At 38.3% G+C, this 60,948-nt stretch overlaps 1 long non-coding RNA gene across 1 annotated transcript; it reads left to right on the forward strand.

Moving 5' to 3' along the window:
- Positions 1-21,073: 21,073 nt before the first annotated feature.
- Positions 21,074-55,215, forward strand: LOC131481995 (uncharacterized). Its single transcript, XR_009246700.1, has 4 exons — positions 21,074-21,212; positions 21,732-21,928; positions 22,929-23,056; positions 55,066-55,215. It is a non-coding gene; the product is annotated as an uncharacterized LOC131481995 (long non-coding RNA).
- Positions 55,216-60,948: the final 5,733 nt, after the last annotated feature.

Raw genomic sequence — 60,948 nt, forward strand, 5'->3', positions numbered from 1 at the left:
AAAGGATAGAATTTTTTTTTGAAGCCTACGACTTTTGTAATGCTAGAAAGTTTTGAATCCAGAAGTTAGTGATATTTCCTCTAATCCTGCTAATACAATATAGTTAAATCCACTTTAGAGTTCTGAGTGAATCACTAGCTCTAGCACTGATGAATACTTTAAATTCTTCTGTCTCTTTGATTGTATTGTTTTATTTTTTGTTCATACAAACACAGTAAGATATATGGACATTGTATGTCAAAGAATTTCTGTGCATCTTTCCCTGAAAGCAAAAAGCAACTATGAAATCAATAGCTCTATGTGGTTGGGGGATTTTATTTTTCCCATAGGATGAAAGTTGGTATAGAGTATTGTATTTATAAGTACAGTGCTACCTCAGTGGCCTAATAACCATGAATATATTCTTATACATTTTGAAAAAAAATTTAGGCATTCATTCACACATTAATTCGGATTTTTTTTTTTTTTTGCTTTAGCTATCTCCTAACTAGTGTTGTTAAAGGCACTGGGGGAGATTTTATAAAAGGATAAAATATGATCTTTGCTTCATCAACTATAGCATAATTAGAAAGGGAGAGAGAGAGAGGATAAAAAAGGGAGAGAATCTTAAGGAACTAATTGGATAATATACTGAAATTACCCTGAGCAATCATGCCTTGGTATTATGAAGGAAAAGGCTATTTCCTCACAGGTAGAAAGCAATATTAACAATAAAATACAGCTTTTAGCCTCAGAATATTGGTTTAAATTGTTTGTTGTGAAAACGGTAATGAGACTATTTGAAATAAGGGCTAGCTCTTGAAAGGAGGCTGTAAGTGTTTTCAGTTGATTTTGAAGATCAGCACAGTACAAAGTTTTCATTTTTATGAGAACTTTAAAAAATCATGTATATCCTATTGTTAATGATTAACCCATCCAAAATTTATAAATAACTTACTTTATTGAAGGTTTGTGGTTCTGTGTTTGTGTGTCTCTCTATGTATTAGGAAGGATGGGGGCCAATGAATTGATTATTGACCTAAATTTACTTCATAATTTTATTCCACAAGTTGGTCCTAAAATGAAGTGATTTCAATAGCTGCAATAATTGTTCAGATATCTGTCCTTTGAAATGCTTCCTTGCTACCTCTAGAAGAGAAATTAACACATTCTTGGCAATGGAATCTCTTCAAAGATATCCTGTATGTGTCAAACAAACCCTATCCTTAGCTTCATTCTCTGCCAGCCATATTGTGTCGTTTTACCCACACAGATTAAAAATACTCTCCCAAATAAAACCCAACATTGAGCACAGAGCTGTGGGATTAATTTGATTCACATAGTCTATCAAAAAGATTAAACTTTTAAGATCCTAAGGGGAAAAAAAATGACACATCCATATGAATGTTGGTCATTGTTTTCCAGGGAAGCCAAAAATTAGCCAGTCCAAAATAAATCTTTAATTTCACTTCAAAAGCTTTGAAATGTTTCCCTTAATTAACTTGTGTGTTGAAAAACAAAAAGCCCAGTAATAACTTTATTATTCTCCTCTTTTATGGTGTGGAGTTTGCATTGGTAGAAAGGAAAAAAGTGACTTGGCTGCTTCTGTCTTCTGGATAGGACAGTGCATAGCTCTTCCTCCCAGACACCTCCTGTGGATGGTGTGTAATGTACTCCATGCGAGGGAAGACAGATGCCCTTCCATAGAGGGTAAGGTGTGAGGATAGCAAAGGCCAGAGTCACCCAAGTATCCTCTTGTGTGAAGGGCCTAGCACTAGACTCATGCCGGAGATCAGTTAGAGGGATATATGATGAGACCCACCTGGAGAACACACAGCAGCATCTTCTTCTGTAGTGGCAGCCCTCACATCTCAGTGTCTGTGGGAGGCAAGGAACCCGTCCTCCTGCTTAAACAGATGATGACAGTAGACACACAGCACACCTCTGCCTCTGCCTGGCGGGTGTCTTTGATGCTTTTTTTTTGTGAAAGGAACTTCTCTTAGTGTTATCTGCTCCTATCTACATTTCATTTTGATTGTCCAGTGCCTGGCGTGATAGCCATTTTCCACAACCTTTGAACCCCATGCAATATAAGAGGCATATTCGAGACATTCCTCAATGAAATTTCTTTTCCTTGACCTCCCCCACTCCTACTCCCTACAGATTTGAAGCATGAATATAAGAAAGAGACATTATTTTTACCTACTTTTTTAAAAAAAGTTATCATGTGAAGAAAAAAGACATACATTTTAAAAAATCTGAAATGACCAAAGTCTCGCACATAGGATTAAGTATGTGGTATACAGTTATATTTTTGAGTCACAAGAAAGAAAATATTTTTGGGAAAAATCAAATTTATGTTAAATGACAGCTTTACCTATTATTTTCCTGTCAGCAGTTAGATCATGATATCCAATGCCTTCTTCAAAGTTAATTTTAATGCTACCCCTCAAAGGTAAATATGATTTGGAGTAGACATTAGTTGCTTATGAGTGCCTTGGTCTTTATCAATAAGGTAGTCAAGTTATGATTAATGGTGTTTGTGATGACCAATGTAACTTTTAAAGTCATTTTAAAAAACCTATTTGAAAGGAAGAGAGAAAGAGGGAAAAGGATTGCTCTCCCATGCCTTTTTCCCTCCTCAGATCTCCACAGTAGCCCAGACGCAGGCTGATAGAAGCCAGGAGCGTCAAATTCCATCAGGATTGAAGGGAGAAGCAGTGACCCCAACTTGAACCTTCACCTGTTACCTTTTAGAGTGCACATCTTTAGGAAGCTGGAGTTGGAAGCAGAGCTGAGACTTGAGCTTCTTAGATTTCATCTTGAAATATTTCAGTGTTTCCAGTGATTTTTTTGCACATCCGGTTAATCCATATGTTGGCAGGCAGTGTCTCTTTTTTCTGATATGCTTAGTTTTCTAGACTATGTTGGTCAGACCTTTAGCCAATTTTTTCATTGGCATTCAGTGCCCTGCGACTGGAGGACTTGAAATGATTTTCAAAAGTCTAATCGTCTAGTATTTGAGAACACATGTGACGTGAGGATTGTAAGAATTCAGACATTCTTGTGTGATGATTTTAGGAGGAAGTTTTAAGCTTCTGTCCTCTTGTTTACTGCAGGGTTCTAACACAAACAGAAACCTTTGTGGCTGGGAGGGGATGGAAAGAAATGAAATTAGATAAAGATCTTGAAACTATCTTACAGTCCTGAGAGCAGTTTCTTCCCCCTATACAATAAGGATTATATATTTAAAAAAAATCTGACTAACATTTCTTGACCACTTCTGATTTATCAGCCATCATACCTCCGTGGGCTATATGGAAAGTGTTATTATTATCCCCTGGTTATAAATTATTACTTGAAGGTTTGCAGGGGTAGAGAAACCCACTCCAAAAATCCATGAAGTTGTTAAATAATTGATTTTCTTGTTAGCTCTTTTATTGAAGTAGAATTTGGTATAGGGAAGTACTGACAGGGTCAAAAGATATATACATAATACATGTAGTTAGTTGCCAAAATGCCATTGATTTAAACCCTTGAATATGAGATGAGAATAACACCTCAGTGTTAATACTAGAGTATAGGACTGTAATTTTTATTTCCCCCACGTTGCTGCATTATATATTGATGCTGTTTGAGAGTTGCTGTTTAAGTAGCCTTGGAGGGCTATATGCTACAAGAGCTGCTTTGTGCTTTTCTGTTTGAAGATGGTGGTGGTGCTCTCATCTTGGTGAGTCAACTCCTTCAAAAGTAATGATTCTATAGAAATGTCTGGTGCATGGAATTGAATGCTCGGCCGTGAGACAGTTTTTATACCGTAGATGAAGAGTGGATGCCATTTGCAGAAGAGCTTGACATTCTTGGGGAGTGGTTTTAAAGCCTTAAAGAATTCCATATTTGTGTTTTGTATGATTCTTGATAAAGAAAAAATGCTAAGAATGATTTACTTGTCATTTAAAACTTTTCATTCTATCTGCTGCCCCATTCGCAGGACACTGCTAACTTCAGCTTCCTCTCTTACTCCATCTGTAGCCTCTTGAAGTCTGTGGGGTGCCCAAGTGGGTATAGAAACTTAGAAGTAGTGCAGTCCCTTTGGTTAAGAATAACATGTCAGTTTTCTTTTCTTGATTTTTGTGCTCTATGGAGCTCACCCATGCATGTTGTTCCAGTTGACTTCAAAGGCAAGTCTGGGGTTGGATTAGCTCCACAGGACCCAGAGCAAGGTAAGAAACAAGCTTAGTGCTTTCAAGGCCTCCTGGGGAGCTAATCCAGCCAAACCATGTGGTGTCCAAGATTATTTGTTCATTAATGTCCTCGTGGAAATACAGGTAGATATGCATTAAACTTTCTTTTTTATTATCACTATTAAAGTTTCTACAGTTTTAAAATAATGACTGTCCAGCACTCAAAGAGACTGATATATAGCTCTTTATTTTTTGCACTTGAGGAATTTGATATGTCCTCAGAAAGGACATACACATGTAATAAATTTATAGTGGAAAATATCACAGAAGTAATGCAGTAATACATGAAATATTCAAACCAGAGTAATTTTAGGCTTAGGAAAAAAAGAAGTAAGGAATGAAACATGTTGGAGCAATTGCAACAGGTGGTTACTTTACAGATAATACCAACACATTCAGACCTCTTACAGAAGTCTAAAAACAGGCAATGCCAAGAGAAGAAAGGAGGAAGACTGGGAGGATGGAAGACATAGCCCCCCAGCTTAGCACTTAGTTTGGGTGATAGTTTAGAAATGAAGGTAGGATAGGGAACTGCGTGGTAGCCTAGTCACTAAAGTCCTTGCCTCGCACATGCCGGGATCCCATATGGGCATTGGTTCTAATCTCAGCAGCCCCACCTCCAACTCTTTGCTTGTGGCTTGGGAAAACAGTCTAGGATGGCCTAAAGCTTTAGGATTCTGCACTCACGTTGGGAGGCCTGGAAGAGGCTCGAGGCTCCTGACTCCTGGCTTCAGATCGGCTCCGCTCTGGCCATTACAGCCATTTGGGGAGTGAACCAACAGATGGAAGATCTTCTCCTCTGTCTCTCCTTCTCTCTGTATATCTGACTTTCCAATAAAATTTTTTTTTAAAAAAGCTACATACTGGATGAGATTGTGGGATAATACACAGGACCCCTGCAAAGCCTCGCAAGGGGACCGAACATGCATGCTTTTTCTTCTGTCTGGAATGGAGAGGCAATTAGGCTTTTTTACTTTACAGAGTTTGATTTATGCTGTTTTGTCTCTGGGATCACAAGTATGTGTTATTGAGTTTTTACATAAAGGCAAAAGCATTTTTTAAATTTCATAGCCCCCACATTCTAGGGTTCTTTGAGGTCATTTTATTCAGCATCGTCTAGGGAAACATTGCAGAGTGAATCTGCTGTCTGTGTGGTAACCAAGGGCGTAGACTTTGTATTATTGAACCTCAGATTGAATCTCAACTGTGGTTACGTTCTGCTAGTGAATAGAGCAGAAACAGAAATGATTCATTTGTCTCCAGAAATTGTCATTCCAGTGTTGCTTTTTGAGACACTGGCATGTGTACTGAGGCTGGAACGATCCCACTTTGATTTCTCATCAAACACTTGGTATTGGACTTTTGAAAGAAAAGGAAAATATTGTACACTTCAAATGAGTTTTTTCCATTGGAAAAAGAAAAGACTATCTATAAGGCTATCTGTTCTTATTATTTTCCATAGGCATTTCTGCCTTAAAATATGTGCCATCATTTCACGACCTTGGAATGGCTCAATCTTTCTTTCAATGTCCACGGGGCATGTTTGGATTTCATTTCTTAAATCATGGGATGTATATTACTGGATTGTCTGCCACAGTTTTCTCTCTTCTGAAAAGTTTAGAAGAGGAAACAGCCTCGTAGCAGCACCTCACTTCATAGTCATAATGAAGACTGAACTTGTAGAAGGGATTGTTTGGTGTCACTTGGCTAGACAGTGACATGGTCAAGAAAAACTCTAATCTCCCACACAGGTGAGCCTCTTAGGAACCTGATGTGTGGACACTCCCCTCCCAGTGCAGGGACTCAGTGCTGTGGAGCACACAAGTGAGCATAGTTGCTATTCACCAATAAACCAGATCTCAATTTGTGTTCTTAGATTGTGTCTTTATCTTTAGTCACAAATGCATTATTCTAAATAAAGTGCACAAAGCCTGATGATTACTGAAAATGCTTACAAAGGAGTGAAGATATTTAAAAAAAACATATCAACAGTTTAAGGAAGAAATCACCCTTTTCTCTTTCTCAGATTTATAAAGAAAACAACTCTGATTCCATCTTAATTATTTTTTTTTCTCGATAAAGAACCTATTGTAATAGGGAAAATTGCCCAGAGAGTTTCTCAGATGTCAGTGTAGTGGACAGAAAGGTTAGAGGAGCAAAAAAATGGGAGTGAGGCCGTTGTCGATGAGCTGTGACCTGTGCTGGTGCTTAGCCTGGGAGTCACTGATGCAGGGCAGCCATGCATTCTTCTCTTGTCATCTACCTCTCTCTTCTTGTCCACTGGCATCTTCGTTCGGATTGCTTTCTTCCCGTCATTCAATCCTTTTTAAATTTGGTTTCTATGTATTTTTTGGCCTTTCTTTGTCTCCGTTTTTTTAAATTTCAAGTAGCTGGCAGCTACTTTTACTAATGCTTGCTGAATTGTTCAGTCTCCTGGGTTTGTGGTGCTTTCCTCCATCCCTGTGCGTTCAGTCTCCTTGATTACTCCCTCCGCAAAGTTTCCCGGTCTGCTGGTGTCCACGGTGCCACGTGCCCCTGTTGTCCTGTGTTCCTTCTCTGTCCTCTTCACAAATGGTTCTCTTCCTCCTCGTCCCCCTAACTTCTTCCTCAGTCTTTTGTTCCCCTTGTGTTTCACCATCTCGCTGGTTACTCCTTGACACGTCCCTGTCTGCAGCTACTTATCCGTGTTATCTGTGCTCAAGTCCCTTTACTGAAGTTCAGATAGTCCAAGATCCAATTTCCAGCTGCTTGCCTGTTTATCAGGTGCCACGTGTGCAAATTAGCCCTATCATTGTTCCGCTTGACCTGGTTTTGCGTTCTCTGATCTCTGTCTCCTTTCCAGGCACCGCTGCCTACCAGTTCTCCCACTCTAGAAAATGTGGAGTCATGTTTGGCTCTCCTCTACTCACTTTTGTTGTTTCCTCATCCAGCTATTAGCAAGACCTGCTGATTTTCCTTGCAGAGTCTTTCTTGAATCGTGTTCTGATACCTCATCACTCCCCCTGTTGTGGTTCAGTACTCCTGACACATTTGAGGCTTCATCTTTTGCATGGATAGTTGCACCATTTACTTATTTATTTTAAAGATTTGTTTGTTTTGATTGGAAAGGCAGATTTACAGAGAGGAGAGACAGAAAGATGTTCAGTGTGCTGGAGAACTGAGCCAATCCATAGTCAGGAGCCAGAAACTTCTAGATTTCCCATGCAAATGCTGAGTCCCATGGCTTTGGGCTGTCCTCCACTGCTTTCCCAGGCCACAAACAGGGAGCTGGATGAAAAGTGGTGCAGCTGGTATATGAACTGATGCCCGTATTGATTCCTGGCACCTGCATTGTGAGGATTTAGCCACTGAGCCATTGTGCTGAGTTCCATTTGTACCATTTAAATGGCTTTCCGAATTCTGTCAACGATACAATGAAATCCACCTAGCATGCAAACTAAAGTGCATTGACTCTTTGCCAACTTAAAATCCTCTAATGTTTCTTTTTCCTACATATAAAATCCAAAGTGGTCCTAATTACAATTCTATCCTTAAATCTACTTCTTGCCTCTCTTTACTCTTATTTCTAACAATTTCCTGTCTTAATCTTCACTCTCAACAACATATAAATCATACCATTTCTTTGCATTTGTTGTCCACTTAATTTCTCATTCATCTTTCACTCCTTCCTAAAGTCAACATTAAGCAGCACATCTTCTCAAACTTTTCCTTTATGTATCTTGGTGCCACTCTCATCCTAGATATTCTTACTTTATCAGTTTGCTGTGGTTAATGCCATCATTTCATTGAGCACATATATTATTTTCTATTTTGTGTTTATGTGAGCTGATATAGCTCTTCTCATTGATACCAACTTCTTTCCTTTGAGTTCAGAGCTGTTGGGACAATCATTTGGCATTGGATGCTGATGACTGTTATATTAGAATGCTTTTACACAGAAAGGGTCTTTAAAAAGTTCATGGAAAATGCATATATGAAAAATTGTATGAATTTTAAGCATTTGTTACACCAAAATAAACTATACCTTTTGATTCTGTTTCTCTATGAACTTTTTGAATACCTTCATATATATAAATGCATTTTTGTTGAACTTTGCTTTTCCTTCTTTTTCAGGAACAGTGGCTGAATTACAAGCAATTACCTTTATTTTATCTGCTCTCCCTAAATTTACACTTTGCTTATATTTTATCCCCAAAGAGTCTAAAATTAAGAAAATGCAGACATGCTGGTTTACACAGAGCATCACATTTAGTGTGAAGACATCGCTGCTCTGTGGTTTTTAGACATTTGAAGGTATATTTCATGTCCCATTTCAGTCACTTATCTAAAATGTGGGTTTCTCAGAGTAGTCTGTTTAAGATGCCAGAGAAGGGCTTTTTCAACCTTTATTTATTCACATTTCAGATATAAATTATTTTCATATCAAGAAGTAGCACACTGAGCTACGCTGTCCGAAAATATTACACATGCTATTTTCTCAGGGAAAGTGAGGTTTATTTTTTGTTAATGAAATGCCAAATAAGCCCAACCAACTTGCCAAGCAGAATTAAATTGAGGCATTTCTGGCAGTAGATTGTGTTGCTCCCTCCATGCAAATGTTTTGCAAAGATTTAACTTAAGCAATTTTTAAATTTGGGGGGACCAGATTCTTTTCAGGATAAAACTGAGACATTCAAGAATTGGAGCAGTACTCACAACAGTGTGAACATTTCCAAAGACTAGTTAAATGAGACCCATTATGATCCTCATTCTTCAACTCAGCCCGTCGTTCAGCTGCCATCAGGCCGCAGTCCTTCGCCAGCCCGGGTATAAATGAAGTGGGAGAGTTCAGATTTTAGAACACTGCTTATAAAACCAAGCTGTTTTCCCTCCGTATTACAATATGATTGATCCACCATCTCCTGTCCCTCCCGACTGTGAGAGGAAACCACACAGAGACTCACACGCGCTTGCCTTAAAGAATCACTCCTGAAATACATTGCTCAAAAGAATACCTTAGACTAGAAGGGAGGTACCTTCTATCTTTTCAAGCACACTGCCCAGTTTTTATTAATGTGTTAGGGGTGGGTCAACTTGGGCTCTGCAGAACCAGTTAGCAAATATGTTAGCTTTTGTGGGGCATATGGTCTCTGTTGTAAGCAGAGGCATCTTCCTCTGTTGTAGCCCGCCAGCAGAGATGGTGCCTGGACAAACCAGCCTGACTGTGTTTCAGTAGGACTTCATAAACAAACAGGCAGTGGTCCATTGGCTGCTGTTTGTCATCTCCTATTAGTAACTCTATCTTGCTTTTTATTTTACAGTCATGGAAATACAGATGAAGGCTTCCTTTTACTATTAGTAAAAGTTTAGGTCCTATGAAAGGTAAACACTTGGGTTCTTCAAAGGTCAGGAAAGATCAATAGCTTTTAAGATTGCTTCCTGTATTTGAAGATGAGACCTACCCAACTCTAAGTTTCTTGAAGAAAGCAGTGTTCAAGTGCCTGACTTGGGGTGGAATCATATTTTTAGTCAAATGAATGAGTGGCATATTTACTCTTACTGTTGTTTCAGGGATATCTGCTTCAAAGGATACCATGTTAATTGCACTGATGAAGGAATAGTGGGGAAAATAATATGTGCATTCCCTTGAGGCCATGTTCTATTGCTTAGGGGACTTTTATTGAGATGCATATATATGTAGGTTTTTAATAAATATGATATTATTTCAAGTCTCTAGTTCTTTGAATCTTTCCAGTTAAAAACAGGGAAAAAAAACTGATTGTTGGGAATGCAGGCTCAACATGATCGATTTGCAAGCGCTGTCTGTTTCTTAGATTTGAGAATAAAGTTTTGAGTGAAGTGTTTGAAGAATTTGTGAAGGATGAATGGCCATATGCAAGAAAGGGTGCAGTTTTTAGCAATACACACACACACACACACAGAGTTGGGGCCAGTGCATTGGCGTGACAGGCTAACCCTCTGCCTGTGGCACCAGCATTCCACATGGGCATTGGTTCATGTTCTGGCTGCTACACTTCCAACCCAGCTCCCTGCTCATGAACTGAGAAAGCATCAGAGGAAGGCTCGTGCTTTTGGGCTCCTGCAACTACATTGGAAATCGAGAACATTGGCTCAACTCTGGCCATTTGGGGAATGACCCATCAGAGGGAAGATCTTTCTGTCTTTCCCTCTCTCTATAAATTGCTTTTCAAATTCAAATAACTCTTGAAAAAACCTTTCCAGAACTATGTAAGCTGCATCGATGGTAGGAAGACTGATCATAGAAGCTTATGGTGCACTCAGTGATCTTTAGTGTAGATGTACCTTGTTCTTTAAACATTAGTTATGAAAATAGTAATAGTCATGCTGAAATGTGAAAAACAAAAAGGAATCCCCCCATTGTCTCCTGATGCTCTTTCCACAATTCTAATTACCTTTAAGGGCACAACTCACTAACAGAATTTTGTCACTTTATTTTTTGCTCTACATGTACATCTGCTCTGTGTGTGTAAAATCTACGTGAGAGACTATATTGTACAATTCTACAAATTGCTTCCTCCATCTTATTTGTAATGTAATCATTCTATGGTAGAAGCTGCAAGCTTCCCTCATCCTACTTCTGAATGTGCTAACCTTTATAGAATCATTCCTCCTCTTCGCCCTTAAGCGAATGGACTGGGGCACAGTTATTGCTATTGTATTCTAAAGATGCTTGTGTTCGTTAATTAAGAAGATAAAATCAGCCCACCTTCCCATGGTGGGAGAATGAACATTGACTTTTATTGGTCTGGTTTTACTTTTAAGTGATTCATGAATGATTATTGATGGGGCTGTAGAGTTTTATAGCAGTCAGGCAGAGGAGCCCTCAGTTCTTACAGTGACAGGTTTTTGTGTAACTGTGTGTTTATCATTATAAGCCATAAAAGCCCTTGACTGCATATGGCACACGTACATATGCAGTTAGTTATTATGAGGAGACAACTCAGATGGCTAAACTAAGAAGTGGATATCATCTTGACATGTATCTGGCTATGGTGACAGTGGCATCCTAACAGATACAGTGTACAGATGTTGAGTTTTCAAGAGTATTCTACCCTTTTGCAATAATTGCTACGTGCTTTTACCCATATTAACAAAGAGAAGTTTCAGCCTCCTAGGTACAGGAACCTAACAATACAGAAGGAGCTATTTTTAAAATTTCTGAATTTGCTTGCAGCCTTATTCTCTGCATGATCTTCCCAATATACTTCAACAGTGTCAAACTGTTGAGACAAAAACAGAAGAAAACAAGGATAGACTACATGCCACTCACGCTGGCTGAGGGAGCAGCTGAAAGCAGAGCAAGAATTGGATGATGAATGAGGAGATGAATCCTTACTTGGAAAAGAACTCTTTCCAGTTATATATAACTTACCCTTTGTGAACTGGGTAATACTATTCATAGTAATCATTAGAATAGCACCTTACACTTGTCTAGTGCCATCTCACAAAGTCTTCCTCAACTGTTCATTCATGTCATCTTTCTGACAGTCTCATCTATGGGTCAGCAAGGAGCTTATTATTTCCTCTTTATGTCCCATCCGTGCAGTTGCTTCCTCTCTATCCCAATCTGATGCAAGTTGGAGATAGAGAAAGGCTTCCAGCCTTGCATACCACCCAAAAGCGTTGTGCTTGGGCTCCATGCTTGGTGATGTCATAGAATGTGGGGTATGTGTTGAGATTTACATGTTAGAACACAAGTTGATCAAAAGCTCAGAAGATATGGCTTAGCATTATTGAGGTAATACTATTTTTCTAAGAAGAGACACATGAAATCGTATTGAAAATGGAGAGTGTGAATTAATTTAAAAAATTATTCTGTGATATCATAGAGTCTTTTGGATTCCATCCATTTCCTTAGTAAATTAGCCATTAATAATCATAATTGCAACCTTAGGTGCCATAAGACAATGAAATACCTCCTGGATAATTAAAGGATGCTAATTTATATAAACTTTGTATGTGGTTTCAAGTGTATTACTACATTGCCATTCCTTGAAAGTTGTTACCTGTAGGTATGATATATATACAAGACTGAATTTTATTCATGGCAATATTTCTTTAGGAGAAAGCCCTATTTCTAATGTTGAATAAATATGGTTATAATATGTATGAAATTTTCTGTAAGATTTCTCTTTGATGTCAGTGGATCTTGACTTACTTGCTCATTAGCCAAAATCTCTTATTTAAGAAAAATAGTACAGAGCCCTCCATATCATGTTTTTTTTCTGAACTAATACCTTCATTGTTATGTGCAGTGTCCTATTAAAATAATACTGAGCTTCCATATTATACCTTATTCTGAGCCAATACTTGCATTGTTACATACAGTGTGTAATTTATTATCTAAGCCTCAGAAGGTTTTACTACCGGCATTTTGTGAAATAAGCCCCTGGGAGCATAGGTGCTTTGCTCAAGCCACATTGCTGATAAGCAATGGAGAAGAAACATCATCTCCTCTGCTCAAATCAGGAACTTTTGCCATCAAAGCCACAGTCATCTTGGAAGCTCATCTCTCAGAATTCGTGTCAGGGGTTCTCATTCAGCCTTGGGCCCCTGCCTTCATGGCTCATGGAGAATTTTTTTTCTTAAAACGTGTCAGAAGAGATAATATCAACCAACACATCAGAGATTCATGGAGCTTGTTTTAATCTTGGTTATGCAGGAAAGGGATCCTGTGCCCAGTGTGACGTTGCTTTCTGTGCAGCTGGGAGAGAGGCCCATGGCATGCATCATCTGTGTGGAGAGGTGACTTTATTTATCCCACAATGCAACCCGGACCATGGTAGAGGAGGACTCTTTGTAATAGCTTTTTATCATATATGAGAGTAGTAAGCTTTGAAAGCCAGTACAGGTACGGGCACTCTCCATTTACCTTGGATACAAAATAGATTTCCTGCCTTTGTTTGATGAAAAGAACCAGCAGGGTCCATTCTAAGGAGTGAGTGAAATAAGAGATAATGGAGTGCCAGCTTTTGTAATCACTTCCTGTGGTTTTTGTTTTTTTTTTTTTCCATCGCCATTATTATCAGAAAGCTCTTTTTAAATAAGCTGCCTTGATATTAGCAAGTGACATAAGAATGCCACTGCTGTGAACATACTTCAATGAAAAATAGCACAAGAAGGCGAGGGACATTTCTGAGGAAGCTGGACCTTCCCCGTTAGTCATTTTCTATAAGGAGCAAACAGTGCCTGGGAGGTGGGACTGGTCCAGAGAGTTCTACCCACTCATGAGATATGACTGATGCTGACTACAAATTCCCAACCAGAATAAAACGGATAACAAAGCAATTCTCTGTTCCACCATTCTGGAGCATTAAAGAGAAAGGTCCCCTGTATTTATTAAACCACTTATAATTATTTCTGACGTGTTGAGTGTACTGGGGATAGACAGAAAAGGAGAAGATCAGGGGAGCAGAATTTTTAATGGGAAATCAGCACAAAGAATTAAATGACTGGACCCAGAAATGATCATTTCTAAAATGTGACACTGCCACTCAATAAACCAACAGAGAAAATATTGAAAGGAATTGCTGTCAACATGCTGGGATGAGTGTAATTTTGAACAATCAGGCATAATGGTGAGAGCAAGCTTGATGTCATGCGGTATGAGTCGTCATTTGTGAAATGAGGAGACATGTGAACCAAAGGAGGTAAATAACGTTTAGCAGTGGTGTGGATGGAGGAATGTTTGAGCTCCTCGCCCTGTGTCCGCTGCCCGATGTGCAGATTGTTTCATTCTGCAGAAAGTAGTTGGAAGTGACATAATCAAGGTTCCCCCCAAAAGATTTCCCAGTTTCACCACAGGAAAAAAAAATACAAGCTTTGCATTTGAAATGCTTGAGACCATATGAAGGGCTGCCTTATTAAAATGTATAATCGAGTTAATTCACATTCATTGCATTAAGAGCCAAATCACCTGAGCTGAATTTGTATATGAAATCACAAGACAAGGTCAACAAGAAATGACAGTTGTCCACAGACTAGCCAGTCAGGATCCTTGGACAGATCCTCTTCCATCTGCTTTTTCTCCAGCTCTCGCTCTCTTTTCCCTCTTCCTTCTCCTTTTTTTCCCTCTTCCTTCTCTTTATTTTTTTCCCCTCTCTGCCTCCTCCCTCACTTCTCCTCTTTGGCTTCCTCCTCCTAATTTTGTATAATGGTGTTTAGAATCCTTTGCAAAATAACCTGGATTAAAGGATTTTTAAATGGCTTTCAATGAGATCCAGATATATGGCAATGCAATAATAAAACTGTCACAAGAAAGTTCAAGTTTGTGTTTTGGTGAGAAAAATATGAAAAATCACATTGACTGGGTCCTGAGGGGAACAGGAGAGTGATGAGGCCGCCACAGCAGCAGCTGCTAATGATGTTTGTTGAAGCAAATGAGGAGAAAATTGTGCCTAATGCTATGTCCAGGTAGTTCAGAAGTGTTCTCCGAAAGCTGGAGTATGAGTAGCTTTCCTTGGTAGTTCCTGAGCCAGTGCATTTTTTTTGCCAGGAATGCAGCGAAAAGAAAGATTGCATGATTTAATTCCTGCCAGTCAGTGCTTTCCTCTGCCTTCTCTGCCTTGTTTTATTGTTTGCATAAAGAATTTACAGTGTGTGTGTGTGGTAGGAAGGTGGTGCCTGGCAGAGAAGTCTTAAGCTCTGGCATCCCATATGGGCGTGACTTTGTGTCTTGGATGCTCTGCTTCCTATCCAACTCCCTGTTTGTGGCCTGGGAAAGTAGCAATGAATGGCTCAAGTCCTTGGGACCCTGCACAGATATAAAACTGGAGGAGGCTCCTGGTTCCTAGATTCAAATTGACCCAACCATTGTGGCCATTTGGGGAGGGAACCAGTGGGTGGAAAATCTTTGCCTCTCTGTCGCCATCTCTCTGTCTCCCTCTCTGCCTATTTACCTTTCAAATAAAGGTAAATAAATATTTTTCTTTTAAAAAGAAAGAATTTGCAGTTGGGGACATGGACATCTCTTGCATTAGGATTTTGCGTCTTTCTTGCCCTTCCCATTTTCCTTCCAATATGATGGCATTTCCAACAGTTTTTAGAAAATGGAATTAAAAGACATGTTTATTTTGGTGCCAGAATTTTTGGAAATTCATGCATACAGGGAGATCTTGAAAAGTGTATGGAAATTTATATTATGAAATTGCTGTGCATGAGTTTCAAAAGTGTTATCACCATCATAACTACCTTTTATTCCATGCTCCCATAAGTCACCAGATAGTGGAATCACTGTCAGGGAATTTCTTTTCTAACTCCTAACTATTCCCTTCTATCTCCATGGATTTTAATCAACCATCTCTAGACAGGAATCTCGGCAGATAGCCATCTCTAGGGTAACACAGCTCCTCCTTCAGAGAACTGGAGGCTAACATCTCATTTCAGAGCAAAGTCTTCTGTCTCATGTGTTTGATTTCCTAACAACCTGATCAGATGCCTGAAATTGACAGTAATGAGCTCACCCAAATTGACCATCAAAACGTGTTTGCTCCCCCTCTCTTTGTTTTGTTTGATCTGTGCTAATATCCTAGATGAGATTGCCCACTAACCACCCCCCCTTTTTTTTTCTTTTTTTTGCAAAACTTTAATTCTTCATGCTGGTGCTATTTTATACATCAAGACTTCCTTTTCCTCTGAATTGTCAAAGTCTGAATTCTGTGGTGCCAGCCAATGAGGCAAAAGCTTCTCTGTCTTCCATGCTAGCCTCCTGGGAACCAGTAAGTGGTTCCCTATTCCCATGGTGCCCAGACCACCAGAAAACGGGCAGTCTGAGCTGCTCCCCAGGAGATTTACCTAGAATAGTTTCTCTGGGGTTCTGCTGCTCGGTCTCTGGGCTTTTGGTCTTTCTTCTGGGGATGGTGTCCATTTTAGAACAGAGAAGAGAAAGGCTTCACTCCATACTATTTCCTTTGAATAGCTCTTAGGGCATAGCCCTGTGCAAGCGGGCACTCAGCGGGTCATTTTCTCCCAGTACTTAAATTGCTCTCATCTTGGGATGAAAATTTCTATTTTAGGTTCCTGAGTAGCCATTTCTGAGTTGCCCATGTGGCCTCAGAGAGTTTGGACTTCAGCACAAATGTCAGCATTTAAAATATTGGGAAGGCAAGGGGCCAGAAAAGCTGAATGCTTGGGCAGTTTCAACACTATTCAATCACACAGTTGATAGAATTCCATCAGTACTGTCCAAATTAATTTGATTTCAGTGTATTTGTGTAGAAATATGAATTAAAATAATTAAACCAGAGTTCTTTTTTATTTTACGTACAGTCGTACTATATGGAAAAGGCTAATTTGCCTTTGTTCTTGAAGAAATGGAAGAAATCCAATATGTAAAATAACACACACCTCATGAAATTTTTAAAGCCAAATTGTTGCTGTTCCAGGAGGATTTCTGGTTATCCAAATCATTTTTCTTTTCTAAAATCTGTGTCATGCTTTCACTGGAAAAAAAAATATCCTTCAAACTGTTAGTGCTTAGTCATAGCTGGAGCCTGGTTGATACAAATTAAACATAATAGTAATATGCTCTATATTTCTTGACTGTTACTGTTCTTGAGTATTTTCTGTATGTCTTACACCAGATTAAGCATGTTTCAGATTAAGCATTTTATGTGCATTCGTTTATTTGATCCTCACAACCCTTGATAGTAGTACCATTTTTATTGTTGTGTTATAAATGAAGAAACTAAGTCTTAGGGAGACTAAATGATTTGTCCAACTCATAAATGCTAGCACGGGGGGGGGCTGATTTTACAAGGCTATATTTAGGTCTTATGCTCTATTCATACACCCTATTAACTCATTTTTATTCTTATTTGATATTCACCATATTGGTCAGTATCTCAAAATGTAAGTTTTAAGGCTGTAAGTGGGGAGTGGGTGTGGCACAGTGGATGAACCTGTTGCTTGGGGCACGTGTGGCATGGGTTCCTTGATACCTATGTACGATATTTGGATGGAGTTCTCTTTTGTTCTGATTTTCAAGTAGATGAAAGTAAATAAACACTTTTTTAAAAGTTGTACATGATATCTGAAATGGTAATTAGGGAACTATTTTTGTTTTTAAATACATCTCACTTATTCTAAAAGCAGACACTGGTTCAAAATGGAAGACGTTGCCGATGATGCCGTAGAGTGAAGCTGCGGTGCGAGGTACATTTATTTCATTCGTGTGGGAAGGGAAGAGCCTGCGTCATAACAGCATCTTCCCATGGACATCTTTCATGATGCACAACATGATATGTCAGTTTGGTGACCTGTGACTGTGCAACGCTAGAGTCAGGCTGTTTGTCTCTGAATACAGCTCTGTCATGTACTGTGTGATCCAGGTCGAGTTCTCACTGGCTCAGTCATTCTGTTTGCTCATCTGTGAAGTGGGGCAAAGGTACTGACCTTATCGAGTTGTGCTGGTATTAAATGAGGTGATGGATAGAAAGCATTTAGACCAGTACTTGGCGTCTAATTAACCATTGTCATATCATCCTTGTCCCAAGATCATTAGAACATGCACAGCAAAGGCGATGACAATGGGCTTAAAGTTAGGATATTCTCTTCACTTTGTCTGTGATGAACTTTGTGAAGTGGTGGCAAGCTTGGATCTTTTAGAATTCTTTCATTTTATAATTTAGTAGTTTTCTATGATGTGTTTATTTTTAGCAGAAAGGCAGATTTATAGGGAGAAGGAAGAGAAAGAAAGAAGAGGGAAAGGCAGCCTGCATTCACTGGTTCACTTCCCAAATGGCTTCAACAGCTGAGGCGTGAATTGTTGCCATTTTGGATGCCAGCGCCTTCAGGTGGAGGATTAACCTGTTCAGTTACAAACCTAATCAATATATATGTTGCTGTCACCCAGTCTGAAATGGAGATTTGCATCTTGTGAAAGGGAATCTAGCATAAAACTTGCATGATTATCAACTGAAACTGGACACTTACCTTGAAAACCTGGAAAAAGGCAAAAAAACTTGAAATCCTCATGCCTGTGATGTTCAGGTGATTTAGTGAAACATTGGACGTCTGACCTTGCTTAGTTATTTGGGGTGGTATTGATAAAGGAACGTTTATCTCATAGCTCATAGTTAGGATAGATTTCCACATATGCAAAATTTTACTTCTGCCATCTTCAGTGCGTTGGAACTGGCAATCTCTGACGTCCTTGGCAGACCTTCACAGGGGAGAGGCAGGCTTTATTCCTTCAGGGCAGTTGGGTCCAACCAGTAGGAAAGGCTGGAGAAATTCCAAAGGTGATTAGTGCTTTGTCTGTTATGTCACAGGGTGGAATGTATTTGGATGAATGGAAGGGAAACCCTGTAATCTTATAGCTGTTAGCAGAGCATTCTGCTAAAAATCTCTTTATTTTAAAAACTGTGGAAGCACTCTTAATGCTCGAGATGATTCAAGGACACTGTGCTGTCATCAGAGAAGAACACAGTCATGAATATGGCTAGAACTCAGTGGTGTAAGCCACCAGAACAGAAGTGTTCCCTCCAAAATAGTGGGTTTCTGTTACTCAGTTTTTTTAAGTTAATCTTTTTTAATTATTTGAACTCTAAGCATTTTTCTTAATAAATGAAAGATTAGAATGGTCAGTTTAGCCTAGAATAGTTTGGAAAACAAGTATTACATTGTGAAATGGTGTTTCTACTGTCCTGTTTAGGAAAGCTGACTTTGGTTAAACTGAACGTCACAGTATCAATCATGTTATTGTCCTCTGTAAAGCTTAAGTATTCTTCTGTACTTGCAGGGCCTTTGCATTAAACTCTAAGTGACTGCTGTATAAACATGTTAGAATAGTAAGCATGTCCTGTTTTGTCATTGTGGCTCATCTTCATCCACGGTGTGGTGATTTTATTGCCCTTGTGTAATTAGGTGAAGAAGCCCCACCCGAGCATCCATGGGTCAGCTATGTGCACTCTAGCTGCCAAAGGCGCTTCTCCTTCTGAACGGAGCGCTTTGCTCAGCCAGTGTAGACATGGCCTGATAAACAATGGAACTTCTCCCTTGAGAACTGGAGTTTGGATTGATCTAATTCTTTTAACCCAGAAGTGTGCACAGGTTTGATGAGTGGTTAAGACGCCTGTGTTTTAGGGAAACAGGAACTTAAATTGACAGGCATGTGAAGAATAGTGTAATTTATAATGAAGTTGAAAGACAGTAGTACTCACTGTTGTGAAAACTAATCAGGGGAGTATCAAATCAAAATTTTAATGTGCATTTAAATATCCGTGTCAGGGAGGTTGTTCCTGCAGGTTCAGATCTGTCAAGTCTTGACACTAAACCTGTCAGGGCGCAACATGGTAGTGTCACTTTTTACCAAGATGTCACATTTATTGTGAGAAACAACTGCCTTTGTGTTTCCTTGCCTAGGACTTTTACTTGGAAAAGCAAATGTAAAAAGGATTTTTTTTAACACTGACGGCATTTTTCTTTTGCAGATTCTTAGCTGATATGGTTAGTGATGGAGCGTGTTGCCAACTGTGACTGCTGCATTCCGTGCAGAGTGGCTGCGGGGCACGTACGCAGACAGGCCCAGAGGAGTCTGCCCAGTGTGAAACAGATACCTCTGAGCTTGACATCAGGTGTGTGAGGAACTGTGGGAAACAGAGCTTCTTCAAGGTTTCTTTTTTCTTTTTTGTATTTAAATTTATTTAATAAGTGGGAAGGCTCATGGTTCTAGCCTGTTCCTCCAACTCTTGTAATACTATGAAAGAGCAAACTTTAACCCTCTCTGCTATGATTTAACCTGCTGTATGCTATTCCCTTGAAGTTACTCTATCTTGTCGAAACCTTAAAAAGGCCTGATTGTGTTTTTTTTCCTATTCAGGAAGGGTTCTGTTTTAGTGATACTTTAAAACTGTACACCGAATTTCAGTAGATTCTATGATTGATATTATTTCCATAGAGTAGTAAATGCAGATAGATAGATAAATAGATAGATAGATATGATTAGATGCAAGAAGCCTACAATCTTAACATTCAAATTATTATTTAAATACATCTTTGTATTGTCTTTTAGCACTTACTGACTTCCCCCTGCGAAAAAAAAAATTAGGTAGTGGTGTTATCTTTAGAAAATACAATAACCACATTTCCTTGCAGGATGAAGCTGGGTTTAATAACCTATGCTTACTTCACTAAGAAACGACACAATTTCTGTTGCTATATTTTGTTAGAAAGGAAGGAGAGACTGTTTCTACAGGTGTCATAGAAAAATCAATGCCAAGCCATGGATTATTGGATGCTGTAGAACCACAGAGATGTGGCGGTGAAATTCTTCCAAAGGTGAGTAGTATCATTGATTTTCCTTCTTGTGCCTGGAGAAATATGACACAGGAATTGAGGCTAAATTTAGGTTGGAAGCAGGTTTGAAAAGAAACTATGTATCTTTAGGAAATCAATGGTTTTTTTTTTAACAAGTAAATATTGGAATTTTATTAGAATTCAGGTTTATGCAATATTCTCATGTATTTTCTCAGATTAATTTCTTTATTCCCTTATGTACTTTTAGAAAAAACCCAAGTCTTTGTCTAACATTTTATCTGTAATTCAGATCTAGTGATTTCCTTGTGAGATACTTGTGAATTAAACTATGAAAACTGTAATAGTCCTATAACTAATGATATAGTAATTCTGTGGTTCTAAGAAAAGGAATATTATTTTTGCAACCACATTGAGCAAAACCTTCATGACCCTTCCTTATTTAAGCAGTATATGTTTCCAGTTTTAGTTTGTGCAGTCTGTTTGGACACAAATTTGCCTGTTTACTTATTTTACAGTTTCTTCTAGATTTCTCAGAGTTGAAAAGCCGTACCTAACGCATTGGTTATTTTCCTGCATTGGTTAGCATTCGAATCATGCAGGCAGACTGTGTTCCTAGGTCGGAAGCATCAATCCCAGGGGAAGCCAACTGCAGAACATTTTATGCATCGCTCATCCTGTTATGAGCCTGGTGCTGTTCCATCTCTCTACAAGGTGAGAGATTTATTGTGCATTGGCATCTGGCAGTAGAGAATGCTATATGCTAATGTACCTTACTTTGAAGTGTATATTTTGGGGAATCTGTAATGGGCAATAAAGAAATTGTTTTATAAGCAAAAGAATAATTGGAATAATTTGAGCTCCTCACACAATTGCCTCCTCAGCTGTCCCCAGGTAGCACTTGGATGTTCTATCCAGGGACCCACATTTCCCAGTATTGTCTTCCTCATGTGAAGTGAGGTGGTAAATTGGTCATGTCTATAATGGATCTGAGTAGAGTAGATGATTCAAGAAGACAATTCAGGCTTCAATGTAGAAAATTACTGAATTAGCACTTTACTTTGTCTAGAGATAGGCTTGAGCTTTAGTAATTTGTGGGATCAAAAATTGATTATGAGAAAATTAAAACACAAAGTACTAGCTAAGTCATGGTAGTGCATATAATGACCTTTTTTTTTTTTTTTTTGGCTGGCAATGGAAATCCTTACTTTTCTCTTTATTCTAAATTTTCAGACTGGCTGGAGCAACAATGAAAACCTTTTTTTCTTCCATATTTTTTTACTCCAAAATTAGATCATCTTACTAAATACCCTGACTTTACTTAAACCCAAAGAGGGTGTTCTCTCAAAAAGATTATCTTTAAGAGGGTCCTATGGCATTATTAATAAACTAACAGAAAAGGCAGCATTTTGGATGTCCCAGCTGATGAGGTAAGATCTATGGTGTTCCAAGCCACATTTGATTTTATTGATCATTATCAGTAACCTCAAGAAAGTTTTTATCAGTTTGATACAGAAATCTGTAGGATATTTGTGACATTTAACATGTTTTATTTATGTATGTCACATTATTTTTTAATATTTTTCCATTCCGTGCAACTTAGAGAACTATAACTCAGAATACTTACAACTCAGCATATCTAAATGAAATATATAAATGAAATTTATATTAGCATATTTATTATATTAGCATATTTGTATTAGCAGCATATTTAAATGAAATATATAAATTATGTATCTTTGGATGGAAGAGTAATGTTTTCTAACCTTTAATGAATTTTAATTCTGGTGAGTAAATACTTCTATGTTCACAAGTCAAAGACAATGGCGTACTTTAAGGTTTTTAAAAGTTAAAAACACGGAAGTAATTTTTTTTTGGTAAGTAGCAACCTTGTGTTTATTTGGCTCAAAATATAATGTCTGTGTGTCAAGAGAAGAGACAAGGGGGAGTGATGGAGGAGCCAGATGTAAGTCAAGTCCCCATTACCTGGAAATGTCAGGTGAGGATACAGCATTACAGCGGCCTCTTATTTGGTGTATCACTGTAACCTATCAACATGCAGGTATTCTATAGTTCAAATCATTTGTGTTTTCGACAATCCTACACTGTATGTTTCTGTTGAAGTCTCAGACAGCTGAACAGTGTAAGTCTTCTCTTTTTGGATTAAACATCTCATATGTTTCCTGAAATGCTACAAAGATGAGATATCTACTACAGAATTCATAATTTGTGCCTTGTGAATTTCTAGTGAAAACTGACAGTGAATTGAAACACAATTATCTTCCGTGTGAAAATAGTCCAGATGCCAGCTTTGCTGTGCACACAGCCTTGGGCTCATTATCATGGATTTGCTTGCTTTGTTGTCATCCTTCTGGTTCCTTCTGGATCCACCTCTCTTTTGTTTTCCCTGACTCCTCTATTGTATTCCAGTTGGCAGTTAAAGAACAGAAACAGAGCAATGAGACTGCCTGGCTACATGTTCCCAGTACCACCTACTGAGAGTTAAGCAGACAAACATTTTCAGAGCCCAGCCCATTTTGTTCCCAGCAGGATGGCAGGTAAAAGCATTTCTGTATGAAATGACACACTATTTTTTTTCTTATTTCCAGATTCTTTGTCACATTTCTCTTATTTAATGGGTAGGGGCTAAGAAATCAAAGTAGATTGGGGATTAAATGCCTACGGTACTTAATCAGATGCCTAGCAACTCCTCATTAAAGGATATAAAATTGTGCTTTTGAGGTTTAACTATGGTAGATTTTGTTAGTGGTTGTCCCCATCTACCCAGCCTGTTATTAGACTACTTTCTTCCATTGTCTAAATAGAATAAAGTGGAAAAGTTCCAAATAGTTTTAATAGTAACTCCTCGTTTATTAGAAACTAAATATATGAGGTAAAAATTCCTGTTGTGTGTGTATATTTGTAAACAAGTTCTTCAAACCGTGCATTTTCTGTGAGAACCGATTTTATTGTGTACAGCTAATTTGACGACTATTTCCTGTGTGGTAAGTATAAAGCTTAAGTATTTAATGGAGCTCGCTTAAGCAAGTTTTATAAAGCACATTATTGTATTAATTCCTGACTTTTTGACATATCGGTTTTCCGTGTTTGCTGTCTTTTTCCTCATGTCCACGCAAATGAAATTTAGGGAGCAGAAAGAGTTAGGAAAAGCTATTGTCTTGAATAAGCTCCTCAAAGGGCATTTCCCTTGCCTGTTATGAAATCAGCTTGAGTAAGCTCAGTATGTGTTCCTAGTGAATGTTTGTTTTTTTTTAAAGAAGGTGAGACAACCACTGACGTTCATCTAGGACCAATGGATATGATGTATGTGTACAGTGGGAAGATTTAAATTCTGAGACTTGCCAGTGATGGTGATAATATCATAACTCATTTTACGAATGACATAGAGTATACATCAGCTAGTCCTGCCATGCTCATATTTCAATAACTTTTACAAAGCCTGTTCTTTCCCTGGGTGTAGAACCTGTGTGTGTACTTCTTTAACACAGAGTATAATTCTGACTGGTTTTGTGTTAACTGGTAAAATCACCTATGGGTGTTTCTTATCTGATTGAATTAAAAGTTGGCAGTTTGGTGGAAAGTAAAAGTTTTCTCTGAAGTTTAGCAAGAAAAATGGCATTGATTTAAGACCAATAGATGCCCAGGACCACAAGTGTAGCTAAAATCTTTTCAAGGGCATGAAGTTTCTTCTGTTTTAGCTGTTAGACAGATTCTTTCACCAATTTGTCCTCAAATTGACAAAGATTTTCTATTTATAACTGTGCTTTGGGGTCCATGAGGTATCTGGATACTCATTTATTTTCAGGGAAAGGTACAGAATCAATAAGTTCAAAATATTTCAGTTACCATGTGCTGCTGTGTTTGACTCTGGCAATACTATTGTGGATTTCACTGAACCATTGAGATCCTGGACAGGACAGTTTTCACTACACTGCAGTGAACTACCTGGATTCCCTGTCACCTGATAACATGTTTATTTAGTTGATGTTTCTGGTTTTCACAACCCTTCCCCAGGATAGTCATGGAGGAGGGCAAGGATTGAAGGGTGGAATAAAGAATGATATGATGATTTTTTTTGTATTTTTCTAATTTGCTAAATGAAACACGCTGGAAAATAAAATATTTTTCTCTTGTTTGGGGATCATGTAATCTCATGCCATGTAAAATACTGTGTAATTGTGGTGGTAAGGCGACTGGGAAGAGGGCAGTCAGTCTTCAATTACCAGAGTGTTTTTTGGGGGTCCACCCTGACCTGTCCATAAGCTTTCAGCTACAAAGAAGAATGCATCATTTTTTTCTGACATTACATAAAGCTCACAGTCATCTTGAACTGGTCTGTTTTAATATATGAAAGCCAATGATCCAGGAATCATGTTAAATATTGGTGCAGACTTATTTTTAAGAGAGCGGAAGAGATAAAGATTCTTCTATCCACTGGTTCCTTCCCCCACTGGCTGCAGTGGCCAGGACTTTGCAAGGCAAGAACCAGGAACCTGGAACCCTCTCTGTGTGTCTAATGTCAGTGGCAGACATTTGGACCATTTTCTGCTGCTTTCTCAGGCACATGAGCAGGGAGCCAGATAAGAAGCCCAACAACTGCAGCTTGAACTGGCACTCACAGGGGAAGCCATCACTGAAGACCAACACTTAGGCCACAGCACAATGATGGCCTCCACCCACAGTCATGTTCACAGAGTTGTCCAAGAATTTTAGCCAAGTAACAAGAATGGTGGAGAGGTACAAAACCAGGACAGGTGGGAACCTGCTTGTGCTTTCCTAAGCAGATATAAAAGAAAGACCATTTCTAATTTGAAACGTTGGGTACATTTGCATTCTCTTCCATGTATTCTATATCTATCTATCTATCTATCTATCTATCTATCTATCTATCTATACACACACACACATATAATTGCTTGATGCATTTTAAAAGGCTTGACTTGCTAATATTTGTGTAAAGTTGGTATCCTATGTAATTATTATGCCACTTTTACCCTCTCACGCTTCTACTGTGTACCAGACCACCTATCCCTCCTGCCACTTTCCCATATCTCAGACACACCTGTTCAAGTCTGAAATACACAGAATCATGACATATTATGAGATTATGAGGCAGATGAAGTGGCCATAGACGTGAACTGTAAATTCCCATAATTACTTGATTCTACAGTCATTTTGCAATTAGAGATTTTAGAGAGATATTGTTCAAATGTAAAAAAAAAGCTCCATTATAACTTGCAACTTTTGTTGAACTTAACGCTTAAGAAGTTAAGTTTTTGCTATCTGCTTTTCAGAGATATGGAAAATTCTTTGTTTCCGTTTTTCACCATTAACAAAAGCACTGCACATTAAGATTGTAATCCTGTTTTCACTCTTTTCCCCACTTTGTTTCCTGTCTTTTCTGAAAATGAAGTTTTTTTTTTTTCCTTCTTAGTCCAGCTTTTGTGTACTTCATGTGTATTAAACTAAGAGATGAGAAACTCACTGGCTAAAGGCCCCTTGGCTCCCTTACTGGGAGGCCTGACGTGTGTATGAGTCACGAAGGCATTGTAGCTCAGGTTTCATACACCCATAGAGTGGTTAAGCTAGAATTGTATCCAATGATTTGATTTCCTGCTCTATGGCTTGATGATCATGTAAACATGATCTAACCTGTTTTCTTCACCTATAAAATGACTAAAGTAATTATACCCCCTCCCTCCAAGGGTGACTGTAAAGATCAAATGGATAATGAACTTAATGCAAAAGCTTGACATATGGTGTAAGGCCTATAAACACTGGCAGTGATCTTTACTATTGCTATTGTTATGTGTTTGTGAATATATGCAAATAGTCCCCGCATGTACATTTCCTATAGAATGAGTTACTATAAAGCTGTTATCTAATCAGAGAACATTCTGAAAAAGCAATGTCTGCCTTCAGCATGGTCAACTTTGAGGAAGTACACTCTTTCATTATTCTCTTCCAATGCCCAGTGCCCGACCTGTCTACTTCCCTTTACTGGTAAAACGCCCTTTCAGATAAAGACCTGCAATTCATTCACACAACGGTCTTGGTGATAGAGAACATTGGAGGGGCTGCCATTCTTGACCTATTGTCAAGGATCAAATACTGGGCTGATGTTTCAAGCCTTGAAGAAATTTGTCTTCCAGGGTGATCTACCCTTTACCTTCTGTAGATCTCCCTAGAGTCCAAACAGTTAACTGGGCTAAGGGGTAATGTTAGCTCTGCCTGCTGGAGCTCTCTGTGGGATTTGCCTATGTTCTTAAAGACTGCCCCTCTCTGAGCCTGGGGCCATTTAGGAATGTCTGTCAGCCTCTCCATCTTTTTCACCATTTATGTCTGTGGGTTTTAGATCTAGTTATGCCTTAGACATAAGCTGTAATACTTTGAACATTTTTTCCTAATATGCTTTCTTATTTTTGGATATAAATCCATTTTTCCTACCCACACCCTATCTATATATTTATCCTTAGTCATCCATTGTATTCCTTTTACAAAGCTCTGTATTCATGATTCAAAGTTTTGCACTTCAAACTATGTTACTGAGACATTCTGCTGAAATAACCTTTTCTTATGTAACTTGCTCCACCTGTATTGTGTGCACATGGATTTTAGGATTTGAAGGGCTGCATTCTCATTGGCAATATGCCTTTCCAGTAAATTAAGCTTCAAAATCATTTACTTTCTCAGCCTTGGTTTATCAATAACATCGAAATAAAAGGGTCTGCCCATGGCTTGTTAGAATTAAACTGGATTCAAGGAGTTTATAACCTCAGAAGTGGTGTAGAAGCTATTTTGTTTTCATTTTACCCATTATAAGTACCTCCTCAAGCAATATTTTTAAAAAGATCCATCCTGTTTTTTTCTGAAAGAAAGAATTACAGAGAGTGAGGGAAAGAGATAAAGAGAGATCCATCTAGCCCCTAATTTATCCCCAGCTGGCCACAATGATGGGGAGCATGATATACCAGGCTTGCCTCCCATCAGAGTGGCAGGGGCCCAGGCACAAAGGCCATCGTTCACTGCTTTCCCAGGAGCATTAGTAGCTTGATCAAAAGCAGAGCACCTGGAGCTGAAACTGGCACTCCTACAGGAAGGATGCTCATGTCACAGTGGGCGGCCTTCACCTACTGTGCTACACTGCCAGCCCTAGCAACTTCTAGAAAGGGATATGAAGACACGCTTTAGATCCTTGTGAATTGATTGGGTTGTCTCTCTTGGACCTCTCCCCCATGACCTGAAGTAGCCGTTTTGTGTCTGTCCTCTGCCTTCTTCCTGCAGTATCATTCATGCGCAAACACAAGGAGAGTATTCTCAGGTGAAAATCTCGGAAGAGAAAGATCCAGTAGTGACTGGAAGGGGCCTGCAATGTCGGACTGCATCCATGTGCTGTTTCTCTGATGTTAGAACATTCTTCAGAGCATTTGTGTATTCTGCATGGTCAGGCTGAGATGTTCCCATGCTGTTCAGATGTTTGGACTATGGTCATGTGTTGTGGTATTATCAGAATGCTTTTTACAGTGAGAAAAGTGGACATTCAGGGTACCTACTATGTAGTAGGCACTTGCAATATGAACTACTAACTTTGATTTTTGCTTAGCAATAAGTAGACACTGTGCTGCAGACTTTTCCCACATTGTCTAGTCTTAAAGCGCCCCATGATATTGGTATTGTTAGCTCCATTTTCTCATTAAGGAAACTAAGACAGTGACTTCAAAGCTAGTTTCTATCAGGTTTCCCCAAGGGTCCTAAAAGGCAGTTATTATGTGTATGTACTCCAGCTGTGGTCATGAGGACACTAAGTCCTTTAGGACTTACCTCCATGTGGAGGAGTAAGGATCCTATCCAGATTGTCCTGACACTGCACAGTACACTCTATGGCTTCTTCAAATGTCTTAACTTGGAAAGTGCCTGGAAAGGAGAGCAAAACTGAGTTACAGAAAAATAAAATGAAAGCACATACATACAAGACAGACACTCCTTTAAAAATTATTTATCAGATAGGCAAAGAATAAAGAGACAGAAACAAATACAGACAGTGCTGCCATCCTTTCAATCAGTCAGCAGATTTCTGCTAAGGTTGGGCCTGGCCAAAGCCAGAAGGCTGGGACCCTGTGTGGGCCTTTGCTGCTTCCACTTTGATGTTTCCCAGAGTGCACATGAGCACGTAGCTGCAGTTGGAGCCAGGACTGAGAGCTGGGTACTCTGTGCCCAATTCCTGCTCCTACAAATTCGTTTTTTCTTATTGGAAGTTGGCAGCCATAAAATTGCCCTGTCATATTAGCATAGGTGCTGACACATGTTTGGTCACCAGTTTTGTGTCTGTCCTGTGGATGCCTGGGAACACATTGCTCGATCCAACACCTATCCATGAACAAATTATCGGCATTAAAGTGCATTGCTATAGACCTTTGGAAAATGACCTACTGGAAGATAAGGCACTTTACTCATAAATTAGCAGAAGTTTGGTATCTGTGAGCTTAATTTCAGTAGTTATCAGTGTGATCTTGCATAATAACCAAGTAGGAAACATACAAAAAACTAGTAAATGTTGAGAGCCAATGCTCATATTTTTGTGTGTGTTTTTTAAGGTAATTAGAGTTAAGTAGAAGGCCTGCATCCAAAGAAATGAAATATTACATAGATTATTTAAAGGTTTCTCTTTCAGAATTTACTTGACCACTGTAAATTAGCTTATTCTCTCCTGAGGATATGCTTGGGGTTGACTTGATTAATTAACAATCTTTTCCACTGAGTCCAAGAAAGTTAAAGAAATTAGAAGAAGCATGGTGAAGCCAGCAAAACAGATATTTGTCGTTAGCTTCCATATTGTCTCCTGTTTTTCTTTGCTGATAGAGCATTTGTTCCTTTTTCAGCATTCCTAAAAATAAACGTTAAAATAGGATGGCCGTGAAAAATACCAAACACGTGTTCTCAGGAAAGAGCTAGAACTTTGCAGGTATCCCTATCTCCACATCCCTCTACCAAAAACTATGCAGAAAATAGATGAGAGATAAAGTCTTAGTAAACAAAATATGTCAGTCAGTATATGTTTGTAGGATTTATTTGTTTGAAAGGCAAAGCTATAGAGAGTGAGAGAGACAAAGATCTTTTATCGTCTGTTGGTTGACTGCACCAATAGCTGCACTGTCTGGGTCAGGGCCATTCTGAATCCAGAAACCAAGAACTCCAACTTATTATCCCACATGGGTGGCAGTGGCCCAAGGACATGAGCCAGGAGTGCCAGCAGGGAACTACGGAACAGCTGTGATCCACTGGCATTCTGATATGGGAAGCTTGTGTCACAAGCATCGGCTTAAATGACTGAACCACAACCACTGGCCCCATCCCTAAGTATTGCTTTATGTTGTGATACAAGGCAATATCCAATTTAACAGATTAATTCATATACTGATCACACATTAGTGGAGTACCCACTATGCACCTGGTCCTACAGGCATTTGTTACATCTTGAAGATAAAAATACTTGTTTCTGCCTTCCAAGAGGTTCCTCCTTGGCTGGTAGACACAGCACGTTGTAGCCTTTGTTATAATCAACGAAAGGACTGGCCTTCCTGTGCTTGTGGAGAAAATGACAAATTCAGGCTCTGGAGGCAGAAAATAATCTACAAAATGCTTGACACTTAGCCTAGATTTGGAAACATAAGCAAGTATGTAATTTCCCATGGGCTCTTTTCATCCATGGCCTATTTTCTGGGGACTCAGTCTCTGAACTCGATATTGTTCTTACGAAAGCTTTCATGCTATTTCTCTGCTTTATATTATATTCCTCATGACTAGACAATAAGAGAGAGTTAGGGTGGTTAAAAGCAGTTATCTTTCTACCTTCAGTGTCACTCTACTCTGGTCTTTGCTGTTTTGATTATCAGCAGCCTTCTTCTCATTTCGGAAGTTCATGATTTGTTGACTGTTTTTATCCCTACTTCCTCTTTGACAAATTTCATCTGCAGTTAATGAGCTCCTCACTACTAAGTAGGACTTGAACTTCAGCCTTAAGGAATTCAAGACAAGGCACACTTTAAGATCAGCATATGCATATTGGCAAAATTGAGGTTTTGTTTCAAAAAGAAAATAAGTAATTTATAGGGAAGTTAGAAGATATTTTAAAACACTGCTCTGTTTTTAAACATCGCAAGGGGGGGGAAACGTGATGCTTGTAAGAAATAAAAACTGTAACCAGGCACTGCTACCTGGCAGATTTTATTGACAAGGTTGACAAGGAAAAGCTAGAACATGTAATAATAGGAAAAAAATGCCCAAGTGAGCCAAGTAGGTCACATAGTAGTGTTTGGCCACAAATCAGACACTGAAAGATTCATACATAAGCTGCAAGTCCATCAGTGCCCAAACAGCAGTAAATGCCGGCAAACGTGTCAAGGTGGCAAAATCCTATAAACACTGAGAAAGTGGCAAGAGTCAATCTCACTTTCTTACTTTTGTGCAAACACCCGCTCTGTCCCTGTCTAGAACACTGCACTTCTAACATGAATAAACACTTATGATGGTTACTGTTGGATAAATGTCAGTTGGTTTTCACTTAGGGAGACAGACTGATACAAGGAAAACACTGTTTTGTATCTAGATAAGATTGTAAGGATTCGGGACACTGTGGTGCATGAGACAGGGTTGCTTCCTATCCCTGCCCTGCAGCATTTGTGGCCCTGAGGAGAGAATTGACTCAAAGCAGAAACCATTTCTGGTAGGAGCAGATCTGAGATGGTAAGCTCAAATGAGTCAGGAGCATGCCATTATTACAAAAGGGATTTCAACAAATCAGTGATATGGAAAATCTTTGCAGTACCCACAGATAAAGACAGTGTGTGACATTGGAAGAATATGAATGTAACAATGCCACATGTCATTTGAAATTATGTATTTTTTTAAAGACCCTAACTTTCAGCTGGAAAGGTACATGTTTCTGTGAACTTTGTTGGTAATTTATTCAAATACTCAGCAGTGACAGTTTGGGTCCATGTGAAATAGTCCCCTGTAGGCGCACACACAGATCTGTGAATTCTGGCTTGTAGTTTGTGACATCAGATTCAGACAGGTACAAAAGAGTAAGTAGATCCCTAAATCATGTGAAAATCTTGTCAATGTTGAACAGGTGAGCCATTTTCTTTGGCACACAAAGACAGGACTGAATGGCTGGAATATCAACGAGAGTAAATGGCCAGCTTATGTTCTTTGTCACCAGCCTGTGAAGTCATTTTGCTTGCCCTTCTCATGTCTTTTTCTCCTTCTGTGAAACCTAATGTGGCTTTCAGAATCATGTTTGACAACTTCACGACTGACTATGTCAGTCCCTTGTTCAAAAAATTCAGGTAGCTCCCATCACACACCACCTCAAGTCAAAAATATTCAGCTCAGTCTCCTTTCTGTTGCTTTTGCCTCCTGTCCATTCATTTCCCTTGGATCATTTCTGTCTGTTTTACTCTTTATTCTCTTCATCTTGCTCAGCTTCAGCTGTGTGCATTCTGTCACACCTATTGAGCCTGCCAAAACTCATTTTTTCTTGGTTCTCTGATCTCAAACTCTTTAAAACCATACATATACAGAGGGCAAGTTTATTGTTATTTTTAATGGAGTCCTAGACATTTTCTTAAAATGAGCAAGAAATTTGAACCTTGTTAATTGTTTATTATTGTGACTCTATTTTATCAAGTTGTATCAAAATCAAAGCTACATAAAAGAAAATATAAATGTCTGATTAGGCATACACATGACATTAGGCATGTCAGTGTCGTGACTGAATTTAATCTAAATTTTAAAGACTAGGTTTCCTAAAATATTTTTTCTTTTCCTATTAAAGTGTTGCCCCCGAAGTGCTATTAGCACAATAATCTTTATATTTGCATGCTGTCATGAAAACTTTGCTGTCTATTTTTAGCTTTTTTTCTTACAATAATGCAAGATCTGAATATTGTTTTCTTTTTGTGAACACAAAGAAAAAAATCTTTGAAAATAACATTTGCAGAAAAGAGTCACATTTATTGGTAGTTTATTTTTGATGCGTTTGGATATCCTACTATAATTTCAGACTTCAATTTGTTTTATATTGAAAACACAGGAGAGGAAGAAATGATCTCTTGTCATTTCTTGTTATTTTCAGTTCTACCCTTTGGACATATGGCAAAAAGAACTCAGACTGACTCTCGATGACTACAGAAAACATAGTCAAGAAAATAACCGTAGAAGAATTCCCTTCCTGGGAAACCTGACCACCTCTGATAGACAGTCTCCTGTTTTAATCTTCATATTATATGCACTTCTATTTCACTTTGCTAGTAATAGCTCATGACTGTTTTAATTGGAAGACATAGTAGCCCCCTCTTATATGTGGGGATACATTTCAAGATATTCCTTGGGTGACTGAAAGCTACAAATATATATTTTATACTTTTCCCTATACAGACTAGCATATATCCATTATAAAGTTTAATTAAATTAGGCACAGAAAAAAATCAATCTTAATCCTACTAAAGTTAAGCAATTATACAAAATAAAATATTTAAAATATATGAATTGTTGATTTGTGCAAGTTTAAGGATTTATGTGACAGTAGACATCTTTCAAGCCCTAATCTAAAAGAATGAATCAGAGAATGGAAGAAAACATTTGGCAAAGTAGCCCACATTTAAAGAATAAGTAGAGCAGAAGAGTTAGAGGAATCCAAAAGAAGCCAGAGTGATACCATGGAAACCAAAGCAAAAATGGATTTTGAGCAGAAAAAAGTCTTACTGGTGTCAGGTTTCACTAAGCTGCCAAACAGTACATGGACGGATTGAGGTGCCATGAGCCTTCGATTGAAAAGAAGGTAGGTGTGGTGCTCTTAGAGGAAATTAGCGGGAAAGGAACATGACAATGAATGAAATATTAATATGCCAGGTAAGAAAGTTAAGAGCCAGCAATGTTTTCTTCATATTTGTGGGTGGTAGATAAAAAGGAATGTCTTTTTACAAAGGGAAAGAGTTGAGCACATGTGAAAAGAAGATATTTATAATAAAGAAGAAAGCTACGAGAGAAGTGACTTTTTCCTGAAGCTACTCTTGGAGGAGGTGAAAGAGGTGAATGTGGCACCCAGGAAGGGGCCTGGGCAAGCAAAGGGGTGGCTTAATGGTAATAAGAAAAGGTTTCCTCCTCTTGGGCTCTTCCATCCTTTAGGACGTAGGAAGCCAGGTGATTAGCTTAGAGATGGTAAGAGGAGAGCAGTAAAGTTTTGGAACAGCTGCTTTGAGAACTAGGCCAGGGAGCTGAGCAGGTGCTAGAAGGATTTTATGAGAACCAGTGAGACATCAACCCTTTGGAAGGGCATCGATCTGCCCAGTGGCATCATGACATTTCTCAGAATCATGGAATGTCTAGAGAACAGGTGTAGGAAAGTTGTATTGATTAACATACTGGAGTAGATCAATTCAGGGCCAGGACAGAAGGACAGTGGGACAACATAGAGATGTTGAAAAGTAGCAAAATGTGACAGGGACACAATAGTCAAGACTTAACTACGTTTTACTACAGTATCTGAGGTGTAGGCAGAAAGGCTTAATTTATTCTGAGACAGCTTTACAAGAAGACAAATATTTAGACAGGCATCAGCTCCTCTTTAGTAGATTTGTCATTGTGTAAGGCAGTTTAAATGGAGAAAAGCTTGACTCATTGGCTTAATTTTCTTGGATTTGTGTAGTAAAATGAGTTCTCTGAAGGTTCACCCTTGGAATAGGATTTTAACCGGGAGACTATCATTATTGTGTCTCAGCAACTATCTCAGTAACGGCTTGAGTTCTCCCTTGCATTCTAGTTAGTACAGGGCAATGAAGATTGACCTTTGGGAAGGGATCATTATAAATTTATTTATAAAGATGCTGTTGTAGGCATACAGCTGATAATCAAGTTCCTGTGTTCTGTTGGCATATTAAGTCAAACCGTTAATTTACTGCCAATGGAAATGTTGAAGTCTCCCTTCAAGTATAAAAAGCTTTTTCATTAATTTGTCCTATGGGGTGTGACATATTGGACTATTTACTGAACTTGCATTGCCCTCAACCACTTAAACCCGAGTATGTCACTTCGTATTTTAGGACTTGAATGTAATCAGAAAAAAATAACTGCTTTCCTTCAAGGTTCAAGCAGAAAGCCTACCATATGGGAGAAATAACTTTATACCACAGCACCCTAAATGGAAAAGAACATTCTATATTCTTTCTCTCCTGCTCTTCCTCCATCCTTTTCTTTTTTCTTTTTTTTTTTTTAAGATTTATTTATTTTATTACAAAGTCAGATATGCAGAGAGGAGGAGAGACAGAGAGGAAGATCTTCCGTCCGATGATTCACTCCCCAAGTGAGCCGCAACGGGCCGGTGCGCGCCAATCCGAAGCTGGGAACCAGGAACCTCTTCCGGGTCTCCCACGCGGGTGCAGGGTCCCAAAGCTTTGGACCGTCCTCTCCTGCTTTCCCAGGCCACAAGCAGAGAGCTGGATGGGAAGTGGAGCTGCCGGCATTAGAACTGGAGCCCATAAGCGATCCCGGGGCGTTGAAAGCGAGGACTTTTAGCCAATAGGCCACGCCGCCGGGCCCCCTCCACCCTTTTCTTTGTCTTCATCCCTTCCTTCCCCTCCTCTCCTTCCCTCTCTGCCCCTCCCTTCTCTTCTCTCTCTCTCTGTTCCTGACTCTCCTTCTGCATCTCTCTGTCTCTTTCACTTTCTCTCTTCTTCATACCCATCTTTCCGTCCTTTTTCACACTGAATGATTCAATATGTTCTGGATACAGTTATATGTAACGTCAAACATCACCTCCTGATCCATGACTCCAGTCACCAGCAAAAGGACCCTAAATGGGTCGGAGTGCTTCTCTGCTCTGTTTCTAATGTGACTGTGGTTCATTCAATTGTTCAACCAGACAGCCAATAGTTTTCCAGTGCCTACTATACTTACACCCCTTTGTGGGAAATGGTAACATCTGTGATCTTAAATGGTTTTCTGATGCTGCTTTTATCTCAGTGTGTTAAGATTTTTAGGTTTGTGTTTATCACTTAGTCACTAGAGTGTAACAACCTGAAGAAAAAGATTGACTCATTGCTTCAAAACTTCACCGTCTAGCAGTGTTTGACACACAGTAGAGAAGTTGTTGGAAAAGTTATTAGCCAATAGACTAATGCATATATGTGCACTCACGTATACCCTGAGGCTTAAAACATGGAAATCAGTTATGGAAGAGATAACATAATTGCCTGGCATGTTAAATATAAAGAAATGTATTTAATTAAATTGATTTATTCTTTGACCTCAGATATAAAAGAAACTGGCAGTTCCAGTAAAACTGCTGAAAAGAAGGACTTTGTAGAGTGTCAACAATAAATGGAGACATCACTTTAAAATCAGAGAGGGACAGATTAATCCTGTAGAAAAAGCAAGATCTTTAGTTTTCATCACATCGTTGTCATCTAATAAATGATCTTCATGAGTCATTTCTTTATTGTACAATTAAGCAAGATGTAAAATAAATCAAACATACTTAGATTTGTTACAGATATAGGTTGGCCAGCTTATGCTGTTGTTTAACAATAGACTAAATTTCTAAGATACCTAAGATGTTGGTGCTTTGAGTGGGTAAAATGCCATTGTCTGAAGAAGTTTTTATCCCACTTGTCTCAGTAGATTGTTAGCCTGTTTGACAGGAGTATTTTCAGTAAGTTGACAGTTGCTTGAGTTTATAGGTCAAAATTACCTTAATTTTTTACCATAAAGGAGTTGCTTTCTGAAATACGGTAGGTGAAAAGAACATTTGGCATACACATTCACTCTGTAGGGTGCCTTCAAAAATGGCTGAAACTTTAAAAAAATTCTGCATTTTATTATACCCTTTTGACTTATTCCCTTCATGAAGAAAATGATCTGATTTTTTATGCACCTTTTTAAAAGATGGCTTTTGAGAAATTTTATTTCTGATCCTAAGGGCAGATATAAATTATTCTATAATGTAAATTTCCTTTTTCCAAGATTCTCTTTAATATTATCATTCTATTTTCCAAAATAAAAAGATGCTTGGAATTTTGGGGGAAAAAAACATAGGGATTTGGATTCTGAAGTGCTTAATTTTGTTTTTTATGATTTAGTCTGTTTACTTGAAAGGTGCATTAGCAGAGAGGGGAGATCTTCCATCCACTGGTTCACTCCCTAGTTGGCTGCAGTGTTCAGGACTAGCTAGACAAAAGCCAGGAACTCTGTCTGGATCCCAAATGGATGGCAGGGGCCAAGTACTTGGGCCATCCAACACTTCTTTCCCTTTGCTCTATAGTTGGATCCTTTAGGGTATGAGCATGACAGCATGATTGAATCTATTTAGTCCCATAGGTAGAATGAAAATTTTCAAAAGGTAAATATGAGACCGATTTAGAAAGTTTTCTAATTAGAAGATTTATTCTATAAAGAAGAGTTTGTATTGCCATCTGCTTTCTCTTTGCTGCTTGCACAGCTCAGTGGAACCTGGATGGACAGGGCCAAGGGCATGTCCTGGGTGGACACTCTCAAGGAGCGTTTTGGATTCTCTTTTTGCTACATAGTTAACCACTGAGATAATTTACAGCTCTAGAAACGTAGAGCCAACCTATTTCCAGATGACAACATTCTTGTTGGTTTATAGCCTTTTTGATTTCTCCCTACCAGTTAAATTTTATAGAAGAAGGTAATGAAGCTTTTCTTATTTGTCAGCCATGTTCAAGAACTGTTTTCTTGGTCGATGGATTTCATTTTTTGTCTTTCAAAATGGTGACCCATGGGAGCTTTGCCCGTCTAAATCCATTTTCTTGTCAGAATTGGAAATGACAGGTTATTCTAATGCCCAGATATTAATTTTCATGGCATATCTATGTAGTTCATCAGTCAGCCTTCTGTGAATTTTCTTTATTTCGATTAGTTTGTCCTAAACTCTTGGCAAGCTAAATTTCTCTAACAGTCTTCAATTCATTGCATTAAGTGCCTGTTCAGCCTTGGAAGATATATTGATTTTTTTTCTCAGCAAAGTGACAAATAGTATTTTCATGACTATAATAGAGATTGATTACTTTTAACAGAATATACACACAGAGAAAGAGAGAACAAGAGTGAAGCAGCAAGAGTGTGCTGATCTTGGTGACACAACCTTTGGAGTTTACAAAAATGAAAAAATCATTTCAATGAATAATGAAGTTAATGAATTCCTCTGTTGCTGATGAAGTAGAAGAAGACAAGTTCTATGGCTGTACAAATGCTAAGAGTTGAGACCCATGTTAGTGCTGTGGAGGTGCTGTTTGTGAACCCTTTTAAAAAGTTAATAGTCACCGTGTTCAATACTAAGGCCGTGTGAGTGAGCCTCAGCACTGCACAGCATGCGGCGGAAAGGCAGTTCTATTGAATGACATTTTTCAATTAAGTTGGGACAAAAGTAAATCATGGTCCATAGAGACTAAATTTGAAACATTGAGAAATTTGTGGGGGATGATCTGTGTTTAAAATTAAACAGGTTTCCTTTCCACTGTAAGCTTTTATTTTTTACAGGTAGATCTAAAGTAGACCAAGCGTTAGAGGTGGTTTTTTCTTTTTTTTTTTTTTTTTTTTTTGCGTTTCTGTCCAGGAACCTTCACCTTACACCTTTGAATAAATTTTGAAAAGATGTAATTTGTCTCAAGCCTAATGGATGTGTTAAATATATTCTATGCTTTGTGAGAGCAAAAAGAAATAAATAAGCAATAAAGAATGCATATGTCAGATATTCAGATAGTGTGCGATACAACTAGAACACTGCTAGACTGCTTGAGGATACAATTACCTTCTCCGTAAAAACCATAAAGCAAAGAAACCAGCCCATGTCTGTTTAGTGACATGTCCATCATCTTCAATCTTCATCCCCTAGCCTTACACCTACGGAGGAGTACATAGCATGTAGTTAAGAGCTTAAAGACAGCTGTGAAATACATGGATGTATTTCCAGGTTTGGGAAGAAACGAAAATAGTCACAGCAGACAATGTTTGTTGAGCTACTGAATTGTGCCTTGGAATACTCACATTTTGTGTTTAAATTGTGCCTGGCAACAGAGTGAGCCCCGGTGGGGGTGGGGGGATAGAGAGGAAGTGAAGAACATTGATAAAGCTTAAGGGTGTGTCCAACATATTTAGGGGCTGGCATTATAGTGCACTAGATGAAGCCACTGCTTAACACACCAGTATTGTAGTCCTCGGGATGCTGCTTCCTGCTGGTGCACATGGGATGGCCTTGCCACGAGGTGAGGAGCCCAGGAGGGAGTTGCTGTCATTGGGTTTTGGCCCGGGCCTGCAGACCTTGCCGTCCCAGCCATTTGGGGAGTGAACCAGTGAACGGGAAATCTTGTTCTCTTGGTCTCTGCCTCTCTTTCTGTCACTTTGTCTTTCCGATAAATAAAATAAATCTTAAATATATTTAGTCATATTCTGAAAAATAGGCTTACATACTTGTTATAGTTATGAGGAAACACAGCTATACTTAAGAATTTGAGCAAGTAGTTATGCTGAGGGGTTTTGGGCCCACCCTATTATTGTATGATTGTGCTGGACTTAGTCGTATTCTATTATTGTTTATAAAATGTTTTGTGATCAGTTTACAGGTGCATATTTTATCTCTTTCGCAAGATTTTTCTTTTTCTTCCTTCCTTTTTTTTTTTTTTTGCTAGTATTACCTTTTAAGCCCTTCTTAAATGTGCTCTGTGTTAACGTAACTATGAAATTATGTGGTTTCAAAGCCCTTCTCTCAGTGATTTTTAATTGGAGTGAGAACCTCCAACTCTAACAGATTGCTGGTGAAATGATACATGCGTAGTTTTAATAGTAGTCAACTCTTTTATGTTATTTTGCTTAGTTTTCTTGAACTATCTTATTTTATAGTTATAAAGATTTTTGCCCAGAACTTAACGTTTGCTCCAGTATTCTCACAGTCTGTGATGTGTGTCATTCAAAGTAACTTCACATAGTAGATAGGGAGATTGCTAACAGCCAGCAAATTCTGTGCAGCCCTGCATCCTACCGGAACAGGTGAGCAGAGCTGCTGTTGCTCTTGTAATGTGTGTGGGGCTTTCAGACAGGAAGATGGACTTTAGAAGATAATTATTTTGGCACAAAAATGTCTTCAAAGCTATGCAGATTTTTTTTATCATACAAATTGTTTATGAGCACTTTGAAGATACCTTCTATATAAGTAGTAAGGGATATGAGTACATCTGTAACACTCATATATTTGAGAACTTGATTTAATTTATACCATAATTATTTTATGATTTGATTTTCCTTCCGTATTTCTTTAAATGGAAGGAAGCTAACTCAGGCTAAAATAAGGTATAAGGAGAAATTCAAAAGTGAAACTTAGAAAATATTTAACTGTATCTAATAGTAAATAATTTCATAATGTTATGTTCTCTATAACGTTTAGAAGTTAAAAGGATTTTTCTGAGTTTTGAAAAAGATACATTAGCTAATTTTCTGTTAATTATTTTAAAATTTGCTACATTAAGTATAGAAAAACAGAACGACCTTTACATGGAAGAATTTATTGGTTTAAATAGTATCTTTAGGGTGTCTTATGGGATCCTGGTGGGTGCAATGCAAGGACTTGAGCCACTAAGTTACTGCATGGGGCTCTAGATTGTCACCTTTAAAATGAATTGCCACTTCCCATTCTATTATTTTTCAATACTTATTGAGAACCAAACACATAACAGTATTAAGGAATGGATGGGAAGCAACCTTATGAAAAGTGTCTCAAGTAGTATAATTACACAAAAAATTTAATAAGTTAGAGTATTATGTGTTTCTGACTCTAGTTTTTGAAGATGTAACATCTTCTCTGTCAAACAGAAAGATGGACAGATTCATTATGGTGGAAAGCTTTTTAGAATGTTGCATCATTAACTTTTCCAAATGATTTTTTTAAAAGATTTATTTTTATTACAAAGTCAGATATACAGAGAGGAGGAGAGACAGAGAGGAAGATCTTTCATCCGATGATTCACTCCCCAAGTGAGCCGCAACCGGCTGGTGCGCGCCGATCCGATGCCGGGAACCAGGAACCTCTTGCAGGTCTCCCACGCGGGTGCAGTGTCTCAATGCATTGGGCCGTCCTCCACCACTTTCCCAGGCCACAAGCAGGGAGCTGGATGGGAAGTGGAGCTGCCAGGATTAGAACCGGCGCCCATATGGGATCCCAGGGCGTTCAAGGTGAGGACTTTAGCCGCTAGGCCATGCCGCCGGGCCCCTTTCCAAATGATTTTTTTATTATTTTATTATTATTAATTATTTTGCATTATGTTACAGTTTCATAGGCTCTGGGAATCCCCCCCCACGCCCCTCCCCTCTGGTGGCTTCCTCCACCTTGATGCAGTATTACAGTTCAAATTCAATCAAGATTCTTTCCTTGCAAACATATACCAAACATAGAGTCCAGCTACTTATTGTCCAGATGGGTTGAACAGTCTCTTGGGGAGACCATTTCTGGTCCGTTGTTAGAGCTGGCAGAATATCATCCCATTCAACCAAGAGTCCCGACATAACATCAACAGCAATTTGCAACATTATGGAATTGACATGGTTGTAAGTAACCAGTGTGTTACAAAAAAAAAAAAAAGAAAGCAAGTTCTTAACCACAACCTATGATTAGCCCATTGACATTTCAGTTTTAGTTTTATATACAGAACCGACTGCTATATACCTTAAAATGGCTATAAGGTACCATTCAGCTGTCTCGTGTCTATTTCATTTTAGTATTTAGCCATTTGTTGTGTTGAAGTATAATTTTGCTGATCTTGGCAGATTTTAGGGTAATCTAGACTGATTTGTAACTCTAATAAGACATTTGTCGACAATTAAGGTGCTGAACATTTTTTTGTTTGTTTGTTTTTGGGGGGGGGGGTGTGCAGGGAAATCCCCAACACCATGGTGAGGAGTGACTAATCTTTGTGTCCCACCCAGCGAGGCATGAGCCAATCCACGCCAGCTCTTTCCTGTCAGATTCCAGGCTCCACCCACAGGCAAGGTACACACCTTGAGTCTGGCGCCTTAGACCACTCAGCCATCCTGACACTCTCCAAATGATTTTTAAAGGCTGCTGTTTCTTTGTATTTTTTTTAAAGATTTATGTATTTTTATTACTAAGTCAGATGTACAGAGAGGAAGAGAGACAGAGAGGAAGATCCTCCGTCCAATGATTCATTCCCCAAGTGACCACAACAGCCGTTGCTGCGCTGATGTGAAGCTGGGAACCAGGAGCCTCTTCCGTGTCTCCCACGTGTGTGCAGGAACCCAAGGCCTTGGGCCGTCCTCACTGCTGTCCCAGGCCACAAGCAGGGAGCTGGATGGGAAGTGGAGCTGCTGGGATTAGAACCGGTGCCCATATGGGATCCTGGCACGTTCAAGGCGAGGACCTTAGCCATTAGGCCACGCCACCGAGCCCTGTTTCTTTGTCTTTTGAGAACTAATCAAAAGGAAAGGAAGCCAGTCTTTGTTCTGTAGCATCTTCAAATGACACTCTGTTCTGAAATTAGTTAGAATCCTTGGCATGCATCTGATGGGTTTTCTCAGTGTATACATTTCCCAGTTGTTACAAAGCTAATATATAAATATATATGTATATATGTATGTATATATGTATATATATAGATTTTTTTTTGCTTTACTTTTAAAGGTACAGAAGTATTTTGCTCATTGGTAACAAACCCAACAGAGTCACATATGAATTAAAAGTAGAAAGCCCCACTTTTATTTCTTGTCTCATTCTCCAATTTTACTGCTAACTAGAGTCTCCCACAAGGAAACATAAATGTGAACACATTGCTTTTTTTTCATTGAAACTGGAATATCTTCTATGTCCTTTTATAAATTTTCTTTTGCAAAGAATTCTTTTAAAATTTTGAAACATTCTACAATAACATTGACTTCAGAATTTGGGATTATGGCTGTATAGTTTTTCATGGTGTGTGTCACTACTTCCATGTTTATACTCTAGTTCCTTGTCTGTCACACTTCTGATAATGTAATGATTATATGAAAATTTATTTATACATATGTATGTTCCATCTCCATACCTACCTACTTTCCTATTACCTGTATACTTGTGCCTCTGTTACTTGTCTTAGATTTATTCATTTTTATTGCAAAGTCAGATATATAGAGAGGAGGAGACAGAGAGGAAGATCTCTCATCTGTTGATTCACTTGCCAAGTGGTCACAATGGCTGAAGCTGAGTCAACTCAAAGCCAGGATGCAGGAGCCTCTTTGAGACTCCCACAGAGGTACACGGTCCCAGGGCTTTAGACTGTCCTCAACTGCTTTCTCAGGCCGCACGCAGGAAGCTGGAAGGGAAGTGGGACTGCTAGGATTAGAACCGATGCCCATATGGGATCCCGGGGTGTGCAAGGCAAGGACTTTAACCACTAGGCTATCATGCCAGTACCCTGTTACTTTTCTAAAGTAGTCTTCAAAAGACTCATGGAAATGGAGTTCAAAGCTAAGTTTATCTTGGTGCAAAGTAAAATGTAAAATGCATTCTTAAAAGCAATCTTCAAAAAGTTATTGGAATGTAAGTATTATGGGGAAAAAAGGCATTTTTTCCTTTTTTTTGCACCCAAATAAATATCTTTTAATTCTGTTTTCCATAAACTCTTTGGTTTCGTATGGTATTATTATAAATAAGTTGGATTGTTTGTTAAGTATTATAACTTGTCCCTTGGAATGACATGTAAGTTTACATTTTCCTCCCAGTACTTTCACCAAGGGCAAATATTACTGAGTCTCTTAATGTTTGGGTCATAGAATAGTCTTAAGGATGATTTCCTAAATTCTCTAATATTGAAACTTTATCTGAATGGACAGGATTGAGTGAGATCTTATGAAAGGGGTAGATTGGAGTAGACTTATCAGAAGTGCAACTGCATGCTTTTATAATGTTTTTCTTCAGATTATAAAACTGGTTGAAATCAGCTGAACTTGAATCATTCTTAAAAATAAGCAGGAATGCTGATATATAAGACAATGGGATGATATTTAGGATTGAGGGCTGATGCTTTTCCGAGAGCTGAAAACATTTTTCTTTATTTGGGTGCAAAGATGAGTATTTTTTTTTAACCACAAACCTGGATTAAGGTAAAAACTGATGTGAATTTGTCATGCAGAGTTTCTTCCTATTGTCTTTCAACCTTTCCTTCCCAAAGTCCTTCTGAGATACCCCTTAGTTGATGTCCACCAAAATCTAGCCAAGTTTTCCTACTGCCTCACAGAGATGAAAAATATTATCATGATTTGTGAGTGGTCAAAGGTTTGTTCTTGAAGTCTCTGACTGTGATGTCTGGGGTGACCCTAATAGACCATTTTTAATAAGGACACTAGTTGATTTTCAAGACCACATCTTGGAGGTAGATTTGGGAAAAAGTGTTTAATGTTTCTGCAGTAGAAAGATTTTCCTTAATTATCTTTCATTTTAACTCACACATATGTCTTTCTTCCTTTCCCAAATGGAACCAAAATCTCTTTCTCTCAATGGATTCTATGCTGTTCTACCTCTGTTCTCCTACCCTTGAGAATTCAATTCATTTTTCTCTCTTCCCTTGCCTTTCCCCATCAAGTCCTAAGTCAAATCTCAAGTTTTAATTGGGTATTTCTGTTTCTTCACCTCTTAGTAGCCAGCTTCTATACTGCCTGTCTTATGGTTCATCTGGCCCCTAGGGGATAGCACTGTTGCTTACGGTTCGCCTGCAGTTTTCTCTGTCCCTCACAGTGCCTTACAGTCAGTGCTGTAAAAGTGTGTTTGTTCAGTGAGTGGTAAGGATGCCATTAGACTACAAAGATCAAAATCCCCACTTCAGTCCATTTGACCTCTTAAGTGTTGTTCTACTCTAGGGAGGTTTTGTTGCTCTCATTTCACATTGGGTATTGTAATTTTGATGAAGGGAAAAAAAAGTCAAAAGCTAATTCTGATTACTTAGTTGAGTTTGTTAACAGAATATTTAGATCTCTCCACCTCATCTCAATCATACTCCAGAGCTTGCAAAAGTTCACCCCTACCCAAGTTACAGTTTAAAAATTAAATTTGCAAGCTCATATTAGAACACAATATAATCTTCACACAGTTGATATACATTGTTAAAGACACTGCTTGCTTAACTTGTTCAAGGTAGTTAATATTTCTGGGGTTAGAATTGTCACATACAATGTCAGCATCTCTTATGGGTGCCAGTTCAAGTCCCAGCTGCTCCACTTCTGTTCCAGCTCCCTGCCAATGAACTTGAGAAAGTAGCAGAGGATGGCCCAAATGCTTGGGCCACTGAACCCATACGGGAGACCTGGAAGAAGCTCCAGGCTGTTGGCTTCCACCTGATCCAATACGTATCTTGTATACCATCTCTTTTGGGAGAATGAACTAACAGATGGAAGCTTCTTTCTCGCTTCCACTTTCTCTCATCTCTGTAACTCCAACTTTTACTGAAATTTTCAAAAAACACATTAGGTTTCTTAGAAAGTTGTTTTCATGTTCAGCATATCTAATTGGTATCTACATTATAGTGCAGTAATGTCACTAAGATACATTAATTTTTGTCACAGGTGCATTTGGTTCCTTTACTGTAGTCATAATGACTGTATAATCTGTAAGTAAAGCTAAGAGTATAACGTATTAATGTGTGCAGGAAAATTGAAATGCACTTCATGCTGCTAAAAACAATGCCAATGTTATTCAAGATGGCGTCAAGGAAAGTACATACATTTTTTGGAAAAGTTGATCATGAGGTAGGCATCTCCCTGAAGGTGTTGCATGTCATGGCCAAGTTTTCACTAATTATAACTCTGAAAGTCAAGCACTTAGAAATCACCTTAGAAAGGTGAAAGTGATTAATTTGTCTCAACTGCACATGTCTTGACAAATAAAAAGGTGCTCATCAGACGCAGACTCGTTTCTCTTCAAGCTGGTGTTTATCATCTTATTGGAATGTTTTGGGCCATGCTGGTCTCCTGTAGTTTGACTGTGGAGTAGCAGGTGTGTGCTTCCAAAGTGTCTTTACAAGTGTCTCAGCAGGGTATCCTTCCCATGCCTCCACAGGAGACAGCTCATCTGTTTAATCCTTATGTTTTAGTCAACCTTTCTCATTATGCAGACAGGGCTCTGAGGCTCAGTGGGATTTTTAAGCTCAGAATGAATTGATGGGCCTCTTTGATCTTAACTGTGTGTTGCATCTGTTTCATCTTTCTTCTTAATGCAGATTTCCACACAAATTATTCTATGGAGCACTAGCACTAGCTCCATAGATTAATTAGTAATTATAAATAAAAACTATCATTGAAAACTGCATCACAGTTCTCACTCTTTATTTTGGACTTCCAATTCCTATTTTGGGCAAAGTTTCTAGGAACATACTCAAAGCAGTGTGATTTTGCTCTGTACGGGACTACTGGACTTGAGAATATATAACTATATGCTGATGAGTGTGCGTTTTATAGGGATAGATTTGAGAGAAAGAGAGAGAGAGAGAGAGAGAATATCTCCAGTGTTTGGAATTTAATTAGTTGTATAATAACCTATTATTAATACATCATATTGGATCAACATAAATCTGGTCCACTTAGAAAACCCACCCCCAGAAATATAAAGATCCTGCTGTGAAAGGACTGAAAAGACCCAATTACAGAGAAGTGCAGAACCACAGCAAATCCATGCGGAGAAATTGGTCCAAGTCGTAAGATGCTAAAATATCATCTTTTACAGAAAGAATTTCTGTAAGGCCAAGGCTAAACTGTAATATGTACCTTCCTGGGTACAAGTGGAAGGATGCTGAAGGACTGGCATGCATTTCTTACTCACCTTAAGACAAATGTTGGACTATGATTAATTGAACCAGAAAATATCAATATTTTATTTGAATAAACTTTTGACAGTCCAATCTTGACAGTTTGGAGATTAGTATGAATGTTTATTTTTAACTTCCACCAATTTTCATTTATCATCATGCATACCTTGATCTTGTGATGATAATATAATATCAGATGTCAGAATATTTCAGCTGAGAAAAAAAAGACCCAGGAGCTCTTCTGTCCAAGAGCAAGGATATTATGGTAGAACCTTCTGTCCACTCAACTTGTGCTTTATCCAAGCATGTGTGTGGTCGTTATCCTCATTGTTATTAGTGAATTGCCAGAATATACGTCTTACTTAGCAATACAATTAAATAAGTAAGAATTAGCTTCTTCATCATAACTCTGTAATGTTTCTCTTTAAAAAAAAAATATTCAGCTAACTTCCTTTCACTCAAAAGTGATCTTGCAAGCCCCCGCATGGCACTCAACTGTAAACTGGGGAATTTTCATCACTATTTTTGTACTTTCCATATGGAATCTGAGAATAGTTCTGCAGGAAGGAAATGTGAAAGGTTACTCAACTCTTTAGGCAGAAGAAGTGCTCTGAGATCCAATAAAGATAGCTTTACTCCCCTGTACGTATTTTGTCTGTCTGTTACCAACCGGGATCTGGTTTTATTTATTTGCTTACCTTGTTTTCCATAGATGCTTGAGTTTTGAAGAAAGAATCCAGCAACTAGCCATGCAGATATGTGGCCTCAGTGTCTGTCATTTGGGTTCCCTGACTTCAGTTTGTTGTAACACACACCTTATTGCCATGTTGCTTCTATAGAAATAAACCTTAAAGGCCTACACGCAGTCTGTAATGGTTCTTCTGATAGCTGGGATCTGGCCTTTCCCTCAGGATATTGATTGATGCTAACCAAAAATCTCTCATTTTATTTTCATGTGTTCTTATGATTTACAACTTCTAGGTTCCAGTTTCCGCAAAATAATGTCCATTTCACCCACTGATGCAGCTCCCAGGAAGATGCAGTTTGCTTGCTATTAGAATTGATTTAACAGATACTAAATTGCTTCCTGCACATTTCCTTGTGTGGAACAATTCTGATCCATATTTGTTCTTAGTTTGTTTTCTTGTTATTTGTTGATATTGTCAGAAGAGTTAAAGTTCATTTCCCCTGTCCTACCTAAATGTGAAAGGTGACTTTCTTACATTATCCTTCAGAGAAGATAGAGAGGAAAAATGTTTATATTGGGTGTATTGGTAGAAACTCAATTTCTAGCTCTAACTGCTACTAACATGCCTTCATTTGGGTTCTCTAATGAGGTTTCTTGGTCCCTGGCTTCACATTGTGGCCTCATTTCCTAATCTCTGTCCCGGGGAACTTGCAGAGAATCACCTCTGGATCCCACAAATTGCCTAAGGCTGTGTGACTTTCAAAAACATGATAGATCTTAAGAAGCATTTTTTTTTAAATGTAAGAGAAGGGTTAGAAATAGAGTGAATTGTATGCAGTAAATGTTCTCATGAATACAATCCTTTCAAATGTATTTTGGGAGGATATGTGAGATATTGATATGTTGTTAACTCTTTTTGACCATGGATTTCAGTCAAAAAGTTTCTGTTTTTTCTTGGCTGAAAAACAAAACAAAACAGAACACCAAGCTGGAACATACAGCTCTGGTGAGTTTTTGTCTACATGCAGGGCTTCGAAATTGAGAGTATTATTTTAACATATTCAAAAGTTTTTTTGTTTGGTTTTTTTGTTTGTTTGTTTCTTTTGTTTGTTTTTAGTGTTTTTTTTTTTTTTTTGCCAACTATCCTCCAGCAAATCAAGAGAATTAGCTGGTGAAAATAGAAAATACTAATGTAAGCTTAGCAAATGCTTTCAAAATTGTTATGAGGTTGCCTGTGTCAGCTTAGTGAAGCACAGTGTTGTTACTGATGAAACCATTCAGCTTTAGGTCGTGATATAAGAAACAGGCATGAGTATTTAGTTGCAAATGAGTAGTAACTGGTTCAAAGGAAAAGGATTTTTTAATATCTTATTTTGTTGTTGGGTCAAAATTAATGAATATAAACTGTGACAAGTTGGGACTAGAAGTATTAGTTGCCACATTTTAAAATATCTTAAGGTTAAACTCTGCCTTTTCACTTAAAGATTTGTAAATGTGACCTTTCCTTTCATTAGAAAAGGCACTTTTTTTTTTCTCTTGCCTTTGTATCCACTGAGACTTAACATAGAGAGGAAACTAATCACATTTTTATTGTACACTTGCATTTTATCTCAGGACTGAAAAAATGTAAGTACAGTTCAGCAAGCTATGCATGAGTTACAAGTAAAAAATAAATTATCATTTGTTCGTGCTCCTAAGTTTATGATTTAATATTCATCGGGTTCATTACCAAGCATGTCATTCTCACTCTTTAATAGCCACGGTATGATTTAACCTTGGTACTCCGTGACCAGCAGTGACAGGAGCAGCAACATTGGAGAGCTTGGCAGAAATGTTAAGTGTCAGGCTCCACCCCAGACCAACCAAATCAAAGTCTGCATTTTAACTAGTTCCTGGGGTGATTTACATATCATTGAAGTTTGGAAAGTGCTGGTATAGACCTGTGTTCATTTCATGGCTAACATTTCCTCTGGAAAACTAAAATGAGCAGATGGAAAGAACCAGCAGATTTCATAGCCTGGAGCTGTGATTGACTAACGGTGTTTAAGATTAACAGTGATAGCAATGACACTACTGCTGATGACAGTACCTGTGATTAGTTGCTTCCGTGCATTGCTGATTGTTCAAGGACCTTAACTAACCCAGTGAGCCCTCAGCTTCCCTCTGTGAGTTTTATACTTTAGAGATGAGGGAGGCTATTGAGACTGTGACCATCGCCCACCAGTGAAAGCAAACCTGCCAATGGCTAGCCCAAGGAAGTATCTGGTCCTGATCATTGTGTGTTTAAAAGTCACAAAGATGAACTGTTCTGTGACAGACAGTATGGGATTACTATGCTAGTGTTTTTGATATTTCTTTAGATAACATTCCTAATGAGAAACTCAGAAAGTTCTCAAATTTGCCTATGAGGAGACAAAAGAAGGCTAGGTTTTAAACTCACATCAAACTTTCAGGTGATCAATCATGCCTTCCTCTGTATAGGAATGTGTCATATGACATGCTGTGCCAGCACAGAGGCCCTTAGTCCTGGCCACTCTTCTGGCCTTCAGAGGACCCAAACACGTACATCTGCAACACAACAAAAACTCTTGAAATGACTCTAGAATTGTAGGAAGGCTGTCTGTCGCCCCAGGGCTTAAATACTGTTTCAAGAAAGACATTGTTAGAGCAAAGACATACTCTGTGGAATGCTAATGTTTTGACACTTATTAGATGAGGGAATCCACTCAAACAACAAATACATTTTTAAAAGCCCTGAAATGAGGGTTGAAAGCAGAAGACATCACAGTCAAGTTAGGGGACCCAGCACAGTAGCCCAGTGACTAAAATCCTCGCCTTTTACATCCCGGGATCCCATATGGGCATTGGTTCTAATCCTGGCAGTCTTGCTTCCCATCTAGCTCCCTGCATGTGGCCTGGGAAAGCAGTTGAGCACAGTCCAAAAAGCCTTGGGACCCTGTGCCCACGTGGAAGACCTGGAAGAGGCTCCTAACTCCTGGCTTCAAATTGGTGTAGCTCCAGCTGTTGCAGCCACTTGAGGAGTGAATCATCGGACGGAAGATCTCCCTCTCTGTCTGTCCTCTGTGTATATCTGACTGTAAAAAATAAATCTTTTTAAAACAAGGTTACGGTGCAGAAAAGCAATGCAGTGTGCATTGCTGAGCAGCTAGGCATGCCTAAGGCGGTAAATCATGTCCGCTAGCTTGGGGAACATAGAGGATGTCTGGGACTTGGTAGACATCAACTGCACTTGATTGCACATCCATGTGGAGATAATGGCATTTTTGAAAAGTTAAGTTTGTTAATGTTTTCAAATGAGAACGACATGGATAATATGTATTTATACAACTCCTAACTGTAGTCAGTGAAGAATCTTCTCCTCTGCTATCCCCACGTCCGGGCTTTCCTACAGAGATAATGATCATGAACAGTTCCTTATATAGTTTTCAGAGATACTCTTCTGCAAATACATAAACATTACCTACAATTTTTTTTATTAAACAAAAGGATAATGCATAATACCTATGATTCTGCATCATTCTTCTTTGCCTTATAAAGAAATGATATCCTATTAGTTTGTACCTGCCTACTTCATTCATTTTTGTCTCTACATGTCATTTTGTAGCATGGGTATTAAATACTTTGCTTCACAGTTACCTTTGGTGATTTTGTAGCTCATTCTTAGTCTTGAACATACTATGAAGTAGATCTTCCCAGTCTAAGTTGTGATATATTTACTTAAATAAAAAAGAGAGACAAAAGGGAATAACCAATTCTTACAAAAGATGGGGTAATAAGAATTGCTGGAAACATCTACTGTGTGGTCAGTACGTTATAGATAGGCACTTATTTCTTAGCACTCTATGGGGAAGCCCCAGTTACTGTTGTTAGTGCTGATGTTTTTATTATTTGAGAAGGCCGGGATTTGAATCCATCCAAAAAGCTTGACTCTGCTACCGGCTAAGAGGTGATGCTATTACTTCAGTAATGATAGAGTGTTTGTTGGATACTTAACCATGTGTTAAGCAGTTGGCGTGCATTACAATGTTCATCATGGCATCTCAAGATGTTGTTGAAGAGTTTTGATGAGGTTTAATAACTTGCCTGAAATCTCAGATCCAATAAGTGAGCTCGCAACGGAATGGAAGCAGAATGCCTGAGTCCTGAGTTTATGGCAGAATAGAGAAACGAATTTCGGGCACTTGACTCTACAGAAGCAGACCTGGAATGAATATACAGATGGGGTACTTAAACACATTCAAGTGATCAGAGCGCTGGAAAGGGCTGTAAGGACAGTGTGTACCACACCAATAAAAACTAAGGAGGCAGAGCACTTGGCTTCCTGTGCTGTGTGGAACGCAAATGCCTCTCTTTGGGCTAGTGTTTCCAAATCTGGATTGCTTTGTCCTCAACTGAATGTTTCAACCTTTTAAAAAATTCCACAGCTAGGCCTTGTGTTTACATAATCAACAGTCCATGGTGATGGGTGGCACTTGAATGCCCTAGAGGAACGGTAGCCTTAGGTGATTCTGCTCTGAGTTGGATTTTGTGGCCACAGGGAGCAGGAATCAGCAAGTGCCCAGACTGGGAAAAAAAAAAGAAAGTGTCAAGAAAAAAAAATTGAGAGCTTTGAGATTTCTCAAAGTGTTGTCAGTTTCTCTGGGTCATTTTTTGTTATTTGAGTCACAGTCGTTCTAGAAGCTTTACATCTTTAGGTGGCTACAGGAAAGTCAAACTTGGAATCCTTTTTGGAAGACCCATAGTGCCCACGAAATCATAAAAGTTGTGTAGAACTTGTACTAATTATCGTTTGTAGTAAGTGTCCTGTATCTGTTGGTTGCTATTATTGCTATTATTTTCTAAGTCAGTTTTACTGTCTAGGTTGTGTTTCTCCCTCTGGTCTCTTGAGTTTAAAATGTCATGTCACCTTTGCATCAGAAAACTGCATTTAATTCAGTGAATATTTGGTAATATTTTATGGGAAAAAAATAAAAGACATTGTAGCTGAAATAGACAAGCCAGAATTATTTTTATGTGTGCAATAAATATAATAGGTAAGCTATATGATGAATGTCTACCAGCAGATCAGGAAGAATGTAAATAATTTTATATGCCTTATTGGCTTGAGCCTCATGTCAGGTGTGTCTTTTTATTGTTTTGCTATTACCTTCTCAGATGAACAATTGCAGTACTTGAAAGCAAGTTTTAAAACAGGGAGAAAATGCTTTCTGAGCCCACTTAATATTTACTCCTCCCTGTTTATCCTCAGCCTCCTCCTTCTTGGGCACAATGCACCATGGATGAGAGATCTAGGGGAGAAAGAATTGTTTGTACCAAATACATATAATGTTTTTTGTCATTGTCCCTAAACAGTGCAGTATAAGAACTTTCTCGTAATATTTACCTAGTAAAGCTATTGTAGATAATCTAACAATAGCTTGAAATATAGGAGAGGATTTGCACACATTATTTGAAAATACTGCATCATCTTATAGAATAGACCTGAGCATCGGTGGATTTTGTGTTTTTGTTTTTTTTTTTTTTTTTTTGCATTCACAAAGAATCCTAGAACACTGGATATAAAGAGATTTCCTACTTTCACATTTTTTTTCCTTCCAAACCTACATTTCAGCAATTTATTCTGCAGTCTACATTTATGTATTCAGTAATCCACATCTGGACAATTTTGTGGTTTTTTTTTTTTTTTTTCAGTCCATGAAGTCATAAAGAGATGGTTCCTCATTCTTCCGCACTAGCGTATAATGACCGTATATGAATTTGTTTCTTTGGGGGCATTATTTCCATTTTCTCCTTTAGATTCTGCTGCAATAAGAAACTGTGTGTATGTAGCATATTGTATTCTCTTGGAATTTCATAGGAAAAATCCTTTTTTAGTTTTCTTTTTGGCTCAGTCTGAGTTGGAATCATTTTCGTGGGATCCCATAATGGGCATGGCACAAAGTGTATTTAGTAATCTTAAGAGAAATGTCTGTTTTAACTTGTTAGTAATGGTCTAGTAGTATTATAAATTTTTGAATGATTAAGTAGGTAATTAATATGTTTTAATCAATATAAGACTTAGAGTGTTTTTTTTTCATTGTTTAATTTTAAAAGTAAGTAAATTAGGCTTTGAGGAGGGTGGTGTGTACTGTGTAAGTATTCATTCTTCAACAGTGTCAGCTTTTGAGAGACTAGTATGTGTCCAGGTGTGTGGCAGTAGTTAAGTTATTACAGTGAGTGGAATAGAATCCACTTGTTTCTGAGCTAGTCTTAGGAAAAGTCACGTTACAGAGCCCTGGCTCTTGCCATTGAGTCACAGTTCACCCCATCCGGTGTAATTTCCAACTTCTCCATACTTTTGCTTTCATGAAATCAGACTTAACTTCTTTATCAGCCGAAGATGCAAAGGATGAAGAGTGTCTTACTTTCAAAAATTTATCTAGATCAGTTTAGATACGACCACAGCTACAGTATTTGTAAGAATTCCTCCAAACCAAGTTATTCCTCTCCCACTCCAGATACAGTGGGATTTTAGAAACCCTTTTCTCTTGCTAGAATGAAAGCATTTTACTTTGTGGTTTTATCATCATTATGGCATGTAGCTTAGGGGTTACCTTTAAATATAATTATGCATTTACCTTCTCAGCGCTTTAAGCCAAATAAACTGAATGCAGGGCCTTTTGGTCGTTTGTTTCAGGAGCATACTTATGTGAAAATAAAAGTATGAATTTACATTAGTTACCATAATTTATTAGTACAGTACCTTGTAAACCACAGATTTCACAGACAGAAGTATTTTTATCCCTTTTTTGAAGTCAAATATGTTGAATCTTTATGGAAAATGAATTTCAGAATTGTTTTCAATTTTTATACATTTCTCATTTCCCAGAAAGATGCAGCAATTCGTTCTTGAGTTTAACTTTGTTATGATATTATGTAGCATTTCTTTTTTCAAATTTTGTAATGCAACATTTATATTTTGCTGATGTTTGAACATTTCCATGAGGACAATAGCCTTTAGTAACAACTACAGCAAATCTACATGAAGATCAAGTTCTTGGCTCATTGATTAAATGCTTCACTGTTAAGAATGTTGCATCATTTTGTAGGATTATTATTATTGCTGTGTTAGTATTTATTTAAATTCCAGAAAATTTTCTATGAATCAGTTGATTGAGAAGTAGATGCGCACTTGTATATGATTTCATTAGGGTGATATTTTTGTAGGGAAATTTCATATTAGGTCATACTGATGTGTGTCTCCCTAGCCAAAGTTGCATAAATTGTTTTTAATTGTTAAGTTCAAACTAATTTCCTTTTTCCAAATTATTTTGTCATATTATTCTGTGTGCACATGCATTGAACGTTTTTGCAAGGGAGAATTTCAGGAATTAGAGTTTGTAGAAAGTACTCTGCATTGAGAAGCCGTGGGTGGAAACCACTTTATATCAAAATGTGTTCCCATAGGTTTACTTAAGAGTACAAGGTGGTTCTGCCCAGTAGAAACTGCCAAGCAAGGCCAGAGTTGGAAATAAAACATCGGGACACCTGAAAAACGAACACTGATACATTTTTGGGGAAATCTTCTTACCGTTTTGGTGTCCCGAAGCCCTAATCGTGAGCTGAGGTGCTTCCTAGAGCAGCTTTGTGCATATGCTTCTGCGGACACTCCAAACCCTGGGAACTCTGTGTCAGATCTCAATGTACTCTCGGCCCCAAATCAATCTTGTCATTCCCGAGAAAGCACTGCAAGATAATAAATAGTATTCACCTGATTGCCTTCCTGCTCGGAGACAGCCAGTGACGCTCGCCTTCCTGATAACCAGGAGTTTCAGATCTAAGGCAGGGATAAAGGGAAGCTGGGAGCTTGCAGAATTCAAATGTGACCGTCGATGGGCTGAGGAGAGGGTCAGGAGGATAGAATCGTGACACGTATGAGAAAGGAGCAGAACTTATCAGCTCTGGCTGCAGTGATGAGATGTCTCTTTGTCTGCCTTTCCTACAGTGGGTGACTGATCATACCTGCCAGCTGGTTAATATCATAATTAATGAAGTTGGTGCGATGTCTGCAAACTTGAATTGGAACATTTTACTAGTGATGTGATGGCATGAAATCACAAGGGACCAGCCGAGACTTTCCCCCCAAGGTGGAACGGCAAAGCTGTGTGGACAAGAAGAGAAACCGCAAACACATTCAGCCAAAGGTATGCTTTTTTCATCCTCAATTTTCTTACTAACATTTGTATTTGATAGCTGGTGGGTTCTGTTTCGTTTCACAACTGAAATTATCATTTAAAGTATTTCTCTGGAAAGCCCTGTATTATTATCTTTTTATTCCAAATCTGAAAATTTAGAAATGTAACTAAATAGCTTTTGAGGCTGAAAGGGGAATTGGAAGCGTCATTTTGTCTGTTGCGTCTGGCAGTCTTTATTAGTTTACAGAACAGCTAGTTGGTACAACTATCAATTAACATGCATACTGGTTAGCTTTTAGTCAACAATGTAAAAACCATTGTTGTGCTTGATTTCCTTGTGCCTACCCAGCTTTATCAGAGAGAATGCAGCAGGTGCAGTTATACAATGTGGAGGTGCTCTATTTTAATTTTAAGACATGTTCAAAAATAGGGGGCTGGGACCTTAAGTCCAAACACCTGTAAAGACACAACGTTCCTTGAAATTACAGGGTAGTCTCCAATGTCAATCTGGCCGTTGACTGTTACACCTATATTTTCTTTTTACTCTCATTTGCTTTGCTTCATTGAATATTTGAGCAAATGTTAGTCTCCCATGTGACTAATTAATAAGTGTCACTCTTTGATGAGGAATGGCACAGAGCTGTATGCATATCATGTGTTCTTCCCTTTACACAAAGAGGATGAGTCTCTAAACACATACAGAAGGCAATTTGGAGTTATCTGAGGCTGTATCACAGTACTACTAGAATATCCAGGCTGTCAACGTGCAGTTATAATTGGGCATTCACATCAGAATGCCTATCCTATGCCTTCTCTCTGTAGCTGTCCAGACCATTAAAAAAAAAAAAAGAACCTGGCAATTTCCTTCTTACCCATTAGCTGTTTTCTTTTGTGGTATTAGCAATTTTTAAATGTCATGAAATAACATTTTGGGAGCAAGTTAATGCGCAGCCTATGATTTTTAAATAAGCCCATTTAAACATTCTCATGGTTTTATTCTTAACTACAGGAGACTAGAATGTTTTCAATACATTGCTTTTAAAATTTGACAAATTTCATATCATCAGATAAAAATGAATAATTTTATGGGCTTAAAATTTGAAAGCATTCATGATTCCAGATCATTTTAAAAATGGTTTCTCCAAAATTTGTTTAAAATTTGACATAATTCATTTCCAATTTCACTAAAATTTAATGATGATAATGATGATAAGAAAATTTGGAGGTAGTGGTTTAAACCGTTGTTATATTCGGAGCATCATTCTAACAACAGAATTTTACAGAGACCATTTTTTCTCTTTGATTCCCTTGTCACAATAAGGCACCTACAATGTATTTATTAAGTGAATGAATGACTGAATTTAGTGATTCCTGCTCTTATTCAAAAATATTTAACATTTGCCTTCTCCAAATCAAAGTGTTTTTTATGCATTCAGTAAACATAAATAGAACAAGATAAATGGCATAATTACAGTCAATAAGAGGAATCAACTTCTGAAAATATATTCATGTTGGAACCTAAACCTTCATAATATTTTGTGTAATGAGTCTTGGTAGTGGACTCTGTTGGAATATCACAGGTCTATCAGGATTAGAAACAGCTGTAAAAATGGTTCACATTTGCTGCCCCCCTTCTTTAAACAGGATTATTTTCTGAGATGTGTAGAAATTAACTCTGTTAGAGTTTCAGAAAAATTTTGTTTTGTACAGTGTGATAATATAAGGGGTTGCATTAGTGAAGCCTAATGAAGAAAATGCATTCTTTCACGTAGTAATAGGAATCTAATAAGTCTCTTGCGTGTGATGGGAGCTCTAGCAATTTTATTGAGAATTAAAGCTTGATTGACCTTCGTTAAGGTGATTAACCCTTCTAAAATTAAAAGCCGGATGTGAATTATGCTGTCCAATTTAAATGCAAACATTGCACAAGACTATGTCATTCTAATAATAATAAATGCCCCCCCCGTTTTAATTTTCCATTTTGCATGTCTGAATGGCACATGACTCTGTCTCAGTAGCAGAGAATATAGAATGATGTGTAGATGACTGGGAGCCCATGCAAAGAGAATCTTGAACTCTCTTCCCGCCCAACCCATGCCCCTACCCTCAATACAACACAGGCAAACTGCCACCCCAGCAAAAACCAGCAGCAGTGATTCAAACTCCACGTGCTGACAATACCGGTCTCAATAAAAAAAACAACTGGAGATGCATTGAAGAGTTTAAGAATGAGTAACAGTAACTTCTCTGTTCCAATTCAATACTACCCACCTAAACTGTGTGTCAGATCTGTGGCTAGTCTGCATGGCAGTTCCTGAAAGTGTGCACTTTTAGGTACAGTGGCTTAAAGACTAGTTTCTAAAAGTTGATTAATTCTGTGTAATATCTGGAATTTAATTCCCCACGGTCCCAGATACTCTGGATATATCCAGTGTTTTCATTCAGTACAAAAACAAAGTTATAGGAAAAGCAAACCCTATTTGTCCTGCCATTTAATGGTTTAATTTTATTTTTTTGCAAAATTTCCTTGGAGGCTTTGTGAAATGTGACACATTCTCTTCGCATCAAAGATCTTTCCCGTTTTCATATCACGTTCGTTGTTTTCATGACAAAATCTGTAAATATTTTAGTTTTAGGTCCCAGCACACACACACACACACACACACAAAGTGAAGGATTCTTCCTTTTATGTGTCTGTGGACCATTAAAATGATAATAAAGGCTGTCTACATTCCACATGTAATTTATTTCTCTTCCTTTTCATCAAAGAATTCACTGTGAATGCATCAAGGTACAAAAGTCAAAGGCATTATAGTGCAAAAATTAAGAAGCCTGAGGTGCTATAGTTTATTTTTGCATGAGCTTTTCATGTATTCTTTGAACACCCTTTCGAACAGCTGACTTTTACTCTAGGTTGACACAGTGAAAGATAAAAACCTTGGGGTGGAGAGCCTGGGATACCTCACTTGGCAGAGGGACTCTGGTGTCCTCCAGAGAGCAGGCTAGTACCTCAAAGAATAGATAAATCATATGTTTAACTAAGATCTGTTTACCCTAAGCACAATTTCCTAATTCTTAATTGTACAACCAGCTGTAAATTGTAAGCACATACGTTGTTCTGTTCCTTGTCTGATAAAATGTAGAATATCTTCCTGAGCTCTGGCACAGTGAATGATCAAACTTTTAAAAATTGTTCCATGCTAGCTTGTTCTCTTATTAAAGAAAATTTATGGGCTCGGCAGCGTGGCCTAGTGGCTAAGGTCCTCGCCTTGATCCCATATGGCTGCTGGTTCTAATCCCAGCAGCTCCACTTCCTCTCTATCTCTCCTCCTCTCAGTACATCTGACTTTGTAATAAAAATAAAATAAATCTTAAAAAAAAGATAATTTATAGTAAAAAAAAAAAGTACACCTACTAAACTAAACCCCTGGAATATGGACTATTAATTCTTAATCCTCTCTCATTTGTATGAATCTAGTTTTACTTTTCACCACAACAAATGAAAATGATTTTCAGTGAAATTTATTGTAAGTACAATAATCTCTTAAGCTAAAAATCAAATGCAAAATGATTGCTGGTATTCTTCTCCATATTGTTATTAATTAGCAACGCTCCTTTTCACAAAAGAAAATTGTAGCTTGGCAAGAAGAAATTCATACTGCCTTAGCATAGAAAAAAATATTGTTGAGAATGCAAAGGAAAATAAGATTATATTAAGCTAAATCCCAAATCCAGTAATTTGTTTTGCTTTATTGTGCTTCAGCACGCACTAGAATGTTTATGTCATTATGGAGTTTTTGTTTCTGCTGAACTGTTTTGCTCTAACCCACCCCATCCCATCCCATCCCAAGCATGACATTTTCCTTGTGAAATGACATCCATTGTTGTGAAATAATATTCTTTGCCAATAATTACCCAAGATGGATTCTTTTGATAGTTTTGTAGATTACCTATTCTACTGGAAGTGCTTTTGCTTAAAAAGCAGACTTTGAACAAAGTGATTATGGTGTCATTGTATTCATGACATTGCTAATGAGTTATGAATGTAATATAATTTTACAAAAATCGAGAGTAGATCCACCACAAGCACTTTTATTCTGTTAGAGTAAAGAGAAATAAAGAGTGGCAAACTTTTCAGAGCTTTTACGCATTGTTTGTAGCAAATAAAGTAGGCTTGTGTAAGGTATGCAGCTATGTCTTTACCAAAGATGGTAGAATTAAATTGGTTAAATCTATGCAAATGAATTACTCTTTGTAATCTGTTAAATAATGTAAAAATATTCTGGAAACAACAGAAAATGCAATGTTAACTTTCCAGCTTAATTGGAAAGATTAGTTTCCCATAATTAGTTTTTAAGTGAGTTGGAAAGAAATCTATTAGGATGTGACCAATTGGGTACTTTCTGTAAGATGTTCACACAACTCCATGTGCTATAATCGGGTTCCAGGGCCTACATAGGTGCAAAATTTCCAAGTGTTCATATTCATTACATAAAATGACATCTATCACAATTGTATTTTAATCCACTTGTATCCTCTCACTGACTTTAAATCACCTCTATATTGCTTATAATTCTTTTTTTTTTTATTTAACTTCATTAATTACATTGTATTATGTGACACAGTTACATAGATACTTGTGTTCTCCCACCCCTCCCCAAACCCTCCCACCATGGTGGATTCCTCCACCTTGTTGCATAACCACAGCTCAAGTTCAGTTGAGATTCCCCCATTGCAAGCATATACCAATATGCTTATAATTCTTAATGCGATATAAGCACTATGTATATACTTCTCACACTGTTTTGTTTAGGGAGTGATGAGAAAAACAATCTTTAAATAAGGAGGCTGTTTTTTTTTTTTTTTTAAGTTTTAAAATGTGTGCTCCTCAGTTGGGTTCCTGGATATGGAACTCAAGGGTTCAAAACTCAGAGACAGGAAAGTGTGACTACACTTCTGAGTCTGGAGAATTTCTTAAAAATATAGCTCCATGTCAAGACCATTTGGGGCTGCCAGTGACTGACCCACAGTTAGTGTGTGCAGATCTCTGCTAAGCACTGTCTGGGGTCCAGGTTCTCCCCTTACCCAGTGAGGGGGCTCTAGGAGTTAGGTTTTATGGGTGAGAGATGGAAACTGACGGAGTGTTGGATGATTTAGGTAAGAGGGATAACAAGTGGCCCAGTCTGAGTGAAAGCGGTGTGATACTGCTACAGCTGATGGCAACCCCAGACACCTGGGCAATCCATGACAAATAATATGGCCAAGGAATGAGCAGACCAGAAGATGACTTTAGCATAGAAATTCCTACACCCAATTGACCTGGAGAGTGTCTGAGAGAAAGGCCTGGGAACGCAGTGTGCATTCTGTTTTTGTTTTTAAAGGACAGCGTGTGGGCGCCCTCCCTCCCGTTATGTCTCCCCTCCTCCCTCTTCTGGTAATTTTTGGCTCGGGGATTTTTAGAGGTGGAATTCCCCTCAGTAAACTTCTCCCTACAATACTCACCAGCAAGGTTCTTACGCATTGGAGAGGCATGTGTTTCAGCCCAGTGATTCCGACCTCGCTTCATTCAGCGAATCCCTTTTGAAAAGGGACAGACAACGGCACCTTGGGCTAGTGAAGACAGGCGAGAGGCTGAGTCTTGTTTTCAGGGTTTGTCTCCTCAATCCATTGCACATACATTTATTCTCATTTTC

The sequence above is a fragment of the Ochotona princeps genome, chromosome 15 (genome assembly GCF_030435755.1).
Source record: "Ochotona princeps isolate mOchPri1 chromosome 15, mOchPri1.hap1, whole genome shotgun sequence".
In the NCBI taxonomy this organism is placed as follows: Eukaryota; Metazoa; Chordata; class Mammalia; order Lagomorpha; family Ochotonidae; genus Ochotona; species Ochotona princeps.